This window comes from Lycorma delicatula, chromosome 12, assembly GCF_047948215.1.
Source record: "Lycorma delicatula isolate Av1 chromosome 12, ASM4794821v1, whole genome shotgun sequence".
Taxonomy (NCBI): domain Eukaryota; kingdom Metazoa; phylum Arthropoda; class Insecta; order Hemiptera; family Fulgoridae; genus Lycorma; species Lycorma delicatula.
The window spans coordinates 61,302,013-61,374,101 of NC_134466.1; positions in this window are offsets into that span (position 1 = coordinate 61,302,013).

Below are 72,089 nucleotides of genomic sequence, written 5' to 3' on the forward strand. Positions count from 1 at the left end.
TTAACATTCTCGTGTAGCCAGCACCACATTTCAAAAGCTTCTAATATTTTCTTCTCAGATACTCCGATCGTCCAAGTTTCACTTCCATATAAAGCAACACTCCAAACATATACTTTCAAATATCTTTTCCTGACGTTTAAATTAATTTTTGATGAAAACAAATTATATTTCTGACTGAAGACTCGTTTAGCTTGTGCTATTCGGCATTTTATATCGTTCCTGCTTCGTCCATCTTTAGTAATTCTACTTCCCAAATAACAAAATTCTTCTACCTCCATAATCTTTTCTCCTACTATTTTCACATTCAGTGGTCCATCTTTGTTATTTCTACTACATTTCATTACTTTTGTTTTCTTCTTGTTTATTTTCATGGGATAGTTCTTGCGTAGGACTTCATCTCTGCCGTTCATTGTTTCTTCTAAATCCTTTTTACTCTCGGCTAGAATTACTATACCATCAGCAAATCGTAGCATCTTTATCTTTTCACCTCATACTGTTACTCCGAATCTAAATTGTTCTTTAACATCAAAACTGCTAGTTCCATGTAAAGATTAAAAAGTAAAGGAGATAGGGAACATCCTTGTCGGACTCCCTTTCTTATTACGGCTTCTTTCTTATGTTCTTCAATTGTTACTGTTGCTGTTTGGTTCCTGTACATGTTAGCAATTGTTCTTCTATCTCTGTATTTGAACCCTATTTTTTTTAAAATGCTGAACATTTTATTCCAGTCTACGTTATCGATGCCTTTTCCAGGTCTATGCGAAATGGGACTAAGTATATGTAAATCTTATTCCTTAAAGAAATTTTGTACAATAAAGTTACTGAAGATGTGTACAATCTTGGATAAAATCGAGATTGATGTATGTATAGGTATAGTTTTTTGGGGAGGTATGTATTATTCTAATATTGTTAGCACAGCCTCCGTGGCGCGACTGGTATAGTTTCGCTCTTTCATCCAGAGGTCCCCGGTTCGAATCCCGGTCAGGCACGGTATTTTCAAACACGCTACAGAATCATTCATCTAATCCTCTAAAGTAATACCTAAAGGTAGTACCGAAGGTTAAAATAAAAAAAAATACAAAAATAAATAAATATTGGTAGCACAAAAACATGTAATTATAATATCAAATAAAAGTAAATTTATAAAATCTTTGTCACTTTTTAAGAAACATAATATTACCCCCCTTAATATATTTTTATGTTTCCAAAGTTATAAAACATTTTTAAAAGGGTGTAGTATGTATAGAGTAACGCACACATAAGTGATGATTAATTTAAGTAGGAATGATAAATCTTTGTTACCTTTGCCAAAATTGTTACTGTATAAATATTTTTATTAATCTGTGGCTCTGAAGGTGTACAATATGTTATCTTATAATATAAAGGAATCAAGAAACTTTAGAAAATACAATGCTCTGTTATTTGTACGGATACTAGAAATCGATGAAATTGCAACGTTATTATTATTCTAATTTACTTCGAAGAAATTGTTAAAAGAAATTACTACCCTAAGTTGCTGGCGGTATAACTCAGAAATTCTGTTTCATTTTATGAAATGTTATTATATCGGTAACCCGATATAACCCGATGTAACCCGATAAATCCGATTTATCTACAAGTTATAAATTTTATGTTATATTGCAGTAATTGTTATACTGAATTTTATTTTTATTATTATATTATTAAAAATAAAATATGTAATTGCGTTATTGTTTTGATTCTTGGCTGCGATATGGGCGGTAGCCTTCAGGGGCGGATGATGGGTGGGGGGGTGCCTACGCATTGTCGTCGTCGCCGGTGGCTCCCGCGGGACGCGTTCCTATTACTGTCTGAGACCGGCATAACTGTAGTGTAAATTCGGAGCTGTAAATATTATTAATGGTAAATATCGATTGAATGTGTCATGTAAATCCTCTATGGTATTGGAAACAGGAGCATAGAGCTTCCCAGTACTGCGATGACGTGTATATGATGAAGTGGGCCGTCTTTACGTGCCCCAGAAGGAGGCAGGAGATACCGCATGGCGATTGAACTCGCCGGGGAGAAGTCATGCGGTTGATGTTCTCTCCCGGTGAGGGATAAACTGCGTGTGCTTGGTATTTTATAAGGGTGCTACAGCAGAAACTAATAGAGGAGGACCGTGAGGAGGAAAAGGAGAGGTTTGTTGAGGACGGCGATGGGCGCCAGCCTTCAGGGGTGGGTGGCGGGTTGCCTCGTCGTCATTGTCATCACCAATGGCTCCCGCGGGACGCGTTCCTGTTGTCTGAGACAAGCGTCTGTGAGGCCATTATGTTGTACGCTGCGCCCGTCTGGGCTCATCGTTTGCAACACCAAAGTTATAGGGACATTATATTACGAGCCCAGCGTCTTCTTCTGTTAGCGGTTGTCGGCGGTTAGAGGACTGTCTCGCGAGAGGCAGTAACTGTGATTGCAGGCATCAAACCTGCGGATATTTAGGCTACGGAACGTAGCCAGCGGTATGTTGCTAAGAAGGCTGGCCTTCTTACTACTGGGCGTATGCGTGAGATCGAAGACCAAGGTTTTGACTCTTGGCAAGATAGGTGGAACACTTCTTTAACAGGTCGTTATACGCATGGTATTTTCCCCGATGTTAGAGAGTTGCGAGCGATTAGCTGGGTATCCCCCAATCGGCATACCACTCAGTTCCTTTCAGGACATGGTGCATTTAGGGACAAATTGGCTAAGTTTAGGTTGGTTGATTCCGGCTTCTGTCCGGACTGTAGGGTCGATGAAACTGTGGACCATGTCCTCTACATATGTCCCCGGTACGAAGCTGAACGTACCAGAGTTATTAAGGAACTCGAGAGAGTAAACTCTGTTTTGGATCTACGAGTCAACCGGAGGACTCGTAGTGAGTGGAAAATAGTTGCTGGCTTCCTTCGCTTCCTCGCCCTGAGCAGGACCGCCGAAGGAATTTAGTAGGTGTTAGGGACCTGGGTGGCTAGGGACCGCCTGGGCAGTTGACTGGCCGAAGGTAGGCGCTTAGGCAGCGTGCCTCGGTTAGATGTATTTGTGGTATGCATTGAATCAGGCTGTCGGCGGGGTTGCGGCCGTTGTCGGTGGGCCGGATTATTCTTGCCCGACGGGTGCGGTTGCGCTCCGACGGTGGCATTTTGAGCTAAAATCACTGTCGGCGGGACTTCTCTGGGTGCTGCTCAGGTGGTACGTAGGGGAGCCTCAGGGGCAATTGCGAAAGATGGTGAATGTCACGCGGGACTCCGCGATGCCGCTGTACGGGAGTAGGCGTTTATTCTCCTCTCCCGGGCAGACCGGAACGGAGTCAGATAGAAACTCATTAGAGTATAAGCGGGGTTCTTAAGGGAACTAGGTCAAAATGTCGATGTTAAACTTTAGTGGGAATTTATTGTTGAGGCTGTTAGTGCGATCTGAGACATTCAGATTCTAGCTTAGTTCTTGAGGGCGACGTGGTAGCTGCAGGTGTCCGTTGTCTTCATTCTGAAGGCATAAACTTGTAAATCTATCTCGGGGTGAACTTTTACCGATGTAGATGTCCCTTGGGGCATCTGCATCGGTGGCATCTCTGCGGGGCCTAAACTGTAAGCTGTGGTGTGCATCAGTTTGAGGGCGAGAAGAAGTCCTCCGTTAAAGCCACTGCTGGCTAGGAACGGAGGGGGTGGTGTAGCGACCGGACACGCTACGAGGTGGGTTCTTCTCCCCTCGGGGGGGGGGGGGGGAATCGAGATGTCTGAGACAAGCATAGGTATAGTGTATATATTCTGAGCTGTATATATTATTAATTGTAAATATTAAGTGTAAATAGTGTCTGAATGTGTTATATAAATATTGATGTAAATGAGAAGTGTGCCTGTGACGCGGGTGGTAATGATGTTATGCCTTTACGACAATTCCAGCACCACCTTGCGTAAGGGAGTGGGTACCACCGCATAGGCGATGAACCCCACACACCCAGTATGTGCGGACTGCTGGGCGTTTGGTTCAGGCAAACTTTTCCCACTTCCTACGGAAAAAAAAAAAAAAATAAATCAATAAAAAAATATATCGGGTTCAATATATGTAGTAATCCAATAACATGAAACCAGTTATATTTCCACTAAGGTTGATTTAGATAATTTTTACTTTTTTTGTTTGAAAACGAAATATATATATATATATATATATAATGAACAGTTGTAATATTGTAAAATAACTGAAAAAAGTTGAAGTATTTTTTCCATTTATTTATTATTTTTCTAACAACAAATTTAAACCAAATTATATATAACCTAATTGTTTATATAGAATAAAAAATAAATTGTATTCTCCGAACGAAAGATAGAGTTGTTAATATTTTGTTCGTGGAATTTCATGCAAAACAATACTTTTAAAATTCTGCTCCACACTGAACACAGCATACTCTACTATTTTTTATAATACAGTGAAGTGTCCATTGTTTAGTTTTCCATACACGGAAAGTGTCCTTTAACAGATTATTCATTATAAGTGAACGATTGCTAAGTTATTTATTATAAAAATTAATTAACCTTAAATAAATGTATAATGAAAGTTGTAACATTACTTACATATTACGAAGTAAAATATATTTTCAAACGAAATTATTTGTTTTTCTTACCTGGAAAATAAATAAATTTTATTACTTTTACATATTAATAATAATAATTTTTTTTTTCTTATCTTTTTTTGGGAGAGGATGAAGGTGAAAATGCAATTTACGCACAGAGTCCTGGTTTCTTGCTGACGGTCTTACCAAATTACCGCCACAAGACCACCGGCCAAAATCAACCCCCTTCCTATCAGAACTCTGCCCGGAACCGTTTTACAAAGGCCAAATCCCCCTATTCTAGAAGGCGACAACCTAGTTTCCACCGGAGTCAGAGCTATTCAGGTTGCCACTCTTGGCCGTGAGAATGTCCCAGACAAGTTGGACCGCATTCTCCCAGCTGCTTAGATCGTGGAGCATCACCACAGTGGGGGCTCAGTGCTTCAAGATTTGCCTATAGGATTCTTCAATCTGCCGTCCACCGAGCACATAAAAAAGGTGTGCTCGGCTTCACCCCGTACACCGGGACAACAAAAGCAATTGGTGGACGGCGCTTTCTCTAAGGTATAGAGATAAGCGTGAAAGTACCCGTTAAAAATTGGGTCAAGTTGGATCTCTCCATGCCGCCGTTCTGTCCACAATCTAACCAAAGGGATAAGCCTTGAAGTCCTTCGTCCTCTGATCTCGCGGTTCCAGGTCTCTTGCCAGCCAAGGAACATGCGACCACCTGCCCGCCAGCTCCGGTAAGCCACGTGGCACTCTGCCTTGCCATAAAGGTAATGGGTATGACACTGACAACCAAATAATAATAATTTTTTTTGCTATTTTTTTATTTATTTAAATATTTTTATAAAATTGTGCAATGTAGGGTCCCGCTAAGACACAATTCTTATCAACAGGTTCCTGTATTAACATAATTTGAATACAAATTATTTACACAGTACAACACAAAAAAAAAATGCAATGTAAAACATACCCCATATCCTTAGTAAATTTTAAAGATTTTATCATATAGTTAATTAAGGTGGCGTAAATAATTAAAACAAAATTAAATAAACCAAACAGGTTGGTTTAATGGTAAAGTCGTCATAAATCAGTTCATTTCAAAGTCGAAGTTCGCAGGATCAAATTCTAATAAAGATAGTTGCTTTTATACGGATTTGAATACTTGATCTTAAATACCGGTGTTTTTTGGTGGTTGGGTTTCAATTACCACATATCTCAGGAATGGTCGGCCTGAGTTTGTTCGAGACTATACACTTACCGGTAATAACTTTAATTGTTCATATGACTGTAAATAAAAGTCTTAAAAAACTAAATAAAAATTAATTAAATATGAGATTAAGTTATAAAATTATATTAAATAGATACGAGTAAAAAAATTATTATTTTAAGCTTAAATAAAATCAAAAAGTTTACTTAAAGGTAACTTAAGGTAACTTAAAGGTAACTTAAAGGTACATGTATACATTTAAATTTACGCTGTTCTTAAACATTACATATTATAATATAAAATACAAAAATAAATAATACATGGATCAAACATTTTATAATAAAAACGAAAATAATACATACTACATAAAAAAAATACATAAAAAACAAATACATAGTACATAATACAAAATTATTACATAGTACAAAAAATATTTTATAATAATATAAAGGAAAAATAATTATAAAGAAATTCCCTCTAATAAATAATTAAAAATTTCTTTTAAAATTTTTTTTTTCATCTATTTGTAAAATATATGAAGGTAATTTATCAAAAATTTGATGTGGACAACACATAACTTCCTTGTACGCCTATTAAATTACATATACACATTTTTTGCTGCACTTCACTTAAACTTATTTCATTTGAATGTGAGATAAAATCCTGCAATTCTTTAATAAAGTGGAAAGTTACACAATTGCTGAAATTTTAATTTTTGACTAACATCAAATAATACTAGAATTATTAATTCAACAATCTTACTTGAGATATTAGGATAGTGTAAAAGTCCCTTTAACGTTAAGAAAAGGTGATAAATATAAAGAGGAAGAAAATGTTAAAACCAAAGAAAGAATAAAAAGATTAAGAGAAGATGATGAATATAAAGAGAGAGAAAATTAAAAATATAGAAAACGTGTACACAAATTAAGATTAAAAGTATTATATCAAACCAAAGGGCGATTAAATGATTAGCAGCAAAAAGCAAATAAACGAAATGAAGTCCGACTAAGGGAGAATATTGTCCGAAAATATAAGAGAAGTAATGAACTAAAAGATAAAAATATTTGCAATTTATTAAAGATCGGGCATGTATGCCTCAGTGTATATGTTGTTCTTGTGAAGGTCTATTTTTCAGTCACTCTGTAGTTAACTTTAATGTAGAATTCCAGAATAATTAAATAAAATTAAAAATAAATTAAACTTGAAAAAATAAAAATAATCAGATGGTTCACCAAATCTATTACATATACACATATGTAATAATGCCTTTTAAATAATTACATATAGACATTTTTTAAAAGTACATAACTTTTCTTTCACTAATTACTGATTTTTTTTTTTTTTTAATTTTCTTGTTATTAATGAATTATTAATTATTGTAATTTTTTTACAATCGCGGGTTAATTAAATTAATAAATCAATGTATTTAAATTAAAAAAAAAAAAGTTAAAAATAAAGGAGATGAAGTACGATTCGAACCGATGTGCCTTCCCCTTCTAAAATCCAAATATTTCATTAATTAAAATTTCATTTGGCTATAACTCGAACCAATGAAAATTAGTACCACTTGTGATATATCGTTGAAAATCTCTCATTGAGGGTTTATTACTGCAGTTAAGAAAAAGTCCGAAATCCAATTTTTTGGGATTTTCGGCTTTAACCCACCGGATTGGTCTAGTGGTTAACGCGTCTTCCCAAATCAGCTGATTTGGAAGTCGAGAGTTACAGCGTTCAAGTACTAGTAAAGCCAGTTATTTTTAAACGGATTTGAATACTAGATCGTGGATACCGGTGTTCTTTGGTGGTTGGGTTTCAATTAACCACACATCTCAGGAATGGTCGAACTGAGAATGTACAAAGGCTACACTTCATTTACACTCATACATATCATCCTCATTCATCCTCTGAAGAATTATCTAAACGGTAGTTACCGGAGGCTAAACAGCAAAAAGAAAAGGGATTTTCGGCTTTATTGGACACTTTTGGTTCAGTCGATTACAATCAAAATGAGAGGTGCACAGCTACATGTGACAACAGTCCTAAATCTAAAATTTTAACAAAAACTAATAATAACTTATAATACGAGGGTTATTTTTTTTTCAAGGTCCGATTGGTCACGAAATTAAAACCACAGTGAAAATAAAAAGCTTTTTATTTGTAACAAGTACTTACATAGTTACGCTATTTATCTACATAGTCGCCACTCCAATTTAGACATCTGTCGTAGCATGGCACCAACTTTCCAATACCCTTGTCATAGAACGGAGCCGCCTGTGTTTTCAGCAATGTTTCTACGCTGGTCTGCAACTCGATGTCTGTGCCAAAATGTTGTCCTAATAGGTAGCGTTTCATGTGATCAAAGAGGTGAAAATCGGACGGAACCAAGTCCGGGCTGTATAGTTGGTGATCAAACACTCCCCAACGAAAACGCTGCAAGAGCTTCTTTGTTACAGCTGCAGTGTGCGGCCGACGATTGTCATGGAGAAAGACAATGCCTGATGACAACATTCCTCTCCGCTTATTCTTATTCACCCATTTTGTGCCCGATAATGATAAGAATCGCTTTCACCTTATGATTGGTTAAAAAATAAACGAATACGATTGGTTGGAATTTCGTTCATGATGATGATAAAAATTACTCTCATCTTTTGATTGGTTAAAAAAACAAAGAATACGATTGGTTGGAATTTCGTTCATAATGATGATAAGAATTACTCCCACCTTTTGATTGGTTAAAAAACAAAGAATACGATTGGTTGGAATTTTGTGCCTGATAATGATAAGAATCACTTTCACCTTATGATTGGTTAAAAAAACAAAGAATACGATTGGTTGGAATTTCGTGCCTGATAGTGATAGGAATCGCTTTCACCTTATGATTGGTTAAAAAAACAAAGAATACGATTGGTTGGAATTTCGTGCCTGATAATGATAAGAATCGCTTTCACCTTATGATTGGTTAAAAAACAAAGAATACGATTGGTGGATGAATAAGAATAAGCGGAGAGGAATGCTGTCATCAGGCATTGTCTTTCTCCATGACAATAGTCGGCCGCACACTGCAGCTGTAACAAAGAAGCTACTGCTGCGTTTTCGTTGGGAAGTGTGTAATCACCCACCATACAGCCTGGACTTGGCTCCATCCGATTTTCACCTCAAGTTGATCACATGAAATGCTGGCTAGGAGGACAAAATTTTGGCACAGACACCGAGATGCAGACCAGCGTAGAAACACGGCTGAAAACACAGGCGGCTCCGTTCTATGACGAGGTAATTGGAAAGTTGGTATCACGCTACAACAAATGTCTAAATCGGAGTGGCAACTATGTAGAGAAATAGCGTAACTATGTTAGTACTTGTTACAAATAAAAATTTTTATTTTGACTGTAGTTTTAATTTCGTGACCGATCGGACTTTGAAAAAAATAACCCTTGTAATATATCAATAATAACTTCACTTGTTGTTAATATAAGACTAGCGGTTAAAAGTGTTAAGATTAGGTGTCATGCTAATGTCTTTTGTCAATGGTTTGCATTACTTAACTACCTGGAAATAAATCCTGACGATTGCTTTAATTTTCTTTTTTTTCATGTAACCGCTGTTTATTAATATTATTATTATTATTATTGTTATTGTTGTTGTGATTACTATGATTATTATTTGTTTATTTTTGTCTTTTATTATTCTTAATCTCATTGTTGTTATTATTGATTTGTAATATTTTATTTATGTTCTTAAACTAATAAATTGTAATTATATAAACATTTTCATTTGTCAATCTCTCAATATCCTGATCGAGCCGCAAACTCGCGACAATATATATAAAACAGAGAATTGTACAAAAAAAAATATCGTAAATTGGATGACTTTAAACACAAAACTGATTTTTACAGACCCTTAAGTTTTAAATACCTAATCTTATTAGTGTAAAATGATTAAACACCTTACATATGGGATAACAGACGTCTTTACAACTTCTAACTAACAGTACTTCGTAATTTAAAACTGTGAAGAGTTATTTTTTTTTTAATTTTGTTTTAAAAAATAAAACTGTATTTTAAGATTTAACAAAGAAAATAAAGAGAAAACTAGAAGTCTTTGTTGTGTAGTAAAATAAAGGTTGGCTTATATAGTGTAAAACAATATATTTACATACGTGTTTTTGTTGTAAAACAATGTTTTCAACTTAGTAGAAAATAATTTTAATATAACTAAAAAAAAAAGTTAACAAAATATTAAAAAAAAAAAAAAAATTTCTTCTTGTGTTCATAAAATCATTTTTAACATAAAAATAACAAAAAAATAACCAATATAAGATTATGAATTTATCTAAAATTCCTTTATTAGAAAGAAAAATAGATTAAACAATCGCTAAAGATGGCCGCAAAAGTGATTATTTTTTTATTTTTAGTGTTTAATATTTTATGTACAATTAATTTCGTTTGGTTTTCCATTAAAAAAAATCAATCATCTACATAAATAAACATGTAAATTTTTGTTTGTTCAAAATCTTAAATCACCGAAAATTCTTCATCGATTGCTTTGAAATTCTGAAACAACGTTGTAGTCAAATATGCGCGTGTTTTTATAAACCTACTATTTATAAACCTAAGATGTCACACCTGTAACAGGTAAAAACGTTTTTATTTTAAAAACACTGCTATCTGTTGGACGTAAAAGCAACATACGATATACTAAATATTTTACGATTCAATTTCAATGTTTCCGATATGTGTGTCCGCTATAGACTAAAAAAACTACTGGACAGATTAACGTGCGGGCTGATAGGGAAAAATGGAAAAACTAAAAAGGGGAAAATGGACAAAAAGGGAAAACGGGGGAAAATAAATGGAAAGGAGAAAGGAGAAAAAAGAAACGAGGAAAGGAAAATAAAGAAAGACAAATGGGGAAGGGGAAGGAAAAGGGAAGCAAAAAATTGGGGAAAGGAAATACGGTAAAAATGAAAATGGGAAAATGGAAAATAGGAAAAAGGGAAAGGTTAAATTTTGTGAAGTTCCGTAATGTTCATTTTGTTAATGTTTTATCAAACTTTCAATTGTGTTCATTTAATCTATATATATATATATATATATACAGGTGTCCCATATAAAACGCAACCCTATCACTCATCTATGAAATTTCAAAAGTCAAGCTTACTCCCCTACTCGTTACAGAAATGGACTCGTACAACATCTGAACATCGCGGCGACGCAGTAGAATATTACCGATAGTAGCAACAATGCAATCATAACGTTCAGTGTATTGCTAGAGACAAGATGGTGTTTTCTCTAGATGAACGTGTTTTCATTGTCGAGTCGTACTTCAGTACGAAATCAGCGGTTGCAGTGCAAGATTTGTTTCGCCATAAGTATCCAGATAAACCGGCTCCTAACAAAACATCAGTATTAAGGTTAGTCGCAAAATTTAGAGAGACCGGTTCTGTTAATAACAAGGAGCACAAAAGATCTGCGTCAGTGTTGAATACATATACAGTCGCTGACTCGCCTCGCCAAATAAATCGATCAGACGTTTGTCTACTGAAATTAATTTGTCTAAATCGACTGTTCATCGGGCGACCAAACGATTACAATTACGACCTTATCGAATTCAAACGGTTCATCGACTTCTTGAGCCCGACAAAGAAAAACGGCTACAATATTGTCAACGGTTCCGTCGATTTCTGCGTGAGGGAATTAACGTTATGGATTCGTTATTTTTCACAGATGAAGCACGGTTTCATTTGGACGGCTACGTAAACAGCCAAAACAGTAGAATTTGGAGCGCTGAAAATCCCCACGTTTATCACGAAAAACAATTACACCCGTAGAAGTCGGGCGTGAGGTGCGCAATATCGCGGAAGAAAATAATCGGTCCTATTTTTTTCGAGTGCACCATTAATGCAGAACGATATCAGAATATTTTATTTCAGTTCATCGCACTCTTGGAAGAGGAAGACAGACGCTGCCGGCTACAACATGACGGTGCGACATCGCACTACGCAGGTTCAACTTCTGATTTCGTCGAGGAATTCTTTGGTAATCGTGTTATCGGTCGAGGCTTGTGACCACCAAGATCTCCAGATTTGACTGCGGCGGATTTTTTTCTACGGGGTTACCTCAAAGAAAAAGCTTACAGCGACAAACCACGAACACTTGAACGATTGAAAGTCAGTATTGAACAAGCTGTATTAAATATCCAGCCACAAACTTTGAAAAAAGTTGCAAGAAACGCTGTAAAAAGAATTGAAACTTGTATTCAAAAAGATGGCGGCCACTTCCAACATTTACTGTAAATGTAAGGTAATGGATGGTAATAATAAAAATTACATTTACATTTACACATGCCTTTTTATTATTTCAAAACCTACCAATATAAGGTTGGGTTGCGTTTTATATGGGACACTCTGTATATACTCAAATCTAGCAGTAGCGAAGCATTGCCGGGTCTAAATTTTTTTTTTTGTTTACCTTTGGAAGTGAAATCACTGCTACTTGCCGCTGTTACAAGTTGTTGTTGTGAGTCTTTCTTTTGCAATCCTGCGATATGAAGACTTGTCTTACCATGCTGGTCTATTTGAAACTTTTTTGTCCACGAAATATTTTTCTCGTAAACTCGACAATATAAAACATTACTGTCGTTTGTAAATATTCCAGGATTATCAGCTCTCCATGAAGAGACACCTTTTTATCGGGAAGCATGGTACATATTAAACTTTACACAAAGAAATAAAAAAACTAAACTGATACAATGAACGCGTCAACAATAAAATGCGTAAGTTAATTGCCTAATGGGAGGAGTGCTTCACTAGGTATGCGCGACGCAGAACGGTATCGTCCGTCCTTGTCTCGCGTGAGTTTGTGTTTTATTTGGCTTCATAATAATTTTATCCTACCAAAACAATAGACGCGCCGGTTCTAAGTGCGCTGTAAGAACGGTGCGGCTAATAGGTTTCGCCGGCTACAACGTAGAGAGTTAATTTTTTCCCCGAAAAATATTGTAAATACAGTGAAAATATACATCATCACTTGATTTTAAGGAAAATATACAGTAACCGGTGAGAATGGGCTTAATATGTAAATGCATATAATCCGTTATCTAATAATAATAACAATATCTTTCTCTCTAATACTTGATTAGAGAAGAAGATATTGTCGTATAAACAAAAATTATACGCCTATCTGTGAATTTAATTTTTTTTTTTTTTAAAAACTGTCTCGCGTGTTTTTCCCCACCCCACTCAAAAATCGATGATTTACTTTATGCATGTTTTTGTTAATTCACGGTTTAAATAAAAAATACTTTCAATTAATTTTTTTCTTTAAAATTTTAACCTTACTCTTCAATACTAATAATAAGAAATAAATAAGAAAATAATGATCGATTATTGAACTGTTATAAATTTTATAAAAAGAAAAATCACTTTTTAATAGCGTGAAATTGTTTATTTTTCTTTTTTACTTTATGTTTGAGTTCACACAGTTCAATTATTACAACATTAAAATGAAAAAAACCCAACTATTAGTCCGTTTATATTAAGCCTAGTCTATTTTAATGCTTCCTTAATTTTGTGGTATAAAGTCAACATATTTAAGTCTATAGAAGTGATAGAGAGACGTGATACTACGTTTTTTTATTGTTAAAATTTTTTTTCCAAGAATTCATTTCTTTCCTTTCTTCTGTTGACCGTAAAATCGTTTTAAAATTCTATTCTTTTTATAAATGCTATATATATATATATATATATATACACGAGTATATAACATTGCCGCCGTCAGGTTTGGTTCAACCAGTCAATTGCATTCGTTTAACTGTCAAGGAGTTCATTGTAAGGATATATTATATATAAATAAAATATCCTGTAACTAACTGTTTCAGTGAAAAAAATATATATTTAAAAAAAAATGCTTTTAAAGTGAAACTTTTGTAATAGAAAATTCCGTTTAAAATATCATCGTTTATCTACTACTAGTAGACCCTTCTTTCTTTTTTCCTGTTTAGCCTCCGGTAACTACCGTTTAGATAATTCTTCAGAGGATGAATGAGGATGATATGTATGAGTGTAAATGAAGTGTTAGTCTTGTACATTCTCAGTTCGACCATTCCTGAGATGTGTGGTTAATTGAAACCCAACCGCCAAAGAACACCGGTATCCACGATCTAGTATTCAAATCCATGTAAAAATATCTGGCTTTACTAGGACTTGAACGCTGTAACTTTCGACTTCCAAATCAGCTGATTTGGGAAGACGCGTTAACCACTAGACCAACCCGGTGGGTTACTACTAGTAGACCCGGCAATGCGTTTCTTTACTGGTAAAATTTAAAAGTAGGAATTAAATAAATTTTAAATTATATTTAACATATTTCGTTTTGCTATTCTTTCTGTGTTTCATTTCTTCTGTATTCTTTCATTCTCTTGGCTCGAATTGAGTGTCGACCAATATTGTGTTGTTATTTTTAAATTATAAAACTTTTTTATCGTTTATATAAATATTAATATTATTATTTACGTGTTTTTTTTTTTACATTTTTACTTTCCCGACTAGTAATTGCTATAACAGAACTACAGCTCTAGAAGGGAAAATATTGTAATGGTTCGAATTTTTGACATATGCGGTTTTTGTCGGATTTTGAAGTTTTAACACACCTACGGGACAAAAACAACCGGATGGAAATTTTCGTACGTACGTGTGTATATTCGGTATTAACCTTTAAATTACCTTATATTTCCAGTACTACTGGACCGATTTTGACCAATATTGGTCAGATTACTTCTATATATGGAACATTGATTCCATTAAATTTTCAATTTAAAAGGTCAAAGAGGTAAGAATAGGAAGGTCAACCTTATTATCTCGAGATTTCGCCTAATTAGTCATATTTATCTTAGCGATATTAGTTAACGATTAAGATAAAACAATATCTAAAAAAAATATTTTTTGCAAAATCGCATCCTCACTCTAAACTAGTGGCTAAGTGGGCATCCTTCATCAATTTTACCTCTTGCTTCCACAAGGAGCGTTAGTCCGCCTTCTTGGAATTTCCCCTTTTCCCACCGAAAAATTCCGTTTTCCCTCGTCTTCTTCGACCGGGAAATTTGAATTCTCATAAGGTGGCCAAACAAGTTATTTTTTACACGTAAAATATTAATTATTTATTTTATTTTATTAATATTTTAAAGGTTGGTAGCACTGACGTACAGCGGTCGTATTCGTCTGCTATATTGTGACGTCACAGGTGAATGGCAGAATTAAATAAAAGAATATTATTTAAAGTGTAAATAGTTACTCGGTCTGGCAGTGTATCGAACTCGATTGCCCAGTCGTCTCGGTACCTAGTACGTTAAGCCTCACGGCTACACCAGTTTGCTGACCGTACAAGCGAAATTTGTTCTATGTAAGTTGTGATTAGATTAGTACCGACTATGGCCGCTATAACCGTCACATTCGTGCGAATTAAATACGGTATGACCGCGCGCTTTAGTTAGAATCAAACGATATCGTTTTAGTAGTTTTTCTGTTATTAGGGCACCCACAAAACGAAGATTGTTTTTCATTTAAAATACCGTTTTAATGAAAAATCGATGTTTTTAACCTTGGACCGACCAGTCTGAGGACAGTTTCCTGTCTGGTGTGGTCATACAATTAGCTCAATGCGTTAAAATACCTTTCTTTTTCCTGTTTAGCCTCCGGTAATTACCTTTCAGATAATACTTAAGATGATGATATGTATGAGTGGAAATGAAGTGTAATCTTGTACAATCTCAAGTTTGACCGTTTCTGAGATATGTGGTTAATTGACCACCAAAGAACACCGATATCCACGATCTAGTATTCAAATCCGTGTAAAAATAATTGACTTTACTAGGACTTGAACGCTGGATCTCTCGACTTCCAAATCAGCTGATCTGGGAAGACGCGTTCACCACTAGATCAACTCGGTGGATTGCGTTGAAGTACTTTTCTTTTCTTTCTTTTTCCTGTTTAGCCTCCTGTAACTACCGTTCAGATAATACTTCAGAGGATGAATGAGGATGATATGTATGAGTGTAAATAAAGTGTAGTCTTGTACATTCTCAGTTTGACCGTTCCTGGGATTTGTGGTTAATTGAAACCCAACCACCAAAGAACACCGGTATCCACGATCTAGTATTCAAATCCGTGTAAAAATGACTGGCTTTACTAGAACTTGAATGCTGGAACTCTCGACTTCCAAATCAGCTGATTTGGGAAGACGCGTTCACCACTAGACCAACCCGGTGGGTGCGTTGAAGTACTAACCAGGTTTAACTGAACTCCTAATTAACCTCTCTTAAAATTCAAATATAACAGTTGATATGTATACATGTTTTGGTATATGGATGTATACGTATGTATATATGTATATATGCTAATAATCTTGAAAAATATATTTACACACAGGAGTATATATATATATATATATATATATAGCAGCAAAAAATACCGAAATCAACTATAATATAAAACCGATGCGTTCGAAATGTAAGCCTACAAAAGAATGTTCTGCATCGTATGAAGAGAAAAGAGACGAACAAATCTATCATAAACGAGCTGTGTATTCGGAGGAGGTCGTCGCCAATATGTTTCCAGCACATAGTCTGCTTTCTCGACCATATAGTTTATAGGCCTGGCAAAAATTCTCATAAACTAGTCGTACAGGGAAAAATGAGGACAGCAGGTAACACGGAAGACCGCCGAAAAGATAGCTAGATAAAATTGAATATGCGATTGGAGAAACGTTACACACATTGATTAGAATGGCCGAGGACCATGAGCTATGGCGAGATATGAATCGGGTCACCAGCTGTCAGGCATGAGAAGAGGGATCACTTATGATGATGTAGTAAAATCGAAACATGACTCATTTCAACAATATAAAATATCTAGGAAAAAAATACATTATTAAAAATACATTTTTCCTATCGTACTACCATTCGTTTTGACTTTAATAAAAGTCCAATTTATTAAATTGTTATTATTGTTCACTTGATAATTTTTTCAAAATTAATATTTTTGCATATTTTGTAGTAAAATTCTATTTGTTTACAAGCAATTATTTAACGAAGTTATTGTGCAAAAAAAGTAAAAATAATATTTTAAGACAAATTATTATATGTCTGAGTTAAATGTTTGAATTTTACAATAATTTCCTAAAAACTTCAACTTTTTCGACCTGCCTCCCGGAACCAGACCACCAATTAAGCATGAACACGGTTCCGGGAGGTGCCTTTGCCTCTGTTCGCCAGATGAGGAAAACGCCAGGCCCGGCTATGCCGTTCCCGGCCTCATCACCCAGCAACCGGGACTCGGTCCTTTGTGCTTCGCTTCTAACGGGGACACCCCCGGAGGGACGGCCCCGCCGGGACTCAGTCTTTTACCTCAGGGTCTCGAGAGTCCCCGTACTTCATCCCTACCGCCCACTCGTGTAAGCGTAATTAAACGACAATACAAGAAACCGCAATGAAGAACAAACATCATAACGATCACAATAATGTTTCAAAGTGTAGAGCATTTTTTTGCAATTTGCGTAACTTTTTTTTTTTTTGCAAATATTGTAATTTTATAATCGTTAAAAAATGTACCTAAGAAAAATATGACCTGAATTAGGCGAAATCTCGAGATACTGAAGGTGACCTTCCTCTACAGCCTCACCCCTTTGACCTTTTCAGTTGAAAATTTAGTGGCATCAATGACCTATGTATAGTAGAAATAATCTGACTAAGTAGGTCAAAATCTGTCCAGTAGTTCTTAAGACATAAGGTGATTTAAAGGCCAGAACCGAACGCGCGCACACACACACACACATCACATACATACCAACATTAATATCCGGAAAATTTCCATCCGGATTTTTGGGTTCGTTTGGTATCAAAAAGTCAAGATCCCCTGAAAATCGCAAATGTTCAAATTGGAACTATACAAAGTACTTCTACAGCTATAGCTCTGCTAAAGCGCTATCTAGAAAAATAAAAGTACATAAAAAAATCCGATGTGGGCACCACATGACTTTCTTGTACGCCTATTAAATTATATACATATTTTTTCTGCACTTCATTTAAAATTATTTTATTTGAAAGTGAGATACGATCCTCCAATTCTTTAATAAAAAGGAAAGTTACACATTTGTATTGTGGTGAGCACCACATTGCATCACATTTTTTTGTGGTGTCCGTATCAGTATTTTATATTAATTTATATATTAATTTAGTTTCACGTCGCTCAAGTAGTCATGTGGTGTAAGTGAAAACATGTCGGATCCGTAACCATGGACACATTGGTTCGAATCCGACTTCATATACATATATGTTTTTTCCAACTTTTTTATTTTTTTAGTTTAAATATATTGATTTATTAATGATTATTAACCTTTGTTAAAATTTTTGAATTAAAATGAAAAGTACATAAAATTATATTTCACTAATAAATTCTGATTGTTTTTAATTTTTTTATTTTTTATTATTGAATTATTATTTATTATAAACCTTTTTTTACAATCAGCAGGTAACAATTATTAACAACTAAATACATTTAAATTAAAAAACAAAAAAGTTAAAAAAGATATATGTATATAAAGTCTGATTCGAACCGATGTGCCTTCTCCCTTTGTAAAATCCAAATATATTAATAACTAAAATTTTATTTCACTATAACTCTGGAACCAATGAAAATAAGTATCACTTATGATATATTGTTGAAAAGATCTCCATGAGGACTTATTACTACAATTAAGAAAATTTTCCAAAATCCAAAACAATTTGGATTTTGGACTTTTTTGCACACCTTTTGATTTAGTCCATTTCAATCAAAAGGAAGGTGTACAACTAGATGTTACAACAACAGTCCTAAATCCAAAATTTCAACATTCTATAGCTAATCGTTTTTGAGTGATACATACGTAAGGCAAAATTAGTTAAAATGAATTCACAGATGGCCAAAATGGATACTTCTGTTAAAATCAGAAAACCGAAATTTTTCCCGATTACAATACTTTCTTTACTTCGTACAAGGAAGTAAAAAAAGACATAAAAATGAATTTAAAACGTCAACCGTTGAAATCAGAAAACCAAAATTTTTCGGGATTACAATACTTTTTTTACTTTGTACAATTAAGTAAAAAAAAAAAAGACAAAAATTAATTTAAAACGTCAAATATAAGGTAAATTTCGTATACCTTTTTCATGATTTAAATAATTGTGATTATAATACTAATCCACTGTTAAGCATTTTCTTCAGAGGATGAAGCTAAATGATTTGTAACGCGTGTGAAAATGCCTTGCCTGACCAGGATTCAAACTCCGGATGAAAGGCCGAGACGGTACCACTCGCGCCACGGAGGCCGGTGTGATTATAATACTACGGCAATTTATCCCGTTTTAAAAATAGTATTTAGAGGATTTATTAGTTTTAAAATAAACCACCATTTTATAAAAAAAATAATATTGTTAAATTTTTTATTTTTTTTTATTTTTAAGGGCATCGACTGCTATGTTCATTAGCCTCCTTCACAAAAAAAGAAAAAGATTCTATATCCTCCTAGTACAAAAAACTCTAGCGACATAGTCAATATACAAAATATCTTTTTCTCCCCCAAAAATAGAACGAAGGTCACATAATAAACGACTAGTCTTGTCAAGAAAGAGCATCTAAAAAAAGGATTGTCAGTGATTATTGAAAACCCCAAAAACAAAAAAAAAAGAGTGTAAAGGCCCTTGTAATTTTAAAATAATTCTAGCCATTTTTTTACGAAATTTAGTCAAAACTCTCAAAACAAAATACATATCAATAAAATCCAAAATGGTGTTATAGAGGAAGAAGAGGAAGTTGAGGAGGATGAAATAGGAGAAACAATACTGAGACCTGAATTTAAGAGGGGATTAAAAGATTTAAATGGCAGAAAGGCTCCTGGAATAGACGGAATACCTGTAGAATTACTGCGCAGTGCAGGTGAGAAAGCGATTGATAGATTGTACAAACCGGTGTGTAATATTTATGAAAAAGGAGAATTTCCGTCAGACTTCAAAAAAAGTGTTATAGTAATGATACCAAAAAAAGCAGGGGCAGATAAATGTGAAGAATATAGAACAATTAGTTTAACTAGTCGTGCATCAAAAATCTTAACTAGAATTCTATACAGAAGAATTGAGAGGAGAGTTGAAGAAGTGTTAGGAGAAGACCAATTTGGTTTCAGGAAAAGTATAGGGACAAGGGAAGCAATTGTAGGCCTCAGATTAATAGTAAAAGGAAGATTAAAGAAAAACAAACCAACATACTTGGCGGTTATAGACCTAGAAAAGGCATTCGATAACGTAGACTGGAATAAAATCTTCAGCATTTTTAAAAAATTAGGGTTCAAATACAGAGATAGAAGAACAATTGCTAACATGTACAGGAACCAAACAGCAACAGTAATAATTGAAGAACATAAGAAAGAAGCCGTAATAAGAAAGGGAGTCCGACAAGGATGTTCCCTATCTCTGTTACTTTTTAATCTTTACATGGAACTAGCGGTTAATGATGTTAAAGAACAATTTAGATTTGGAGTAACAGCACAAGGTGAAAAGATAAAGATGTTACGATTTGCTGATGATATAGTAATTCTAGCCGAGAGTAAAAAGGATTTAGAAGAAACAATGAACGGCATAGATGAAGTCCTACGCAAGAACTATCGCATGGAAATAAACAAGAAGAAAACAAAAGTAATGAAATGTAGTAGAAATAACAAAGATGGACCACTAAATGTGAAAATAGGAGGAGAAAAGATTATGGAGGTAGAAGAATTTTGTTATTTGGGAAGTAGAATTACTAAAGATGGACGAAGCAGGAGCGATATAAAATGCCGAATAGCACAAGCTAAACGAGCCTTCAGTAAGAAATATAATTTGTTTACATCAAAAATTAATTAAAATGTCAGGAAAAGACTTATAGACAGACTTATAGGCCACATACTAAGGCATCCTGGAATAGTCGCTTTAATATTGGAAGGACAGGTAGAAGGAAAAAATTGTGTAGGCAGGCCACGTTTGGCATATGTAAAACAAATTGTTAGGGATGTAGGATGTAGAGGGTATACTGAAATGAAACGACTAGCACTAGATAGGGAATCTTGGAGAGCTGCATCAAACCAGTCAAATGACTGAAGACAAAAAAAAAAATCAATAAAATCCATTAAACGAAATATGACAAGCGTATTATTTTTATTGATTGGAAAACTTCACACTGCTATGTAATAATTTCGATTATTACTACCGTTAAAGTCTCCAGAAAATTTGTGTTATACTTACCGAGTATAACTTCTCTTGAAAAAAATATACGTAACTAGTTTTTCATTTTAATTAAAAATGTTTCTATCAATAAGAAAAAAATTATGTATTAAGAAAGAAATGATTAATATGACATATTACGTCATAATATATTAATTATCCTGTTACCAGTCACGCAAAATAGAACACTTCCCGTTGACCTAGAGATATGATATTTAATATATAGATTGACCTTGATTGTAATAATAAGTACAGATATGAAAAGAGAATATTGGTAATATAAAAACAGGTGATGAAAAATAAAATATAATTAAAAATGTAATTCAGATCCTTTCAGCAATTTTTATTACGAAAAATACAAAGAATGTTTATTAGCTGGAAATTTTAGAATTATGTGTCATACATATTTCAACAATGTAATCGTTACTTCTTCGAATTATCTAATTTTATTTATTTTTTATTGATATTTATATATGTTACTTTTTTACGCTAATTTTAATTATAATATTGTTTTTAAATAAAGTTTTAGATTTATTTTAACCATTTTAGACAATTTTAATCGGGTAATATTTACAATCAATCGATATTATTTTATAAATATTGTTTATTTTTGTACTGAATAATTTCAATATCCAGTTTGAAATACATAGCACTTCTGAGTGAAATAGGCTGTAGTTATAATTTATTAAATTTTAGGAAGGGAGAAAGGGATAAGAAATGGAGTCCGTTTAGGATGTTCCCTATCTCCGTTACTTTTTAATCTTTACATGGAACTAGCAGTTAATGATGTTAAAGAACAATTTAGATTCGGAGTAACAGTACAAGGTGAAAAGATAAAGATGCTACGATTTGCTGATGATATAGTAATTCTAGCTGAGAGTAAAAGGGATTTAGAAGAAACAATGAACGGCATAGATGAAGTCCTACGCAAGAACTATCGCATGAAAATAGACAAATACAAAACAAAAGTAATGAAATGTAGTAGAAATAACAAAGATGGACCACTGAATGTGAAAATAGGAGGAAAAAATTATGGAGGTCGAAGAATTTTGTTATTTGGGAAGTAGAATTACTAAAGATGGACGAAGCAGGAGCGATATAAAATGCCGAATAGCACAAGCGAAACGAGCCTTCAGTAAGAAATATAATTTGTTTACATCAAAAATTAATTTAAATGTCAGGAAAAGATTTTTGAAAGTATATGCTTGGAGTGTCGCTTTATATGGAAGTGAAACTTGGACGATCGGAGTATCTGAGAAGAAAAGATTAGAAGCTTTTGAAATGTTGTGCTATAGGAGAATGTTAAAAATCAGATGGGTGGATAAAGTGACAAATGAATAGGTGTTCCGGCAAATAGATAAAGAAGGAAGCATTTGGAAAAATATAGTTAAAAGAAGAGACAGACTTATAGGCCACATATTAAGGCATCCTGGAATAATCGCTTTAATATTGGAAGGACAGGTAGAAGGGAAAAATTGTGCAGGCAGGCCACGTTTGGAATATGTAAAACAAATTGTTAGGGATGTAGGATGTAGAAGGTATACTGAAATGAAACGACTAGCACTAGATAGCGAATCTTGGAGAGCTGCATCAAACCAGTCAAATGACTGGTTTGATGCAGACAAAAAAAAATTTTTGGAAATTAATTATATACCATCAAAAGTGAAATGTCGTTACAGTTCGAGAGCTGTTAAACATTTCAGGGTAGGTATTTGAGGCACCGTAAAAATTTGTGTAACACTTCTTTTGTAATGTTTGAATACAAAATCGAAGGCCTGGTTAAAGAATAGTTGGACCTAGCCAATCCTTGACTTTTTAACTTTGCGAAATATTATTTGCAAAAAAAAATGCTTGAGGCATTTTGAAATTTGAATACCTTCAAATTTAGTAATATAGAAATCTATATATATATATATGTATTAAAAATGAATGTTTGTCTGTCTGTATGTCTCTTATGCCTTCCTAAACCGTTCATCCGATTGCGATGAAACTTTGGGGAATGGTTGGACGCATGCCAGGGAAGGTTTCTGAATTGGTTTGGACCCTCTAGGTGGAGTTGGGGTCGAGATATTTAGAAAAATTATATTTATGGACCGATTTGGTTCATATTCTGAATATGAATATTAGCTACATGAAAAGAAATATTTTTGCAAAACTATATCCGTTAGGTGGGGCAGGTGTCGAGATATTTACCAAACAAACAAACAGACTTTTTTATTCTATATATATATATAAAAGGCATGTTCGTATGTGTGTCCGTTAAAGACAAAAAAACTAATGGAACGATTTACGCGCGGGCAAAATTGAAAAAGGGGGAAATGGAAAACGGGGAAAAGGTGGAAAGAGAAATGGGAAAACGGGAAAGGGTAAAAAGGAAACTGGTGGAGGGGAGAGGGAGAAGGGAGAAAGGGAAGTTGGAAAGGGAAAAGGGGAAGGAGAATAAGTCATCAGTTTTTAATTTTTTTATCAGATCTTCAATTGTGTTCATTTAAATTCCCTCTCTCTCTCTATATATATATAACATATATATATATATATATATATATATATATATATATATATACACATATTTCTCTCTCTCTCTCTCTCTCTCTCTCTCTCTCTCTATATATATATATATATATATATATATATATATATATATATATATATATATATATATATATAACAATAGCGAAGCATTGCGGGATCTGTTAGTAAAGAATAAAAAAGCCAGATTATTTAGTCGGGGATTAAAAATTTCAACATGTTGCTATAAATAATTCATCCCATCCTCTGAAGCAATACATAATGGTTTTCCCGGAGGTTAAAAAAGAAAAAAAATTCAGGAAATAAGAATTGAGAAAATTTTAATTCTAGATTTACACAAAATTCAACCAACAGGTACCGTTGAAGAAAATCAGTGCGGGAAGTGGAAAATCCTGTTAAATATTCTATTAATCTGACAAAACATACTACAATTGGAAGAAATATATAATCGATAAAAACGATTTAACTATCAAAAAAGAAAGAGAGCATATATCTAAACCTGGCAGTCATATAAGAAACAGCTTATATAAAGAAGACACAAAACAATTATTAAAAAATAACAATAAATAGATGTCAAACAAAAAAAAAAAAAAAAAAAAATTATTTGCAAAAAGGATCTTAATACATATTTTAACCACAAATTAGATATTCGATATAGAATTTACAAAAGAATTGCTTTTGAAATTTACCAAAATCTTCCATATTACCAGATTTAATTAATACTTTAGCATCTAAACGATAATCCCCAAAATATAATTTAATTACCAATTACATTATCATACAACTTCCTTGAAAATGGTGAGCGATTTATATTTAAATAATATGAAAAATTAATATTTCAATTCAATAGAAATATTAGATATATATATATATATATATATTTTGTAATAAACCTCACCCTGTAAACGAATTTTGAAAAATAAGATAAATGTCCCATGTAAGCCAAATATTAAGAAAAACCTTTCGGTCAATGCTGAGATATAAGGGTCCATTTCATAAGCAGTGCGACACACATATATATTTAGATGAACTAGTTCGATCTAAACGTAAACATTTGCAAAAAAACTCGATTGTTGACACGTTCACCATACTTTCCCCTTTAATATACCAGGTGATTCAAAAAGGACTTCACAACTTTAAAAGCATATAAAAGTTTAGTTAGATAACTTACAGATTCGGTTGAGGTGTCATTTCATACCAAAACACAACAAGTTTAGACTCCCGTAGTTCATTAGTACGGAATTCGGTCACCAATTCTGTCACCAATGTTGTTAAAAATAAATACATCTACTAGTGCGAAACGTGCTCGATGTCTGTGATATAGTTGTGGCTTTCATTCGTAATGCTTCATACATCCCACCTGAAGTCGATTTCATTTCAGACTGTACTCAGCAAGTCGGCCGTTACATTCACTACGAACCATTGAGGCCAGGTTTTACAATAAAATCCGACATGTAGCAGTCAATAATACCGGGTGATTAAAAAACGACTTCACAACTTTAAAAGAATATAAAGATTTATCGAGATACCTTACAGATTAGGTAAAGGTTTCAACTCATAGAAAATCAATCTATCACCCAACATTCATTTCGGTTCGATATGGCTTCCAGTTTTAATACGACATACATCCCACCTGAAATCATTTCATTCCAGACTCTAGCCAGCAAGTCAGGTGTTACCTCTGCAGCTGCGGCGTTAATTCGAAGACTTAGCTTAACAAGATCAGCAGCCAAAGATGGTAGATAAACCCGATCTTTAATTAAATACCAGAAGAAAAAATCTAGCCTGATCAAATCTGGGGTACGAGATGACCATGCAATCGATCTGGAAATCGAGTATCAAGAAAATATCAGACTTTTAGACGATAGTGAGATGGTTCCCCGTCTTGCTGATAGTAATGGAGTCAATCTTGGTCAAATTCCTCTAACTGAGGAATTAAAAAAGTTTTGAAGAATGTACAGATAAAGATACCATTTACGGTTGACTTCTGGAAGAAGAACAAGCCGTTCTGTACGGAAGAAGAACAATGTGTCTCAATGAAGGTTTGGCGTCAAGAGTAAATTGTATGCCTACTAAGAGACTTCCTATCGTATTATGTATTAATATTACGTTGAACTGCAGTAACTGCAGTTACAAATCGTGAAACAAAACACACAGCGAACACCAGAAAATTTACCCATTTTTAACAATACAAGAACAGCGCTGGTGGCCGAATTCGATACTAATGAAATACGTGTGTCAAAGCTTGATGTGTTGTTCTATGAAATGAGATCTCAATCGAATCTGTAAATTATCTAAATACATTTGTATATCCTTTTAAAGTTGTGAAATCCTTTTTGAATCGTCCAGTAATATGTATAATATAACTTTAAATTTACGAAAATATGACGTAACATTTTTTCACTGTGATTTTCTTCTTTTTCCTTTTTAATAAAAAATAATTAAATTTTTTTCGAAAGATATAAATAAAAATTTTGCGCAGACAAAATGTACTTTTTTTGTTAATCATTAAAATAATTTTTTTTTTAAACATAGAGTAGTTTGTTCAATATGTTTATATTATATAGCTATTAATATATACGATAATTTATAAATTAAATAATATTACAGAAAGATTACTTATACGGTTCAAGAAAGACTTAAAAAGAAAATATCAAAGAATGTAATTTAAAGAATTGTTACCGATGGAATAAATTTAACTAGAAGTGTTGCATAAGAACTAAATTTTTTACTGTTATTATTAGGTTAGGTTAGACAGATTATAGAAATACTAGTCGTATATTAGTAAACTGCTTGCTAGCACGGTATATTGCAACGCATTGCAAAGTAGTACAGTTCCACTCCAGCCCAACCTATTGTAATATATATATATATATATATATATACACAACTGTTCATTTCATTCGTACGTTTACCACAAACATCAGAGCCCGTCAGACACAAGCAAAGCATATATTAATACATAAAGAAACTGAACTAATCAGGGCGACTGGCTTACCAGGTAGTAGACAGGCGGCTAGTGGCAAGTTGGCTACGTTACAAACAACGAAAGAGAATACGTCATCTTAAAACGTTACCTACATTTATTTCATTTTAAATAAAAACTTTTAAGTTAATAAAAACGGTATATTTTTTTATTAATCAGAACAATAATTTTTATTGTATTGATTTTAATAAATTTAAAAAACATAATTCATTTAGAACACAAAACATAACAGAAGAATTAAAATAATTTATTAAATAAAAGTTCCGCATAAAATAGAGAAAGATCTAAAAAAATTTACCTATTATAATTTGAAAAATTGAAGTTATTCTTTATTTTTAAAAAATATGATTGTTATTTTTGTAATAAATTATTAAAACACTTTTTAAAAAATCTCCTTACCAATTTATTTAAAATATAATTAAAAGATTTCCTTTTACAGAAAAAAACACTATCGATGAATTGTTAATTATGAAAATTAAAAAATCCCTTTCAGCACGCCGGAAAGCGGAGTTAGATTTCACCGGTGCTAAGTAGGGAATAAAAACGATTTCCACCTTAAAATTAAGAAATACTTCAAATTTATTCAATATGACAACGATTGTATATGAAAAAAAAGTATCACACGTTTGGCATACGACAAACCCATCATCTTACAATTCCAGCAAAAGTTTGGTCATCCCTTGCCGTAAAGGTTGGTGATATCAAAAATTATTTAAGACAAATGTTTTAGGTAATTCTTAGAGAACTAACGACCACTTTAAAACGATTCGATACTGTTCGTATTAAGGGAGGTATGATTTTTGTCTTCAAAACCCAATTTTTTCCAACCCCAGTGGCAATGGTTGATGATATCAAAAAACTTTACTAAAATAAGTTTTAGGTCCTTATTCAAAGAATAGTAGGAACTTTAAACGAATTCGATATTTTACTTAATAAAACATTTATAGCAATATTTTTTTTTTTATAAAAAACCACCCCATTTCCACTCCAATGGTCCGATTTTAGCCGTTAACAAACTCGACAAAGAATTTGAATCGAGTGTTTTCTAAGGAATAATTTAAAAGTGACTGGCGCAAAATTACGGTAGTTATCGTGTCGAAAGTATACGGAAAGAAAGTGAAAAAAAATATATATATATTTGAACTGACGGTGGTTTTGGGGTCTGGGAGATGTGAAACGCGAAGATATATCGAAACGGTACCCATTACAATAGATAGGTTAGGTTACTTATGAAATTATCTAAAAAAAAAAAAACTTGTAACGAAGCTGCAGTACTTTTCGCAACGTAAAACTGAAATTATATTTAAAAAACTGGTTTCTCCTACGATATCGAGATTTCCTTAACAGCTGTTTTCAATTAATCAACTACTTAAAAGAATATACATTAAAAGATATACAACCAAAGCACTAAATATTTCACTAAGAAAAAATTTTCTAAATCATCTAAGTAAAAAGTTGAAAATAAAAAATTTTACCCGTTCCCCTAAAAAAATTAAGACAAAATTGTAACACGATAATCGCACCATGTACATAGTTACTAACCGTTTGAAAAAAGTTGGTTTATCGCAGTCTAAACAAGCGATAGATATCAAATATTAAAAAAAAAAGACGACTGCAAAAAAAAACATTTCTGACAAACATTGCTTTTTAATATAGGATAATTAATCACCGAGTGACCATAATTCTGCATAGTATTTGTATACAGTATATTTTTTTTTCAAATTTTTTCAACTCGTAAACATATTTATACAGAGTGATTCAGGAGGATACGGCAATACTTTGACAACTCATTCTAGAGGGTAAAAATAAGAAAAAAGTTCATATAAACATAGAAACGTTTCGAAAACGCTTCGTTAGCGAGTTATACAGAGTGAAAGATTTCGCCCGAGTTTCAGTTCCTCCGGGTAAATTAAGGCTTTCTGATATTCTGGGAAGGTCAATTAAGCAGCAAGTTCAATTGTTTCTTATGGTTTTTGAGCTGGGAAATCGAAAAAAATAGGTCCCAGAATTGTATCTCTCTTAGTTTCTAAGATATACCGTGTAAAACGCCAAAAATAGGGTCAAAAAACACATTTTTTTACGTTTGACGTACAATAACGTTTGTTAAATTGGCGATAAATCATACATTTTTTAAACATAAATTGTAGAGAATTTAATTATAAGAAGATTGATGTAAAAAAGAGAAAAGGAGTTTTCCTCTTTACCGGCAGGACCAGATTCCAGTTGAGCGTGAGAACGATGGACCGACTCCTTTCATTCCCATGCATTCCTAACCTGGTCTGATAACAACTCTTCTCACGGAACAACATCTGTTTAGTGTGTCAGTGGTCAGTATTACAAAAGACCAGTGCTAAACGGATCTCTTACCTTTACTAAAAGGGTTTCTTTTAGCCCCTTTCTGGATTCCTCCCATTATTATATTTTCAAATTTTTTACAATAGATTGAAAAAACACTTTAAAAAAGACATTTTTTTTTAATTGATGAATTAATTCACCATAGAAGTTTTTACAAAAAGAAGCTTGTACGTGGGAATATAAAAATAAAAATTTGTTGCGTATAAAGGAATGCTGTACCTGACTGGGATTCGAACACTGGGCTTCTAGATGAGAAGTAGAGACGCTACCACTCTTGCCAAGGAAATCGGCAATTTAACTGGTAAAATTAAATTTTTTGGTAAAATAAGAATACTAGTGTAAGGGGAAGAAAGAAAAATGAAGATTTATTAATGTTAAAGGAAGTTTCAAACAATTTCAACAATTAAGAAAATGTAACCATTCTATTCCAAACTTATAATCTTTTCAATATTTCTCCCAAAATTAATTCCTTATCTATATTTGACAGGTAGTAGAAAAATAATTTACGGTATATATTTTATTCATGCTGATTTTTAATTTAATAAAAATTCCAAAAATTCTACAAAACTTTCTTTTATTTACTTATTTTTTAACCAATTACGTTACCGTATAAATTTTTTTTACATTTCTCTTGTAAAAAATTATGAAAGAAAAAACTACGTATTATGAATTAATTTGAGTTATAGATTTTTCCAATTTCAATATTGCTACACGAATAGACTGTGTTTACTTAATTATTAGTGAAAGTTCTTTTCACTATTTAAATTAACGTTTGTAGAATAATGAATGAATACTGAAAGGTAAATTTCCATTGTTTTTAAATATAAATATTAGAATATGTTTCTAATAACTAAGCTTATGAATAATTAATAAATTTGTTCACTACCGGAAACAAAAGAAGTGATTTGTTTTTTTAGAAATCATTTTTTTAAATCTACTATATTTATGGGGAAAAAAATTGAGATTAATTCTAATCAAGTTTTCTAAAGTAACCAAGTCAGGTACCTTTTTTCCCCCTTCACCAACAGGCCGGACCCAAAACAGTTAAGTATAACAGCAGCCCGAGGGAGAATCCAATACTCTAACGAGCCTCCCCGTCTACCGGCTATAGGTTTACCAAGACAGGTTGACTCGCCGATAGGATCTTGTCTTTTTTATTTTTAAACTCTCTTTAAAGCCCATCAGGGCTAAGAATGGGGAGGGTGGTGACTGGAAGCGTCACAAGGCGGGTGTATTCCCCTACGAGGTTGGGATGTTCCCCCATTCCGGATGCGGGGTTTGTCCCCGGCTCCTGCGCGGACCGGAATGAGGTTACGTTCCCCTTGTTACGTGACCTAAATCGGTCGACTTATTTGGGTTTAGTTCTGAATTTCTTTGTTGTGTAAGACATAAATTTGATCGGTATGAGTGTAGCATTGATTTAACTTTAAACTAGTTCGTTCTCTGAAGCATTCACAGTCACGAACGGTGCTGTCAAATTTGGACTAAGGGCGGGGTTCGCGGTTTCGGTTAGTTAGTTTCAGGGAATAATATTAGGCTAGACGTGAAGATGTCCGTTTGAGGCCTACGTGAAGGCGAAATTTGATTTGTATTTTAGTGATGCAAATGTCTACCGAGGTATTTACATCAGTAGCATCCCGACCGAGGCCTGGCTGATGACTGTGAGATGTAATCAGTTGGAGGGTATAAAGACGATCTCCGATAAAGCCCCTCAGGGCTTGGTACGGAGGGGATGGTGTGACGACCGGTAACGTCACAAGTTGGCAGTCTTCCCCCTACAGGGTTGGGATGTTGCCCCACTCCAGAAGCCGGGACTCGGTCTTCATGCCTTCACCTCTAGAGGGGACACCCCAGGAAAGGGTGTTCCCGCCGGGACTGTGGGAACCATTTCAAAAATCTTGACTTACCCCGTTTTCTTTTCAAAAAAAAAAAAATATAAACGATGTTTTTTATTATAGAACTAAAACTGGGAGTTTCGCAAAGTTTTAAATTTGATTTAAATTTTTTTTTCAATTTATTTGTATAAATTGTATTTCCACTTACCAACAATTTAAAAAGTGTAAATTCTAGTACAAAAGTAAAGTGTAATAATCGCTAACATCTTACAAACATGACGTTACTGTCTTACTGACGTACGAATTAATGTTATAATGGACGAGCGATTGTTATAAACATAACAGTTTAATTTAAAAACGATTATTGGTTTGAATTTAAATTAACATCTTTTAGAAGATGGAGTAACAGCTACGAAAGTACGCTGGATTTACATTTGTTGGTAAGTGGAAATTTAATTTATACAGTTGTATTAATACCAATGGTGCAAAATGCTTAGTAAATTAAATCTAAACAATTTATTTATATATTTGAAATATTCTTGCTAGAACATATCCCATTAAAAAATCCCCACATATGACGTCTAAAAAGAGAAATAATAATTTCTAATTCCTCGTACGAGGAAGTATTTATTGTAATCGCGAAAAATCTCGGTTTCCAGATTTCAACGGGAATATATGTTTTTACCATCCCTGAATCCATTTTGACTAGTTTCGTCGTGACATCTGAACGTACAGTACCTACGTATATACAAGGTCATTCACGGGAACCGGATGTTTTTGAAGTGGGTTGTACTCGGGCATTCGTAGTGGGAGGGGCACGTGGCTGTTGTCTGACGTTTCCTTTGTTCATAGCATTTACACTTTAGTCGTCGAGATGGAGCCGTGGACGCTAGACCAACGCCTGTACGCGTATGACAGTTTTGTGCGAAATGACGAATCCGTAACTGCTGTTCAGCGAGATTTCCGCCGTCAGTTTAATATCCATCGTTATGCAAGGGTTCCTTCTCGTAACACAATATTGCGACGGGTAAACAACCTTCGAACAACCGGTTCAATAGTAAAGAAAAAACCACCGGGTCCCCGACGAACTGCTAGCACTCCGGAGAACATCGAACGAGTAAGGGAAGCCATTGTCAGAAGCCCACGCCACTCTATTCAGAGGCATTCAGCAGCCCTTCAAATGAGCACAAGTACGGCAAGACGAATTCTGAATACAGACCTGCATTTCCATCCTTACAAGATAGCCGTCGTGCAGCAGTTAAACGAGCAAGATTTCACGCAGCGATTACAATTTTGTCAACAAATGCTTACCGTTTTTGAAGAAAATGAAAATTTGTTATTGTTAATGAGTGACGAAGCCCGTTTTCAACTGAATGGCTTCGTCAACAAACAGAATTGCCGGTATCGGGCAGAAAGAAACCCGCATCGGCTTCACGAAAGACCACTTCATAGCCCAAAGGTGACTGTCTGGTGTGCAACAGGAAACGTCGGTGTTATTGGACCATATTTTTTTGAAGAAACTGACCCTGCCGTAACTGTAACAGCTGATCGTTACATTGCGATGTTGAATACGTTTTTCATCCCTGAGTTACGAAACCGGGGAATCGATTTTCAAAATGTGTTATTCCAGCAGGATGGAGTTACAGCGCACAAAGCGAGGGCAACGATGGCTGTTCTCCGTAACTTGTTTCCGGGACGGATCGTTTGCAGATTCGACGACATTCCTTGGCCTCCTCGGTCCCCCGACTTTAGTAGTTGTGATTTTTTTCTGCGGGGGTTTCTGAAATCGCGTGTGTACGGCAATAAACCGCGTACATTGGAGGACCTAAAGATCGCAATTCGTCATCACGTCACCCAGATTGATGTAGACATGCTGCAAAGAATCGAGCCCAGTTACCGTGAAAGGCTACAACAATGTATTGCCCAAAATAGACATCACTTGCCGGACATAATTTTTCGTTCACGAGTAAGTAACAAATGCTTTGATTTAACAAGTGTTTCAGTACCAATAAAACTTTTTTAAAGTAAATATTCAATTTTTTATGATTATTTTTAAAACATCCGGTTCCCGTGAATGATCCTGTATATATTGCATAACTCAAAAACGATTAGCCACAGAATGTTGAAATTTTGGATTTAGGACTGTTGTAACATCTAGTTGCGCACCTCCCCTTTTTGATTGCAATTGACTAGACGACTGAGATAAATGACTGCCATTTTGACGTACGTGCACGCAAAAAATTCAGGTATTTGGTGTACGTAAAATCCACATTAGCTGAAAGGTTCAAAAATAGGTGTTTGGTGAGCAATGTTACGTAATTTTCATGATATTCTTTCATGGCTCAGTGAACAGTGAGCGCTACATACAGACGGTGCAACAATTTGTAAACAGTATATCCGCAGACTGGCTTCAGTACACGTGGTTTCAACAATACAATACTACGGCTTATACAGCCATCACTATGATTTTCTTGGATCAGGATTTCATGGATAAGTGATTTAGACAGGATTGTGGATTCCTCGATCTCCTGATTTATCCTCTCCTGACCTTTTATTGTTGGGATACCGGTTACAAAATTCATCCTCAGACCATTCCCGAATTGAAGAGCGAAATTTAACGATGTATCCTGCAATTCCTCAACAAACGTTACAAAATGTATTTAAGAGCACGCAACGCCAAATTGAATTATGTGAATCGCATAACGGCGGTCACTTTCAACTACTATTTTAATTTACTCATTTTCCCATAAGATTACGTTACTTTTTGAACACTCTTAGCAGAGAAGACTGGTTTACAGATCGCTTATTACAAAAACAGAAATGATGATCAACACAAAAAGGATTTGGCACGCTTGCTAAAAAATGTCAAATACGGCAATCTCAACAGGGTCAAGAGATTTCGATGTTCAATAATTCAAATTTATTAGAAAAATTGGAAAATACGGAGAAAAAGGAAGACCCTAGTCCCAAAAAAAGATAGGAAAGAATATAAAATCTAGTTAAGAAGTATACCAGACAATAGAGAACAATCACGTTTAAAAAAGCTTTGAAAAAAAAACTATGTTTCTACGGTCACATCAATAGAATATCAGCTGGAGGGTTGTAAAAGAATACAAGAGTTCATAGAAAATAAACAGACACAAAGGAAATTTTTCAAAGAAATAATCGATGTCATGAAAAAATATAAAATAAAATTGTATTTAATAAACAAACAAACGGAAAAGGGAGTAGTATAAAATTTCAAATGATTCATAGACTGCGCAGAAAAAAATAAAACTGTACCGAACACCTGTACAGATCAACGAAAAAATCCTAATCCGAAAGAGTGAGGAAGTACTAGGAAAAAAGACATCAAAGAAGAACAAATACTTTGCGAGGTCCATAACAGGATGTATTGGAAAAAATGAGTGCAATCGTTTTTTAACGAATAAATTTAATTTTGAATATATATATTTATTTCAGATAAATAAATATTTATTTTCAGAAAAATATATATTTATTTCAAATTGAATATATATTTAGCTATTATTATTCCGATATAGGTGGGTAGATACTAGTAAATTAGATGAAAAGGACGAGAATAGAACTTTGAGAAACTTCTGCTATAAACTAAAATTTTTTTTATAATAAAAATATGATATATATTCTTAACGTTTTAAATATCTATATTAATCGAAATAAGTATTAATGTATTTAAAATTCAAGGTAGTCAGCAATTTAAGACGGATATGATACCAGACGTTTTAAATTTTAAATTTATTATAGTAATTAATAAACAGAGTATAATTAATGATTATTAATTTAAATATTTAGTGAATATCTGTGAATAAAAATGTAATGTATTATTTAAAATACGAAACAAAATTATTAAAAAAAAAAAAAAAAATATTATTATGTATAAAAATAATTTTTAAACCTTTTTTTAACAACGAAAAAATCAACTAAAAAAAGAGAAAAATGATAGGAAAAATAATTAATTAAAAGATATATTTAAAAAATTTTTGTCATCTGCGTATAAAATGTGTATAAACACATTTTAACAAAGTATATGGAATCTTAATAATTAATTTTTCTGTAGTTAAAAACAGAAATATAAAATTTTAAATAGGTCTGTACCTTTAAAAAGACCTTTATGAGACCATTACACACTTCAGAACCCGTGAAACTATACTGGAGAGCCACATAATATTTTTAATGAAAATTGTGGAGTTATAGATATCATTATAAAGACCTTTAAAAAAAAAATCTGACGTAAACTTTCGGGCCATCACTAATCCAAAATTGCAGCTATTTAATATTCTTCACAGTTAATTTCAAAAGTATAAAACATCTAATCTACCGGGTTGGTCTAGAGGTGAACTCGTCATCACAAATCAGCTGATTTCGAAATCGAGAGTTCTCTTTACCAAAAAAAATTTTTCAAACTTACTTAGACATACGCGCGCGCGTGTGTGTGTAATGAACTTTCTCCTAAGCTTAAATATTGCGTAGTTTCAAGTAAACTGTTTTGTTGTCTAGTCCCCCGGGCTGTTGGAGTGGTTAACTCGTCATCGCAAATCAGCTGATTGGATTTGAATACTAGTTCGTGGATACCGGTGTTCTTTGACGGTTACATTTTAATTAACCAGACATCTCACCAATAGTTGACCTAAGACTGTACAAGACTACACTTCATTTACAATCGTACATATCATCCTCTGAAGTTTTACCTTACGGTGGTTCCGGAGGCTAAATAGAAAAAGAGTAACATATATCTACACAACAGGTTAAAACTGAACAAAAATAAAATTTATGTAGTGTAACAGGTAGTCTAAAAAGTATTGAGCTTTTTCGAACGAGACAGCCTTAGGGTATTCTGGTAAAAATCGAGGAAGACCGGCATATATACAGTTATAACATCGCCAATAACCTAAACATCCAAACAGTGTTAAACCATTTGGCGAAAGCTGCTACAAAAAAATTAAAAATAAATTAGGTTACCTTGATCAAATTTTTATACGCGTACGTCTTAAACGTAACGAAATCTGAAGCGGTTGATCACGAGTGATGGAAAACGGATAACCTACGGAAAGTATGTGCGGAAAAGATCAGGCTCAAAGCAAGGAGAAGCTTCATTGACGTCACAGACGTCCAGGAAGGTTACGCTGTGCGTTTGGTGGGACTGGAAGAGCATCGTGCATCAAGAGCTGCTGCCGCCAGACAGAACGATAGACTTAGATCAATACTGTCAACGATTGGCACGCGATTGCACCCTCTCTCTTTTTCTGTTTAGCTTTCAGAACCACCGTATGGTATTACTTCAGAGGATGAATGTAAATGAAGTGCAATCTTGTTCAATCTCAGGTCGACCGTTCCTGAGATGTGTGGTTAATTGAAATTCAACCACCAAAGAACATCGGTATCCACAATCTAGCACTCAAATCCGTATTAGAGTAACTGCCTTTACCAGGATTTGAACGTTAGAACTCTTGACTTCAAAATCAGCTGATTTTCGATTACGAGTTAACCACTAGACCAAACCCGGTGAGCTGCGCGATTGCACCCAGCAATTCAAAAGAAACGGCTTGAATTGGTCAACAGAAAGGGTGTGGTATACCAAGCTGATAACGACAAACGCATAAATCTTTAACGACCCGTCAGGAATTGAAAGAACTTAACCGGAAGGTTTTAATCCATTCTGCTTATAGCCTAGACCTGGTACTGTCAGACCCATTTTATTTCGGTCTCTGTAAAACTCCCCGAGTGGTTTTAAGTTAGTTTTAAAAGAGGCCTGTAAAAAATACATGTCACAATGTTTTTACCAGAAACCACAGATGTTCTATAGCGACGGGTTTTTGGTGTTGCCAGAAACACGGTAGGGTCATCGAAAAACATGGTCCACATGTGGTTAGATGCAAGCAAATTAAATAGAATTTAATTTTATTTATTTTTTCATTCCATTCATAAAATAGTATACGTCGCAATTGTATTTAATAATACACGTTGTGTATTACGAGCAATATAAACTACCGATTTGCTCGACAAAGTTTAGAAAGCTCAATTGACACGAAGGATGGGGATAGACTGATTCAAAACCTATTCAGTTTTTGCATTGTTGCAATACAATTACTTCCTTAAGTAACGCCTAACTTTCTTAAGAATAAACATCTTATTATATTCTGTTTATTGAAAGAAGATATACCTTCATGTACTCCCAGTTCAAATGTATCAAGCATCACACATTTTTTTTGGGTTACCGTGACCATATAACATTATTGAAATACTCGCTCATATTTTGAAAACCACCGTGTAAACATTTTCAAGAAAAAGTGGGTTACCTAAATCCTGAAAAACGGATTTTATTTCTGTCATTACAACGGAAGAAAGATGAAAGGGCTGTTTACGGTCATAGATTTCTTTGCCCGCTACAGCTTTCTAATATTTACACCGTAATCATTCCCTGTTGTGCATAAAACGAGTGCTGGGTATTCGTTAGTGCTTCCAAAATGGGAATATGTAGCCCACATTGCCTTTTTTTCATATCTTTCAGGATTGAAATATTTCATCTAATGACAAGGCCATAATATATTTGTATTTTATCGATATCCTTAGCTGTTAGACGACCGCATCCTCCAGTGCCTTTACCATCGATACATTTCAGTTCATTTATTATTCTATGGAAGCCTTGTTCCCATCCGTTTTTAAATATGTCCCACACATTCTAATTTTTCAGTTTGAAAGTGTTGATCGTAAGGTTTCAATTAAGAAATAAAAACAAAACAAAATACAAAACATTAATAAAAAATAACATTTCCAAAAATACGAACATAATTCCGTAAAAAGAATTCATAAAACGTCATAGAGTTTATGAAAAAAATTCATAAACGTCATAAAACCTCTGATTGTCATAGATATGTGATTCAAATACCACTGGAAAGAGGGAATTTTAAGTTGTATTTTAAGCGAAATCCGAAAATCGATTATTTTGATCTTTTAGCACAACTCTCTCTTTTTTCCTATTTAACCTCCGGAACCACCATAAGGTATGACTTCTTGAGGATAATATGTATGAATGTAAATGAAGTAGTCTTGTACAGTCTCAGGTTTACCATTCCGGAGATATGTGGTTAATTGAAACCCAACCACCAAATAACATCGGTATCCACGATCTAGTATTCAAATCCGTATAAAAGTAACTGCCTTTATTAAGATTTATACCTTAGAACATTCGACTTCAAAATTTTTAAACAATTGACGTAATAAATCTTTTAAAAGAAGAAAGTTAAGGAAGAATTTTGGATCCAAAAGAACAGAGGAAGGTTATAGGCTAATTTATTTTTTTTTAATAGAATTACGGATCAATTGCTACGTTCATAGACCAAACGAAATTTGAAGCGTATGAAGAATTCCATGCTAAACGGGATTTGAATCCGGAACGTACAGATGAAAGGACGAGACGCTACCTCTCTGCCAATGAGATAGGCGTTTTATAGGCTAAAATTTAACAAAGAAATTAGTACTTTTTCGGTATTCAACAGCCACTTTTTTCAATTTTTTCTTCCAAATCAGTGGGTATTTCGAGGTATTTGTAGAGAAATTATAAATATAATTTAACCAAACTTAACGTACGCTCGCTTCGGTCGTTAATCAAGGTCAACGAGCGTACGTTAAGTTTTGTTAGATTATATTTATAAACCCACCCGGATGGTCTAGTGCTGAACGTCTTCCCAAATCAGCTGATTTGGAAGTTGGAGTTCCAGTGTTCAAATCCTAGTAAAGTCGGTTATTTTTACACAATTTAAATACTAGTTCGTGGATACCGGTGTTATTTGGTGGTTGGGTTTCAATTAACCACACATCACAGGAATGGTCGAACTGAGACTGTACAAGACTACACTTCATTTACACTCATTACATATCATCCTCGGAAGTATTATCTCAACTGTAATTCCCGGAGGCTAAACAGGAAAAACAAAGATTACAATTATAACCACAATGCTTATATTGAACCTCTCATAAGTACATTTGAAAGACCCATGTTTGTGAACGTAGATAAAATTTGGTTATATTATATTTATAAGTTCCCTGGAAGTACCTCCAAATACTCACTGATTTGGAAGAAAAAAATGAAAAAAATAGTGGCTGTCGGATTCCGAAAAAGAATCAACATTTAGAAAAGAAATTGCAGGAGAGAAGAATGAGATATTTTGGTTATAATTATAGAATAAGTGAAAATAGACTTACAAAGCAATTAATTAACTTTTATAAAGAGAAAGAAAAATCAAAGAACAGCTCCAAAAACAAGCAGTCTATGAAAGAATGAAAAAGTACTGAAAACAACGGAGTAAAGAAAAGGAAAAGAAGAAGGGAAATCCAATGAGATCTAAAAAATATCTAATCGAAAGAAGAAAAACAATAGTAAAAGAAATTTTGGAATTTTAGACGTAAAAAATTTGTATAGATTTTATCTATGAAAGATTTAAAATTAAATTATAAATATTTAAAACAAAGTGATTTCACTTTTTAAAATTCTTTATGGCGATTAGTAATAATAGCATTCTTTTATAGTATATTTCCATATGTCATTAATCGTTTTTTTTTTTATATAAAAATTACATACATGAATACAAAATCATAAATTAAAAAAAAAAAAGAAAAAAATAGGTTTTACATGGCAAACATTAAGCGCATTTAATTCATACAGACAATATTGTAATAAAAAACACAACTGTTATTATGTATAATTATATAATGTAAAATCTGTCTACAATAAATGGAATGAGTACTTATTTTGTTGTACCTAGAGTGTAACAGTTAGTAACAGGGTATCGTATTATGAAACATACAACGGTTCCACTAGAATACATTTGCACGTAAAGTATAAAATATGCAGACTATTTTTCTACTTCACGAATATTAAAACAGGTGTGTAATTGCATATGTTAGAAAATTATTCGTTATATAATTCCTTGATTATAATTATTATATAAACATCATCAAAAAAAAAAAAAATTACAAATAATTATAATTTTTTTTTTTTTTGTCTTCAGTCACTTGACTGGTTTGACGCAGCTCTCCATGATTCCCTATTTAGTGCTAGTAGTTTCATTTCAGTATACCTCCTACATCCTGCATCCCTAACAATTTATTTTACATATTACAAACGTTGCACGTCTGGACAATTTTTTCCTTCACCTGTTCCTACATTATTAAAGCGACTATTCCATAATGCCTCTTAATATGTGGCCTATAAGTCTGTCTCTTCTTTTAACTATATTTTTCCAATTGCTTCTTTCTTCATCTATTTGCCGAAATACCTCTTCATTTATCACTTTATCCACCCGTCTGATTTTTAACATTCTCCTATAGCACCGCATTTCAAAAGCTTCTAATCTTTTCTTCTCAGATACTCCGATCGTCCAAGTTTCACTTTTATATAAAGCTACGCTCCAAACATATACTTTCAAAAATCTTTTCCTGGCGTTTAAATTAATTTTTGATGTAAAGAAATTATATTTATGACTGAAAGCTCGTTTCGCCTGTGCTATTCGGCATTTTATATCGCTCTTGCTTCGTCCATCTTTAATAATTCTACTTCCCAAATAACAAAATTTTCTACCTCCGTAATCTTTTGTGTTCCTATTTGTACATTCAGTGGTCTATCTTCATTATTTCTACTACATTTCATTACTTTCGATTTGTTCTTGTTTATTTTCATGCGGTAGTTCTTGTGTAGGAGAAGCCCTACACATGCCGTTCATTGTTTCTTCTAAGTCTTTTTTACTCTCTGCTAGAATTACTATATCATCAGCATCTTTATCTTTTCACCTTGTAGTGTTACTCCGGATTTAAATTGTTCTTTAACATCATTAACTGCTAGTTCTATGTAAAGATTATTATTAAAATAAAAACACGAATCAAAATAAACTGAGAACGCGAATATGTTGCTTGAAAAAAAAATCTTACTTTTTTTTTTAACCTCCGGAACCACCGTTAGGTATTATTTCAGAGGATGAAACGAATGACAATTTTTTTAGCGTGTGAAAATGCTATGTCTGACCGGGATTCAAACCCGAGACCTCCCCATGAAAGGCCGAGACAATACTACTCGGGCTACAGAGGCCGGCTTTTTTATATTAGTGTGCGATATTATTGTAAATAAATGAACCGGTTACAATGTTTTTAAATTCTAAACTTTCCCGTTAATTGAATGTAGATTAGAATTTATTCATATACCATTAATGATGAAAAAAATTATATGGAATGGAATGCAAAGTTGGCAGGAGTCTATTACTCCCTACTTTATCGCAGAACCTGGACAGAGTCCCTTGCTGCTGGATCTTTCTAATCGGGCTTGTTTTTAAAAGGGTTATTTTTTTTTTTTAATCTCGGATCTAATTTTTCAAGTTTTGTCTATTATTATTTTAGTGAATTTAAGACGGATTTAATTGCATTCCAATCCGTTGTTAAACCAGCGTTATCGAACCCATTTCATGGGCCGACCGCGGAAGGCTAGGCTTATAAAGCCTGTCCTCCCGACGTAATTCCCCTTCAGACCGTCCACTGAAGTCCTTTCGGTGCTAACTCTTTAATAGGCTAGCAGGAATACGCCACAACGGGGCACTAGCTATAAGGAGGGAGCAATGTGTCCCCTTTTCCGGAGGAGTCGCAATTGCTGGGTTATTTTATCTTACTGTAAGTTTAACTTACAGATGGTGATACCTATTCGCGATCGCGGTTTTGGGGCGGCGATTTTCTGGAAAGAAGTAAACAGTAATTATTCTTTCCACGTAATTTATTAACCTTCAGACACGCGTGTGTCTGAAAAGGGGTTGGGGGGACCGCGTGGCTGCAGTGAAGAAACCATTTGTTTTTGTGGTGGCTGTTGGCATCTGCAACAAAAGAAGCAGAACACCTACACGAGAAAAAAAAAAAAAAAAAAAAAAAAAAAAAAAAACAAATTTAATTTTTACTTTCCTTTCGACTGGCAGGATGAGACGGCACGACGCGTCGTTCCACATCCACGTTTCTCCCGTTTCTGAAACTAGAGAAACAGAACAAAACACACGCGAGAAAAAGAAAAAAAAAAAAAAAAAAAAAAAAACCGCGTTTTTTCCCCTTTTTTTTCCTTTTTAGACCGCGTTTTTGTTTTGTGCGCGACTTACCGTATTTGAAGTCTTCAAACTATATAACTCGCGAAAAAAAAACTATTCACTCGCGACCCCGGAAACGCGTCTGACGCACTATTCCGTTTATGGCTCATGCGATATGGAGGCCCCTAAGCCTGGTTTGTCGATTTTCGGCTACCGCACCGCACCATCACGGTGGTTCGTCCAGTACGGCGTGAGGCCGCTTCCTTACAACTGTCGGAGTTGGGTCCTCTCTGCAGATGTCCCGAAGATGACTGTGTTCGGACACAGCCGCTCTCCCGAACAGTCTGCGCGCCTGCGCCACCCCCACCTCGGACACGGATTGAAATCTCGCATCAGATCGGAGAGTGGCGTTCCTGACGAACCACGGAGCTCCAAAGATCGTCCGCAACGCGATGTTTTGGACGGCCTCGATCTTCTTTTGAAGCGAGGAGCTCAACACTGCCCCCCATGCCGGGTAAGCATATGTTAGAATCGGCAGTACGTACAGCCGAAAAATGAGAAGCTTAGTTGCCAGTGGGTATGGGCTGGCACTGTTCAGCACTGGGTATAGTGAGGCTCTGGCGGCCTTAGCCCTCCGGGTCGCATAATTTACATGTTCGCCGAAGGTAAGCCGCCTGTCCAACACCACCCCCAGGTACTTAACTGTTTTCTCAAAAGGGATTTTCTCCCCTGAGATTTCCAGCTCTCTGGTCGGTTTTCGTGTCTTGCATGTGAACATCACGGCCACCGATTTTTCACCGTTGACCCTGATTCTCCACATGTCGAGCCACGGTTCCACTAAGTCCAGCTGCCTTTGGAGCCTCCGGACCGCGTAATCCACATTTGCGGATTCGTAGAAATATGCCGTGTCGTCTGCGTAAAGGGCCGTTTTGACCCCTTCCGACAGCGGCATATCGTTCACGTACAAAGTGTACAAGAACGGGGAAAGTACTGCTCCTTGGGGAACCCCAGCGGCTATTTCTCTGGTGGAGGAAATCGTTTCCCCTACGCGCACGACAAAATGTCGGTCTAGCAGATATGACCGCATCAGTCTGACATAGCGGTAGGGGATCGCCGATCGCGCTAGCTTATAAAGCAGCCCGTTATGCCAAACTTTGTCAAAGGCCTTGGCCACATCCAGAAAAACGGCTGCAGTCACCCGTTTCCTGTTCAGGCCTCCGACAAGGTCGTCTATTATTTTTACCAGTTGGAGGGTGGTTGAGTGACCCTCCCTGAACCCAAATTGCTCGGGCCGCACTTCTCCCTCCATGTATCGCCTAAAAAATTATAATTAATATGCTATTACTTACGTGTAAATTTACTTATTATAAATTCCCGTATAGGTTTTTTCTTACCAGACATCCTATGCAGCAAGAAGGAAAGTCAAGAAATCATTCAAAAAATGGGGTACAGTTTTTTGTGCATTTTCTCGGCATTTTATGACTCAAGGACCCCAAAAAACAAAAAAATGTGGGGGTGGGGTTAAGTTCATATTAATTTTTTAAAGTAGAAACACATTAAATAATGTAAATACATAAAGGTACTAAATACTGGGCGATTCAAAAAGGACTTCACAACTTTAAATCATATAAAAATTTATTTAGATAACTTAAAGAATCGGTTGAGGTCAAATTTCATAGCAAAAAATATCAAGTTTTGGCTCATGTAGTTCATTAGTACCGGATTCAGCCAGCAGTATTGTTAAAAATTGATATATTTACTGGTGCGGACGTGCTCGATGTGTGTTTTGATTTCACGATTTGGAATCAGCAAATACAGTTCAACATAAATTTCGTAGGGCACGGTAGCGACCCTACTAGTAGGTATACAATTTACTTGGCACCAAACCTTCGTTGAGACAGGTTGTTCTGTTAAATATACAAAATCACCATGATGCCGATGCATCCCTGAAGCTGCTGTGGAACAACTCAGAAAAAGCTTTGCAAATAGCCTGAAACAACTTACAAATTCGATTGAGGTCTGATTTCAGAGAAAAAAACACCAAGTTTGTCACCTAACATTCAGTTTGTTTCGATAGAGCTTCCATTTATGATGTGACTATAACCTACCTGACCATTCCACACTGTAGCCAGCAAGTCGGAAGTTATCTCTGCAGCTGTGTTTTAAAAACTTAGCTCAATAAAATCGGCAGACAAAGGCAGTTCATAAAGTCGATCTTTAGTGAAACTCCCACAAGAAAACATCTAGTGGAGTCAAAATCTGGGAAGCAAGGTGGTCGTGCCATCGGACCTTCATGACCGATCTACCGACCTGGGAATCGAGTATCAAGAAAATCTCCGACTTCTTGGCGGTAGTGAAATGGTGCTCCATCTTGCTGATAATAACATCGTCCATATCGGTCATCATCGTTTAATTGAGGAATTAGAAAATTTTGAAAAATGTCCAGATAAACGATACCATTTACGGTTGTATCCTGGAAGATAAACGAGCCTTAAAGTCTTTGATTCCTTAGGGCATAAAATCATTGACCTTAGGACTATCACAAATATGCTGCAAAGTTTCAGGAGGGTTTTCGCCGCCCCACATTCGGCAGTTATGGTTGTTCATCTTACCACTGATATTAAACGTTGATTCTTCAGTAAAAAGAATTAGGTTGTCAAAAAAATGTATCATTGCCTACAATTTTATTCAGTATTTCCATACACAACTGCAGCCGGGCAATCCTTTCGTCATCTGTAATGTCTTGAACCACAGTTAGTCTAGTGCAATTGTTTACGTAATAAGCACCAAACAGATGTTTGTGGAATGCCAGTTTCACGTGACGTAATCGAGTGAATTTCTTTCGACTACATGGAAAACTTTCTCCGAGTTATTCCACAACAGCTTCATGGACATGTGGACGTCCTGGTGATTATTGTACATTTAATAAAACAACCTCTCTCAAAGAAGGTTTGCCGCCAAGAGTAAATTAATGCTTGCTCCCCTACCGTGCTTTCTACGAAAATTACGTTGAACTGCAGTCGCTGACTGCAAATCTTAAAACCAAAACACACATCGAGAACGTTCCACAGTATTTAATGTATCCATTTTTAACAACACTGATGACATCACTAGCGGCGACATTCGGTACTAATGGACTACGCAAGTCAAAACATGATGTGTTTTGCTATGAAATGAAACCTCAACAAAACGGGACAACACCTCACTACCGGCTAGAAGTCCGAGATTTTCTGTTAATCGATTCCCGAGTCTGTGGATCGGTCGTGAAGATCCGATTGCATGGCCATCTTGATCACTAGATTTGAACCCGCAAGTATTTTGATGTGGAATTTCATTAAAGATCGGGTTTATGTACCACCACCTTTCCCTTACGATCTTGTTAAACTAAGACTAAATTAACGCCACAGCTGCAGAGATAACACCAGATTGGTTGGCTACAGTCTGGAATGAAATCGACTTCAGATATACGTCACATTTTAAACGGAAGTCATATCCAACCGAAGTGAATGTAGGATGACAAACTCGATGTGGTTTTGTATGAAATGACACCTGAACCGTATCTGTAAGTTATCTAGATAAATTTTTATACGCTTTTATAATTATGAAGTCCTATTTGAATCGCCCGGTATATAACGTAACTAAAAAATAACTGGAATTTCAGGAAGTGTAAATGAAAATTATTTAAACACATACACGTTGAAACGAGATTAAAATTAGTTCAGGTATTTTTTTAATTAAATTATTATTACTGATTTTTTTAAAAATAATCATAAGTAGACTATTTAGTCAAGTAAAAATCATTTTCCACAAACCATCGCATTTAAACTATTTTACTATGTAAATTCGTTTCCTCGCGTTAATCGTGCACCTACTTTTAGATGAAAAATGTGGTCAAAAAACTGCTTGAATTACGCGAGAAAATTTAAAATTCATCGGCAGAGTAATATTGTTTCTGTAAAAAAAATTTTTTTACTTATAATTTAAACAAATTTGTAGAAAAATCTGTTTAAATGGTTCAGTAATTTATTGAAAATGACAACGGAAGCATCATGCGCGCTCATGCGTGTGTGTATGTAGGAGTAATGAACTTTTTCTCGTAAGCTGAAGTATTGTTTAGATTCAAGTAAACAATTTTGCTGTCTAGCCTACCGGGCTGGTGTATTGGTTTCGTCATCGCAACAAGCTGATTTCGACTTCGAAAATTCTAAGGTTCAAATCCTAATAAAGCCAGTTTTTAAAGCCACTTTTATACGGATTTGAATACTAGATTGTGGATACCGGTGTTTGGGTTTCAGTTAATCACACATCTTAGGAATGGTCGATCTGAGACTATACAAGACTACATTTTATTTACATTCATACATATCATCCTCTGAAATAGTAACCTTACGTTGGTTTACAAGGCTAAACAGAAAAGAGAGAGAGAGAGAGAGAGTTTTTTGTATGTTTTGATAGAAATAGATTGTTATTTTTTTTAAATAAATTTTTTACTTATAATTTAAACAAATTTGTGGAAAAATCTGTTTAAATGGTTCAGTAATTTATTAAAAATGACAACGGAAGCATCATATGCGCGCGTGCGCGTGTGTGTAGGATTTACCGATCTATAATTATTTATATGATCCGTGAATGTAGTTTGAAAAAGTAATTCCTTGTTTTCATCAAAGATTATACTTTCTTAAATATAAATAAATTATTAAAACATTTGATTTTGATTTTATAAATATCGAGCTACATGAAATTTAAGCAACATTAAAGTTACAAAAAAAATTCAATAATTGTTTAAGGTAATTTTATTTTGATGACTGCATTTTATACACAAAAGGTAAAATCTCTGCACATTTTTATTAGGGAACTTTTTAAAAATATTTCTATTTTCCCTGGAACGTAAGATTTTGTTTAAATCTTGTTCCATTATTTTTGCGTACATAATTAATGGACGGTACCTATTTATGTTATAAAAAAAAAATCTTAAAAATTAACTCATAATAAATAATAAGATATTATTTTACAAATATTACGTCATCACTTGTTTTAGACTATAAAGATAAAAGAGTAATAAAATTTTGGCGGTAGATTGTTGAACATTCTGTCTACTTTTATTGGAAAAATAAATTACCGACACAAACATAAAACATATGGCCAAAAACGACTTCACTCAGTTGAAAAAAAAAAGTAACCTGTACTCCCTCCTTCTGTCTACGTTTATATATATAGATATATGTATAAAATATAGGGTCAGAGACAGACCAAGGTTACGTAACAGAAAAGAAAGACAAATGAATGGCGCTTGATTCAAAGAAAACCTTGATCAGAAATTGACTCACAGTTTGAAAGTTCACAAATCAAATTACGTAGTCTGTTAACCCGTTGCTATGCATATTTTCTAACCTCGACAATGTAAAAATTTTGTGTGTGTGTGCGGGCGCTCCGTACATTTGAGTTGTAAAGATCTAAATTAAATGACTAATCTAAAAGACCAGGCGTCTGAATATTTTATTTAAATAATCAAAATGTTACTGTTAATTAGTCAAGGTTAGCCAACGAAGCGAGCGTAGGTTAAGTTTGGTTATATTATAATTATAACTTTTCTAGAAATATTTCCAAATATCCACTGATTTGGAAGAATTCTGCCACTATTGTACTTTCTTTTTGAAAATGAGGACTCGTCTATTTCTCCCGTCATTTCTACCTGGACCACCACCAAACTTTCTGGGGTATTTTTAATAAATAATAAACACCTCTCTCAGGTACCGTTTCCAATCCGTTATCGCTTCACTTGACATTAACCTATGCTCTCTTCGCTTGCTAATATTGACTAACATGTTTAAAATAACCGGTATAAAACAGCATGTTAGTGTGTTTTCTCTAATGTTTTATTCATCAATTATTATAAAACATGCTGTATTAAGTAATGTTTATGTGAAAAAAATGGAAAAAGTGTTGGGGGGCGTAAAATGAAAAATTCCCGATTTATTATAAAAAGCAAGAAATGTTTTATGTTTTTATTAGTTTTTACCTTAAACAATTTTGTAGTTGTCGTAGATGTTTAACATGATATGAAAACTTGCATATGATAATCGCTCTAGTTTCTTATAAATTATTATAAGTATTTATATGTAGTCAAAACAAATTATATAGTAATTCTTATTGAAATTAAATAATTTTTTTTACTAACGCCTAATGAGATGACGAAAAATAAAAACGTGTAAGATAATTACCGTAAGCGTAACAAGCAAATCAAAAATAAATAAATAAATGGTTTAAATAAAACCAAACTTCAAATAAGTTTGGTGAAAAGATGTAAAAAAGTAAACTTTTTGTAAGGAAGGAAATTAAAAAAAAAATTTAATAGAGACAACATATAAATATTAAAAATAATAAAAAACCACGGCTCTCAAAAAAAAAATTTCTGTTTAATACATTAAATTAAAGAGCGTGCAGGTTTAACATTGCGGGGTTAATTTTGTTTATAATACAATTTTTTTTCTAATTTTTAATTTTTTTAAAAAGTATACATCATATTTATATAACCTATGACACTTCCGTTAAAACACTTTGAGTGCCACGTGAGTCCAATGTGGATTCACAGAGTTACAAATCTAATGGCCGCGTGAGTCGAATGTGTCACCACATGTTAGGTTTAGTTAAATGGCTGTGTAACTCCGCTTTGGTTTCATAGTCCCTATTAAAACACACGGTAAGTGAAAGAGCACGGCCAGTATGTCATGAAACTGTTATTGGCCTGTTGATAGCGAGTCCACATTGGTGTCACATAGCTATTACCGTATAATAAATGTAATGAAATAATGTAGAATATCAGTATTACAATATGATGTTATTTTTATTGACAAAAACTATACAAAAGCAACTGCAGAAAATCCGCTTGAAAATAAAATATAGATAATAACATTTCAACTTGAAAATTAAAAAAAAAATTAACTTTTCAAATAATATATTTATGTACACCAAAAAACAGTCCAAACAAAAGGGTTTTTCACACACCACACATTTATATATGGTTTGAGTAGTTTTACGTATGGCAATCTTCCTGCCTTCGGCCTTTAACTTTTTTTCATAACATTTATGACATCGCCTTCTTCTTTGTCTGCCAACATCGACAAGGCGGTGAGGTTGGTCTGCTGGTATCGGAGGAGGAGGAACGGCACTAACGTTGATTCTTGTCAGTTCTTCGACTAATTCTTCTTTGAATGCGATGATTTGCATGTTTCCATTTGTAAGCCGATTGTTTAAGTGTAGTGTATTTACTACATTGGTTCCAAGAAGCAATTCTACAGCAAGTTTTCTGTACCACTTCACTCCACGTCTCAGAGGTGAGCAATAACTCTTGATTTAATTTTTTTTGTCAGAATCTGTTAAATCTCTTTATATACTGTAATTTTTTGAAATTTTTTTCACAAGAGGGTAGCATAAGACTATGAAGGGAAGCTTTCAGATACCAACATATTTTCGCGGAGCGCTAATCAACCGCGGATCATTGTGATGGGAAAAGGTTTTAACTGTTACTGGCCGCGTGAAGCCAATGTGTCACCACACAAAAAAACAATCGCTAAAAACGTATTTTTTACTCAAATGAGTGACAGTTATTACTAATACATTTTTCTTTTTGTGATACTGAATGAAATTATATGAGAAAAAAAAATGGCCATTAAAATCGTTTTACTTCCTGTATAGGTGGCACTCAAAGTGTTATAAGGGTTCCAACCCGGGGTCATACATATAAATCGGTTCAGATTTGAGTTGCTATGGTGGAACAAACGTAAATTAATACACCCTAAATACATTACACTCCTTTTTTTGGTATTCGCGTAAAAAGGAACTCCAGCAATATATATATATTTACTATCAGATGGGTGGATAAAGTGACAAATAAAGAGGTGTTGCGGCGAATCGATGAAGAAAGAAGCATTTGGAAAAATATAGTTAAAAGAAGAGACAGACTTATAGGCCACATATTAAGGCATCCTGGAATAGTCGCTTTAATACTGGAGGGACAGGTAGAAGGAAAAAATTGTGCAGGCAGGCAATGTTTGGAAAATTGTTAGGGATGTAGGATGTACGGAGTATACCGAAATAAAACGACTAGTACTAGATAGGAAATCTTGGAGAGCTGCATCAAATCACTTAAATGACTGAAGACAAAAAAAAAAAATATATATATATATTTATATAAACTAGAAAATCAGATGAAAGAGTTGTTTTTCATTTATTGGTATCTGACTTCTACATTTGGAACGATTTAGACACCTCGTCATACGTGTAAATTTGTTTTCTTACTAGCGTTTTTATTACACGACTGCACAAAGTAGTTTGAGTTACCGGGAGTGTTATAAGCTATATATATATGTTTAAATAAATTGAAAAACTTTGAAACAGGTTGTACTATTCAAAAAATCTGATGCGGACACCACATGACTTCCTTTTACTCCAATTAAATTACATATACACATTTTTTTTTTTTAATAATAAAAAGTACATCAAATTTTATTTCACTAATAACTTTGATTTTTTCATTTTTTTATTGTTATTATTGAATTATTTATCGTAAAATTTTTTTTACAAACAGAGGTTAATAATTATTAATAAATTGCTATATTTAAATTAAAAAAGAAGTCTGATTCGAACCGATGTGCCTTCCACTTGTAAGATCCAAATATTTTATTAATTAAAATTTTATTTGGCTATAACTTTTGAACCAACGAAAATAAGTACCATTTATGACACATCGTTGAAAAGCTCTCAATGAAGGCTTATTATTGCAGTTAAGAAAAGGTCCAAAATCCCAAATATTTGGATTTTGAGCTTTTTTTGGTCAAGTCGATTGCAATCAAAAGAAAAGGTGCACAACTAACTGTTACAATAGTCTTAAATACAAAATTTTAACATTCTACGGCTAATCGTTTTTTATTTATGCGGGATACATACGTACAGACGTCACGCCCAAAATATTCGAAATTGATTCAGGGATGGTCAAAACGGATATTTCCTTTGAAATTTGAAAACCGAAATTTTTCGCAATTACAATATCCTTTACTTCGTAAAAGGAAGTAGAATTGTCTGTCACCTTCACGCTTTTTAATTGTCATCCTGTATTAAAAAGCAATGATTTTTTGGGAGTCGTTTTTTAATTTTTAATATTTATCTGTTATAATTTTGGGTTTCACGGAAAATTTTTTTATAATTTCAATATGTTGATTACAAGATTTCCTTCTAGACAGAGCAATGTCCTTGTTTTAAATTTTATTAACTTTTTTTATAAAATTAGTTGAATTGTTACCGTACTTTATCACTTACAAATTTTAACTGATAAAAAAAACAATAATTTTTTATTCCAGTTAATTTATTTTTCTACACATTCAAAATTAAAAAAATATTTTTTAATTTTGAATGTGTAGAAAAACTTGTAGGTAAACTTAATTATTGAACAAAAAAACAAAATAAAAAGAGAAAAAATCGGCACATAATTTTAGATCAAATTTTAGTTCGATTTTCATCCGGAAGTTCCGGGTTCGAATCCCGGTCAGGCATGGAATTTTTCATACGCTAAAAAAATTACACTTCATATTTCTAAGCACAAGCTTTGAGTTTCATTAGTAAATTCCATCAATAAAAAAAAAAAAACAAAATAAAATTATTCAGAAAAAAACGGTTGACAGAAACACTAAATTAAAGAGCGACGACAGTTATGATGTTGCGGCCACCAAAGAAGAATGCCTGAAGAAAAAAATATTTAAAGCTCTTGAAACATGAATTCCAATTCGATATCCAAGGCAGAAAGAAGTGGATAAATGAGTAATATTATTATTACTCATAATAATATTAGCGGAAAAGAGGGTTCTTTATCGTAGATATAAATCTATATTTAGGACGCGGTAAATGGTATAAACTGTATTGAAAAATAGAAAAAAAACATATTCTGTCATTTTACAGAATTAGTTCATCCTTGAACATATAATTCTAATTTTGTCGTTTTTCTATAAAAAAAAATGTAGGTTGCACCAAAATTTTCGTTTATTCCAAATGGATTTTTTCTTATATGAACAGGCTGTTTTTTTTTTCAACCCAATCTGTACTTAAAATAAAACAATTAAAAACTAATAATAATAATAATGATGATGCAGATTCTAAAGAAAAATTGTATTAAAAATTGAAAAAAAAACAGAAAACACAGATGTAGGACGTACCCCTCGCGTTCCGGGAAAGTCCTACAACTGTGAATTGTTCCTGATGCACGGCTTACACACACAACTTAATTTAAAATATTTATCATTTTGTATAAATATAATATTTTTTCGTTTATTTAATTTAATGATTCTAACTAAAGCGCGCGCGCAATACGTATTTAATTCGCGCGGGTGTGGCGGTACTAGCGGCGAAAGTCAGCACTAACTAAACTAATGTAATTCCACAACTTACTTGGAAGAAATTTTGCTTGTACGGCCGACAGACTGGTGTAGCCGCGAGGCTTAACGCACCAGGTACCAAATCAACTGAGCGATCGAGTTGGAGACCCGGTCAGACAAAATTACTTTGTTTTACATGTAAAACATTATTCATTTATTTAACTCTACCGCTCACCTATGACGTCACAATATAGCAGAAGACTAAAACCGAATTTTTTGGGGTGGGGAATACGATTATTGTTATTTTTTAATCGTTATCAAATGTGCCTAAGAAAAATATGACCTTAATTATGCGAAATCTCGAGATACTGAGGGTGTGCTTGTTCTACACCCTCATCCCCTTGATCATTTAAGTTGAAAATTTAATGGCCTCAGTGCTCCATATATAGAGGTAATTTGACTAAGTCTGGTCGAAATCGGTCCAGTAGTTCTGAAGATATAGAGGCCACACCGAACAAAAACACGTACATCCGGAAACTTTTCATCCGGTTTTTGGGTTCCTTAGATGTCAAAATATCATAATCCGGTAAAAACCGCATACTCCCAAACTGGACCGATCACAGTACTTTCCCATGTAGAGCTGTATCGTTTTCTAGGCGGGAAAGTAAAATATTAGTTCTTTCACACATCATTAAATTTTGTATTTTTTGAAACCGCGAGATTAAAAATTAAACTGAACACAAAGTTTTGTATTGTCAGCTGGTTATTTATTCTTATAAAGTGGAAAAATAAAAAATGAAAATAAAAAAAAACATTTTTTTAGTTCAAAAAATTCATATTTTTAAATTTTTATCGGCTCCTCCACCCCCAACCACCAAAGTATTTTTTTTTTGGGTCATTTGCACTTTTACTGTACCTAGCAAGACAAAACAAAATCGTTTAAATAAAATTAAAAAAAAATAAAACGACAGATGTTTTTGATTTTTGAGTAAGAGGGAATTCTAAAAAAAAATCTTAAAAGTGAAAAGACAAGCATGTACGCATGTACTAAGCTTAATAAAAAAGTGGGGTTAACCCACCGGGTTGGTCTAGTTGTGAACTCATCATCGGAAATCAGCTGATTTCAAAATCGAGAGTTCTAAGGTTGAAATACTAGTAAGGGATAAAATCCCAACCCACCGGGTGGTCTAGTGGTGAATGCGTCTTCCGAAATCAGCTGATTTTGAAGTCAAGAGATCCAGTGTTCAAATCCTAGTAAAGTCAGTTATTTTTACACGGATTTGAATACTACATCGTGGATACCGGTGTTCGTTGGTGGTTAGGTTTTAATTAACCACACATCTCAAATTTTGGTCGACCTGACACTGTACAAGACTACACTTCATTTGCACTCATACATATCATCCTCATTCATCCTCTGAAGTATTATCTGAACGGTAATTACTGGAGGCTAAACAGGAAAAGAAAGGGACAAATTTCCATCATCGGTATAATGATCATAACTGTAGATGACCACTCTTTCATAACAATAAAAAAGAGAAAAAGTATCCTAATGCAATATATTTTAATATTATATTAATTGCATTCCAAGAAAATACGAATTCATTTTTAGGGGAAAAATATGCTCAGAAAGCATTATTAAAACAATCGAGTCCATTGTTTTATACGGATTTAAATACTAGATGGTGGATACCGGTGTTGTTTGGCGGTTGGGTTTCAACTAACCACACATCTTAGGAATGGTTGACCTGAAACTCTACAAGATTACACCTCATTTACATTCATACATATCATCCTCATTCATCTTCTTTTTCTTTTTCCTGTTTAGCCTCCGGTAAATACCGTTTAGATAATTCTTCAGAGGATGAATGAGGATGATATGTATGAGTGTAAATGAAGTGTAGTCTTGTACACTCTCAGTTCGACCATTCCTGAGATGTGTGGTTAATTGAAACCCAATCACCAAAGAACACCGGTACCCACGATCTAGTATTCAAATCCGTGTAAAAATAACTGGCTTTACTAGGACTTGAACGCTGGAACATCGTCATTTATCGGAAGTAATACTTTACGGTGGTTTTGGAAGCTAAAATAGAAAAAGAATAATATAAATTGGGGTTATGTTAAAAAAATTCTGAAAATGTTGACCCAAAAAACTATCTATCCGAATCACCTTGAAGATACTGATCTCAAAATTTTACCAATTAATTACTTCACATATACGAGTGTGTACAAAATTTCAACAAAATCGGTTTACCCAGTCAAACCGAGACTGGATTTAAATTTCACACACCAACTTACGTACATAAGAACATTAATCTCCATTTTTTTTGGTGGTGGGGGGGGTCCCTGGCTCATAAAACGTTGAGAAATGCAAAAATTCATACCCCATTTTTACTGATTACTATACTTCCGTCTTGCAGCGTAGCGCTAGAACTGTGACGCCAGGAAAGTAAATCGTATTTATAACTGACATTTTATATTAAAAATTTATACAAGGCTGTTTTTTTTTTTTTTATTTTTATAATTAATTTTTGTAAAACAAATATAAAATAGTAATACAATACATTTTTCTATTCAATTAAAATATAATTTAAACTGATTAAACGAACATGTCGAAAATATTACTATGATATGTACATCATTCCGTATATGTATATATAGATATGCACGTACACACAAAAATGATACTAAACGTTCTCGGGACCTATATTTATACGAATTGTTTTTTATCTTATACATATGTAAAAAATATATTTTTTTATACCAAATCTATAGAAACCTATTAAAAAATATATCCACAAAAATGCTAAGAAAACAGAGATAAATATAAAAAATAAAAAAAACGACTGCCAAATAAAAATTTGTCTTTAATATAGGATAATTAAAGACTGTGCTTGTGATAATGTTATATAAAGCATAATTGTTTCTTTTATGTATATATATATTATACGTATATATAATATTCTATATGTATATATATACATATATATATATATAGCCTATGACACTCCTAGTAATATCTAAATCGGTTCAGCCGTTGTGCTGCTACGGTGGAACAAGCATACATCCTACATACATTACACTCCTTTGTTCTGGTTTGATTTCATCGTGATTTTGTATTATACAATCAAATACATTTGAATTTTAAAAATCGGAAGACTGGTTGCGAAGATATAACAACATTTCCTAATAACTGTGAATTTTTAGAACGAAAGGGTACCTGATGCATGCAAAAGTTAGCCTTCAGCTTACTAAAAAATACCCCGTTTGAATTTTTTAAAATGGGTCGATTGTTTACGATGTAAGATCACCCCATAACACATCCAAAAACAGCGCCCCAGAAGCAACCCGTTTGTTACCAGTTGATGGTCTAGCATCGCACGAGATGCTCGCATCACTTTACCACTTTAGCCTCACACGCAGTCCCCAAGGGAAGCCCATTATTATTAAAAATAATTTGTTTTTATAAACTTATTTAATATTATTTTGTTAAACGTAAATTTAATTCTATTATTTTTGTAATATTATTCATTCGATTCATTCAGTTCAAACTCAGCTCATACAGTGATAGAGGCTCACAGTTCATTAAAGTTTGTGCTTCAACCGGCAAACTTTCTCTACTACATATTATATATATATATATATATATATATTACATCGCCTATGGAAACCCCCCCCCCCCACGGTAAGGATTCCAACGCAAAGTCATACATCTAAATCGGTTCAGCCGTTGAACTGCTACGGTTGAACAAACAAACATACATACATATATATAAATATATACCCTAAATACATTACACTCCTTTTTGGATAGCCGAATAAGAAAAATGCATAAATAACTGAATAGTTTGAAATACTTAAGAATTATCATTAAATAAAAATAAAAGTAATAATGGAATCAAAAAATAAAAAAATTCGGAGATGTCAAATTTAATACAAAATTAAAAAATTAAATTTATAATGATTGCAAATACAGAAATAAATATATTACTAAGTAATTAACAAAAAATTAAAGGCCAAGTTCATTTGTTTTTAGATAAATTAATCTTATATAATATTTTTAAAACCTAACAATAAAATCCAATATCGACGTAAAAACATATTAATTAAAATTTTGAGGTCAAAGTATATAAAAAGAAAAAAACAACGAATTATGCAAGTTTAAAAAATTTGCATAAGAATTTAGTTAGCAGGTTAAAAGCAGATGTTGAATTAAGAAATGGAAACTGTAGTTTTAGAAAGGAGTTATACAAGGTTTTGCAGTTAACCCACGTTGCTTTTCAATTAGAATATAGAAGAAGGAACTCATGAACAGAAAGAAAACGTAAAAGCTAAGTAACTACACTAAAGAAAAAACATAAAAATGGATAAATTAATTAAACAATTTTTTTTAACGACAGAAACCAAGATTAGTTGTAAGAAATTATAAATCTTCTGATACATTTATTATTAAAAGAAATATTCTTGTAAAACATAATTATGAGTTAGCGTTAAACGTATTGTAACAGAAAGGAGTAATAATAATGAGATTCTATAATGATATTCATAATATTGTATCAGAAGTTATAGAATTTTGTAATCTAGATAGAATAATAATATAACAAAGGACAGTACTTAAAAAAGAATAAACAGCTGGCTGGTACAAACAAGGAGAGATATTTAACCCTGAAAAGAAGTCCATTGTTATAAAATATACATTTTTTTTTTGTCTTCAGTCATTTGACTGGTTTGATGCAGCTCTCCAAGATTCCCTATCTAGTGCTAGTCGTTTCATTTCAGTATACCCTCTACATCCTACATCCCTAACAATTTGTTTTACATATTCCAAACGTGGCCTGCCTACACAATTTTTCCCTTCTACCTGTCCTTCCAATATTAAAGCGAATATTCCAGGATGCCTTAGTGTGTGGCCTATAAGTCAGTCTCTTCTTTTAACTATATTTTTCCAAATGCTTCTTTCTTCATCTATTTGTCGCAATACCTCTTCATTTGTCTCTTTATCCAACCATCTGATTTTTAACATTCACCTATAGCACCGCATTTCAAAAGCTTCTAATCTTTTCTTCTCAGATACTCCGATCGTCCAAGTTTCACTTCCATATAAAGCGACACTCCAAACATATACTTTCAAAAATTTTTTCCTGACATTTAAATTAATTTTTGATATAAACAAATTATATTTCTTACTGAAGGCTCGTTTAGCTTGTGCTATTCGGCATTTTATATCGCTCCTGCTTCGTCCATCTTTAGTAATTCTACTTCCCAAATAACAAAATTCTTCTAACTCCGTAATCTTTTCTCCTCCTATTCTCACATTCAGCGGTCCATCTAAATATAAATTGAAGGATTATATTTTTTTTAAATATCTATATGATTTGTTTTAATTTATCGAAATGAAACATAAAAAATTAATAAAAGGTAAATAATATGAGTGATAAAAGTAGTTATGAGAATGGAGGTACTCCAAAACGCGTCAGCTATGAATGTTAAGAGTGGCAATCCTATGAAGGGCAGAAAATAACAATCAAATAGGAAATTAAATGCCTTTCAAATATGGAAATTAAATGAAGAATTTAATTTAAGAAGAATATTTTAGAATAAGTATTTTTAAAAATAATTTAATAAATTAGTTGCCCGTACGATAAAGATATTCAAAGTTAGTTATTTGGTAATGAAAACTTTAATAGAAAAAAAATATTACAATAAATAAAATTAAAGAACTAAAAAAGGAAAATAATGTTTATACTAGCACAAAACAGAATGTAATACAGAATGACATCAAACCATTCCACCAAATGACTGATGACTGAAAATAATATTTAAAAAGCTAAATATATGTTAAACCATACATTTTCACTCGACTACCGAAAACGGAGCGTTATGTATTTAAGGTATATTTATGTTTGTTCCACCGTAGCAGCACAACGGTTGAACCGATTTAGATGTATGACCCCCGCGTTAAATACCGGAAGTGTTAAAGGCTATATAAACATAAGCAGGTGATTTAAAAGGAATGGAAAACACCTGGAAACTAATTCTAGAGTTTGAAAAAAGGAAAAAAACGTATAAACAAACGTACGAAAACGCTTTGTTATCGAATTACGGCTAGCGAAACATTTCGCGCGGATTTCAGTTTCCCCAGTGAAATTTTATTGCACTAATGGTAAACATGATGATTTCTTATATTTATTGACCTGAAAAGTCGAATAAAATAAATCCCCGAACAGTATTTTTTGTAGTTTTCATGATATCCAACGTAAAACAGAAAGATTCGGTGACAAAAGTATTTTTTTAGATTTTAAATACAATAAATTTATTAAATGGCTAATAAATGTGTAAATTTTATTATCAAAACGCGTATGGAATTTAATTTTTATAAAAAAATGTAATAAAGTGTTAGAAAAACAGAAAAAAAGAATAACTTTTATTATTAAAAACAAAACTTAACAGAAAAATGTTACAATTTGTAAAAAATAAAAACAGCTGTTTTTAATAAAATAAATATTTAAAAAAAAAACCATAGAATAGAAAAAATAAATAAAAATGTATGAAATGAGTCAAGTAATCTATCATTAAAAAGATAATTTATATGTGTTTTCTTTCATTTCGTAATATTTGAATGAAAGGTTTAAATCTAACTAAAAACAGTTCTTTTTATTTCATAATAAAAATCAAATATTTAAAAATTTTTTTTTCACTAAAGTGTGTACGTTGTAGTGAACAATAAGTAACTCTCCCACCCCTATGCATGACCCAATGAGTTGAGATCATATGTATGATATGTTAATGAGGTGTATGTAGACTTGTACAGAATCAGGCTGACTATTCCTGAATGATGTGGTTAATTGAACTCCAACCACCAAAGTACACCGATATTTACCGTCTAATATTTACATCCGTATAAAAGCAACTAACATATACTAGGAACTGAACCTCAGAACTTTCCACTTTGAAAATCAGCTGTTAAACAACTGATCTGTGACGTTTAGTTAACCGCTAGACTTAGATTGGCTAAAATTGAAATTGAAATTCAACAGGATTTTATAATATTCACTGAAACGGGTCCCGAAATAAAAAATAAAATACAAAACTAAATCTAAAAGTAAATTAAAAATAATTGAATTTTCAGAAATAAAAACAATTCAAAAAAATTACTTACGAATCTAAAATAAAATTTTGGAATACACATGAACATTTTTAATTCAAATTTTGTAAAATTTTGAACACGGATTATTTTTCGATTAAAATTTAAAATTTAGTAAACAGGGTACGCCTTACAAGATTATTTATTCAATGGAAATTAACATTAAACGCCTTAAAATTGTCTTGAACGTCATTAGTCTGTTATTTAGTGAAAAAACGTAGCATTTCATCTTTTTTACTTAAAAGATTAACATTCTCTCTCTCACTCTCTCTCTGTGTGTGTGCATATATATATATATCTGTGTGTGAGCACGTGCGCGCGCGCCTGTGCACGTATATATATAAAATTGTGTGTGTGTTATAAAAACGAATAAAAATATACGAATTCATTACAAAGTATTTAATTCTAAGTGAGGGTATTTAATTCCTAGTAAGGTCGGTTAAAGAAAATTGGTTAAATTGAGTAATATAATTGCTGATAACTTTTTTCTTTTTTTTTGTAGTTGATAAGGGGGGATGATACAGCATGAAATTAATTATCAGTTTGATAAAATAAAATTTAAAGAAAACGTAAGATTTCAAAATAACTGAAATAAAAAGTAAAAAAGTAATACTTTCAAACTATTTTCTATATTTCGACATTTATTAATAATTCATAAAAAAAGTTAAAAATAAAATTTACCAGCAGTTTATTCATTTCTAATTTGATGTAACATTCCAAAGTAAAGAATTATTATTTTAAATAATTTAAAAATTTTAATAATTCTGATTTTCAATTTTAGATTTATTTAAAAATTTAATAGACGTACAAAAATGCTATTACACAAAACAAACTGATAACAATGTTGTAATACTTTCCTCGAATTGATTATTAATTATGATAGTTTGAAAAATAATAATATATGAAAATAAACCAAATACAGTTTAAAAAAAATTCCAAAAAATCGATATTTTTATACATTTTTATCGACTCCCCCACCCGCAAAGTATTATTTTAGGTCATTTGCACTACCATTATGCCAAGGAAAAGAAAAAAAATCTTTTAAAACATATGCAATAAATAAAAAAACAAATAGCTTTTTTAATTTGTGGAAAGGAAGGGAATTTTGGGATAATTTAAAAAAAAAATGGTAAGATAAACTTGCAAGCATATACTGAAGTTAATATAAAGTGGGGTTATATTTGCAAAATTTTGAGAAAATTAACCCAAAAAAATTATCTAACCCCATCCCTTGAAGATATTGACCCAACAAAATTTTACCAACAAATTGCCCTTTATATATAAGTTTCCGCAATAATATTTCATCAAAATCGGTTTATCCACTTAAAAATTATCATTTGGAAACAAATCAACATACATATGTATATATACAAACATTATCCCATACTTTTTTTTTTGAATCACTGGGTCATGAAACGTCGAAAATGTTTAAAAAATCTGTAACTTGTTTCATACTAGAGCTAAGATAAAAGGAAAGTAAAAATTTACTCAAAAGAAACGTGAAATATTACTGCCCAATTAAACCTGAATTTTTTGTATTGGAGAATATTTAATTTATTTTTACTCGAATTTTTTCAATTAAATTTTTTTTTTGTATAATATTTTACACGAATATATATATGTTCTTCAAAATAAGAAAGAAATTAGAAAAAATTGTATTATGCCAATTCTATCTACGATTTAAAAAAAATATTAAATTGTGTATAGAGGTAGAGCTAAGTAGGGAATAAAAAGCGTTCAAGTCCTAAAAAAAGTCAGTTATTTTTACACGGATTTGAATACTAGATCGTGGATACCGCTGTTCTTTGGTGGTTGGGTTTCAATTAACCACACATCTCAGGTATGGTCGAACTGAGAATGTACAAGACTACACTTGATTCACACTCATACATATCATCCTCTAAAGTATTATCTGAAAGGTAATGACCGAAGGCTAAAAACACGAAAAAGAAAGAAAGTAAGGAATAAAAAAGATTTCCTCCTTAAAGTTAAGAAAAACATCAAATTTACTCAATACGACAATAGTTGCATTTGAAAAAAAGTTCACATATTTAGCATACAAGGAGGAGCATATACGAAGGAAATGAATTAGAAAATGGTGTTATAGAGGAAGAAGAGGAAGTTGAGGAGGATGTAATGGCAGAAACAATACTGAGATCTGAATTTAAGAGAGCATTAAAAGATTTAAATGGCAGAAAGCCTTCTGGAATAGACGGAATACCTGTAGAATTACTGCGCAGTGCAGGTGAGGAAGCGATTGATAGCTTATACAAACTGGTGTGTAATATTTATGAAAAAGGGGAAGTTCCGTCAGACTTCAAAAAAAGTGTTATAGTCATGATACAAAAGAAAGCAAGGGCAGATAAATGTAAAGAATACAGAACAATTAGTTTAACTAGTCATGCATCAAAAATCTTAACTAGAATTCTATACAGAATAATTGAGAGGAGAGTGGAAGAAGTGTTAGGAGAAGACCAATTTGGTTTCAGGAAAAGTATAGGGACAAGGGAAGCAATTTTAGGCCTCAGATTAATAGTAGAAGGAAGATTAAAGAAAAACAAACCGACATACTTGGCGTTTATAAACCTAGAAAAGGCATTCCATAACGTAGACTGGAATAAAATGTACAGCATTTTTAAAAAAATTAGGGTTCAAATACAGAGATAGAAGAACAATTGCTAACATGTACAGGAACCAAACAGCAACAGTAATAATTGAAGAACATAAGAAAGAAGCCGTAATAAGAAAGGGAGTCCGACAAGGATGTTCCCTTTCTCCGTTACTTTTTAATCTTTACATGGAACTAGCAGTTAATGATGTTAAAGAACAATTTAGATTCGGAGTAACAGTACAAGGTGAAAAGATAAAGATGCTACGATTTGCTGATGATATAGTAATTCTAGCCGAGAGTAAAAAGGATTTAGAAGAAACAATGAACGGCATAGATGGAGTCCTACGCAAGAACTATCGCATGAAAATAAACAACAACAAAACAACAGTAATGAAATGTAGTAGAAATAACAAAGATGGACCGCTGAATGTGAAAATAGGAGGAGAAAAGATTATGGAGGTAGAAGAATTTTGTTATTTGGGAAGTAGAATTACCAAAGATGGACGAAGAAGGAGCGATATAAAATGCCGAATAGCACAAGCTAAACGAGCCTTCAGTAAGAAATATAATTTGTTTACATGAAAAATTAATTTAAATGTCAGGAAAAGATTTTTGAAAGTATATGTTTGGAGTGTCGCTTTATATGGAAGTGAAACTTGGACGATCGGAGTATCTGAGAAGAAAAGATTAGAAGCTTTTGAAATGCGGTGCTATAGGTGAATGTTAAAAATCAGACGGGGGGATAAAGTGACAAATGAAGAGGTATTGCGGCAAATAGATGAAGAAAGAAGCATTTGGAAAAATATAGTTAAAAGAAGAAACAGACTTATAGGCCACATACTAAGGCATCCTGGAATAGTTGCTTTAATATTGGAAGGACAAGTAGAAGGAAAAACTTGTGTAGGCAGGCCACGTTTGGAATATGTAAAACAATTTGTTAGGGATGTAGGATGTAGAGGGTATACTGAAATGAAACGACTAGCAATAGATAGGGAATCTTGGAGAGCTGCATCAAACCAGTCAAATGACTGAAGACAAAAAAAAAAATAGCATACAAGCCCCATCTTACAATTCCAGCAATATTTTGGTCATCCCTTGCCGTAATGTTTGGTCATATGAAAAATTGTTTCGGACAAAAGTTTTAAGTATGCTTAGAAGACCAGTTTAAACACATTCGATACTGTGACTAAGGGAGATATGATTTATTTTTTGTCTATAAAACCCCATTATTTTCACCCCGTAGACCAATGGTTGATGATATCTAAATATTATTTAGATATTTTAGACCCTTAACTAAAAAATCGTACGAACTTTAAATGAATTCGATATTTTACTTAATAAAAAGGTTATAGCGACATTTTGATTTTTCGTAAAAGCCTCATTTCCACCCCAATGGTTCGATTTTGGCCGTTAACAAACTCTACCGATATTTTGGGACGAGTTATTTTTAAGCAACAATTTGAAAGTGATAGGCGTAAAATTAGGGCAGATCGTGTCTACAAGAAAGTGAAATATATATTATATATATAATCAATTTAATCTTTTGAGCTGACGGTGGTTTTGGGGTCTGGGCGATGTGAAACGTGAAATTTCCGGAAGTCGAACATGGTACCCATTACAACAGGTAGCTTTCTTATGAAATCTACCTAAATTTGGTTCATTTGATGAGGAATGAACATACATATAAATAACAGTGTAAATATCATTTACATTTTATATTTACATATACGTTAACACACACACACATATATATATATATATATATATATATATATATATATATATATACGGACCTTTAAAATGATTTTAAATTCTTCCCAAATTGATATATTATAATTTTTCAACGACTGTTTTAATAACCATCAATTTTACACTCGGCATAAACAACTGAAATACATTTTCATTAAATTTAAAACTTATTTTGAAATTGTAAAATCTCAGTATAATAATATTTTAATAATTTTTTTTTTCAATAACTAAGAATTAAATTTAAACCTTATTACAAATTAATCATTTATTTACGGTTTGTTTCTTTTTTGACTATTTTTATTTTCAGAAATGTTACTTTTATAAAATAATGTTGGATATTGATAAATTACATAAATGTATGCAGGTACATATGTAAAGTAAATGGACAAGTAAAATACAAAAGTAATTTTAAGGTAATTTAATTAATTTCCTGTTAGTATCTCTTTGATATACGTATGCTATTAACAGTTACAATCAAATATAATGTAATTATTTATTTATACATGCGCATGCACACAATATCCAATATATATATGTATATATATGAGTATCTTTGCATAATTCTCTGGTTAAAATTTGGGAATCCAAAAAACTTCCAGAACATTGGACGAACGCCAATTATACATGTTTACACATAAAAGGCGACAAGACAAATCCGGACAATTATCGTGGAACTTCGTTTATTGGATTGTACATATAAAATTTTATCTAGAATTATTTACAATAGAATTAAGGACCAACTAGAAAGCGAGCTAGGCGATTACCGAGGTGATTTTCGGCCTTGGCGCAGTTGTCGAGATCAAATTATTACTTTGAAATTACTTATAGATATTTATAATAGAAAGCAAAAACAGATGATTATTTCTTTTATTGATTTCAAAAAAGCGTACGAATGCATAGATAGGCCTTCGATGTTAAAAATTCTGAGATATCTCGGATCGGATCCTAAACTGGTAAATATGATCGGTTTAACATTGACAAATACAAAATCTAAAGTGAAGTTTCGTGGCGAATTTTAAGAACCTTTTTACATAAAATCCGGACTGAGACAAGGCGACCGACTTTCGCCTTTATTATTTAATTGTGCGCTAGAATTTCTGATGCGGGAATGGTTTAAAATTATCAAAAAAATATTCACGTAAGATACAAAAGAGATAACTTAAATTTAAATTGACTAGGATTTGGCGAAGACTTAGCTTTATCAACTAATAGTATCGCAGAAGCCAGAATACAAATAACAAGTATAGAAGAACTTGCGAATAAAATTGTAATTTCTTACGAAAAGACTAAAATGATGGCTATAGATCCTTTAGTTATTAATTCTGTGAATATTAATGGAAACAAAGTAGAACTTGTAGAAAAATTTAAATATCTTGGAGAGATCATTACTTGTAATTTGTAACGAAAAACAAAATTAGACTGAACGACTTAATAAATTATTTAAAGTGCTACAAGTAACCAAAAATACTTACAACAAAAATTCCGCTCTCGATTAACACTAAAATTACACATTACAAAACTGTGGTTAAACCGGTAATTACTTATGCGAGCGAGACTTTATTTAAATTATATCAGAAAAATAGGACCGAACCTTTGCTAAAATTGAACGCAGATTATTGCCTAGTAAATTTCTGTACGAAAACTTGGAATCCTTAATTGATATTATGAAAAAGAAGCGAATTTCTTTCTGCGCACACTTGTTAAGATTACCGCAGGATAGGATTACTAAGAGAATTATCGATCGATTTTGGTCTTTAAAAAATCCGCCATCATGGATCAAAGAAATTAAAGAAGACATGCAAGAATTAAATTTGACTTACGAAGATTTACTTAAATAATCCGAAAAATTAAATTTTTTTTTTAAAGATCCGAATACCGACTTTAAAGTAAGAACTTTTAATTATACAAAAAGGGTTTATTCAGAAGAGGATCGTAAAGCAAGATCATTAAGAATGACTAAATATTGGGAGAAAGTAAAAGTTAAGAACTTAAAGGCCAAAAGATCGGCAAAAGAAACTTGAATTATTCTAACTAAAGTGGTCCTTTGCAGACTTAAAAGTAAAAAAAAGCGTTTGTTTTACTTATTAAAAACTAAAACCAAGTTCGTTTTTTTGAATAATTAATTTCGTTTTTCTTTGTTACTTTTAAACAATTAAAAACTAATTAATAAATTAAAAAAAAAATTAATTAATTATAAATAACACAATAATATTTTAAATAAAGTAATGAATGAAAATTTACCTGTTGAAAAGAAATATAGAATGAAATAGTATTTCCAAAAAATCACGAATTAATAATAATATATTTCGTTAAATATAAGAACATATGCAACAATGGTTAAGTCTAACGAACAATTGAAAACACGTTCTGTTTTGTTCAGTTAATATAACAAAAAACAACTTAATAAAAATATATAAACAAAACACTTTTTTCACATTAATTCCTTTAAAAAAAAAGAACTGTTATTTAAATAACACAAAGAATAATAAATAAAATATTAAATATCCGAACAACCGAACAGTTTCACGTTTGCGTCAACACTGCCGGTCGAGGTCTGCAAGAGTTCCGTCGGTCAAACTATATGAAACTTTATACACAGCGCGGGTTGCATAGCATAGAAAAGGAGAGAGGGGTAGGTGTACAAGAAGCTACCTATAACTATATCTACCTACCTGCTTGTTGCATCGGTAACATAATACAGTACCAACGTAATAAAAAAATTTACCTTTTTGTTTATTTAAAAAAAAGAAAATTCTCTTTATCTTTATAAATTTCCCTCCTATTCATTTTATATTTTAATGTAAATATTATCAAAACTGACCGTCTAAAGGGATATACAAATCCTTTCTCTTTTCTATCATAAAAAAAAAAAAAATTAAATGAATTTATTAAAAATCCATTGTCTAAATAATTAATTTTTCAATAAATTTATTTTTTGCTATCCTGATATGATTTTTAAAAAATATTAATTTACTATTAAATTTCATAGTTTAAGTTATCGTAAACCTATAACTTAAAACAAATATTTTTTTTAATTCTTGCGCAACTTCAAATTGAGGTTATATTGTCTATTATTGATCTTAAATTGAACTTAACTGAAGAACGACTCAACTAATTTTAATCAAATTTTTACTTGCATAACTTCAGATACATAATTACAACATATCTAAATTTCAATGAAATTGTTCCACTAGTTAGTAACTTTGGAGCCACAAATATTATATATAGGCATGTATATATATATATATATATATATATATATATATATATATATATATATATACTGTATCCATCTGTTGCAAAGAACTACAGCATTAATTCAATGGGAAACGATCATGTAAAAATTCACAGAAAACCTTTGCTAACGGTAGCATAATTCACAGTACACGATATATTTAATGTAACTGTCTTTTTTTTTGTCTTAAGTCATTTGACTGGTTTGATGCAGCTCCCCAAGATTCCCTATCTAATTATCAGTGGTTTCATTTCGGTACACTCCCTACATCCTACATCCCTAACAATTTATTTTAGTTATTCCAAACGTAACCTGCCTGCACAATTTTCCCTTCTACGGAACAGGTAGAATATATTTTTATTTATGTGATTGTTTTTCTTAATTTTTTTTTTGTCTTGAGCAATTTGACTGGTTTGATGCAGCTCTCCAAGATTCCCTACCTAGTGCCAGTGGTTTTTTTCGATATACCTCGTACATCCTACATCCCTAACAATTTGTTTTACATATTCCAAACGCTGCCTGCCTGTATAATATTTCCCTTCTACCTGTCTGTCCAATATTAAAGCGACTATTCCAGGATGTCTTAATATGTGGCCTTATAAGTCTGTCTCTTCTTTTAAGTATATTTTTCCAAATGCTTCTTTCTTCGCAGAAGAGGTACTGCGGCAAACGATTTGCCGCAAAACCTCTTCATTTGTCATTTTATCCACCCATCTGATTTTTAACATTCTGCTACAGCACATTTCAAGAGCATGTAATCTTTTCTTCTCAGGTACTTCAATCGTCTAAGTTTCACTTCCATATAAAGCGACACTCCAAACATATACTTTCAAAAATCTTTTCCTGACGTTTAAATTAAGTTTTGATGTAAACAAATTATATTTCTGACTGAAGGCTTGTTTCACCTGTGCTATTCGACATTTTATATCCCTCCTGCTTTGTCCATCTTTAGTAATTCTACTTCCCAAATAACAAAATTCTTCTACCTGCATAATCTTTTCTCCTCCTACTTTTACATTCAGTGGTCCACCTTCGTTATTTCAACTACGTTTCATTACTTTTGTTTTGTTCTTGTTTATTTCCATGCGGTAGTTCTTGCGTAGAACTTCATCCATGCCATTCACTGTTTCTTCTAATAAGTTTTTACTCTCGACTAGTATTACTATATCATCAGCAAAAAGTAGCATCTTTATCTTTTCACCTTGTACTATTACTCCGCATCTAAACAGTTCTTTTACATCATTAACTGCTATTTCCATGTAAAGATTATAAAGTAACGGGGATAGGGAACATCCTTATCGGACTCCCTTTCTTATTACGGCTTCTTTCTTATGTTCTTCAATTATTACTGTTGCTGTTTGGTTCCTGCACATGTTAGCAATTGTTCTTCTATCTCTGTATTTGAACCCTAATTTTTTTAAAATGATGAACATTTTATTCCAGTCTACGTTATCAAATGCCTTTTCTAGGTCTATAAATGCCAAGTATGTTGATTTGTTTTTCTTTAATCTTCCTTCTACTATTAATCTGAGCGCTAAAATTGCTACCCTTGTTCCTATACTTTCCTTGGAACCAAATCCTTTCAATTCTTCTGTACAGAATTCTAATAAAGATTTTTTATGCGTAACTAGTTAAAATAGTTGTTCTGTATTCTTCATATTTATCTGCTCCACCTTTCTTTGATATCATACAGAATGATTAACACTTATAAAATATATTTATTACCCATTTTTGACAAGCTGTTGTTATTTTATTGACAAATTTGAAATATAATTAAGTAATTTATTGTATTTCTATCATTAATAAAAATAATTTATGTAATTTTTTTTTTTACAACTGTGTATTCCAGTTTTTTCTTTTTTTAATTTTTTAACAGTAAGTTTTTTTTACAAATTCTTCACATTACCAAAAACCCTGATGTGGACACCACATGACGTCCTTGAACGCCTATTAAATTAGATTTACATATTTTTTTAAAATGAAAAGTACATAAAATTTTATTTCATTAATAACTTTTTCATGTTCTTTTTTGCTATTATTGAATTATTATTTTTCGTAAATTTTTTTTACAATCAGAGGTTAATAATTGTTAATAAATTAGTATATTAAAATAAAAATAAAAAAGGAGATGAAGTCTGATTCAAACCGATGTGCCTTCCCCCGTGTAAGATGAAATATTTCATTAATTAAAATTTTATTAGGCTTTAACTCTGAAACCGATGAAAATAAGTACCACTTATGATACATCGTTGAAAATCTCTAAATGAGGGCTTATTACTCCAGTTAAGAAAAAGTCCAAAATCCAATTTTTTTTGGATTCTGGGATTTTTTGGACAGTCGATTGCAATCAAAAGAGAATTGCACAACTAGATATTAACAACAGTCCTAAATCCAAAACTTTAACATCTACGGCTAATGGTTTTTGAGTTATGCGAGTACATTCGTACGTTTATATGTCACGCCGAAACTAGTCAAAATATATTCAGGGATGGTCAAAATGGATATTTCCTGTTCAAATGTGAAAACCGAATTTTTTTCGCGATAAATAATAATTCAATAATCATAATAATAATAAAATATAAAAAATATCAGAATTTATTAATGAAATAAAATTTTATGTTCTTTTCATTTAAAAGAAAATTGTATTTTTAATTTAATAGGCGTAAAAAAAATCATGTGGTTTCACATCAGATTTTTTTTTAAATTTAAATAACGTTATTATTATTTCTTATATATATATATATATATATATATATTTTTATATATATATATATATATATATATATTTTTATATATATATATATATATATATATATATTATTATAATTTTTTTTATAAACTTTAATGATAAATAACCACCACCAATTTCTATATAATAATAATAGGAAGGCTGTACCTCTTACTGGAAAACAGAAATAAGTAATCAATGAAAAAAGGAGTAATTTTCAAACTTATAACAGGTTTATTAAATAAGTTTTTGTTTTATTGTTTTCTCACATTTAAAAATTATATATAGAGTGTCCCACGAAAAATAGAGAAATTTTCTGGACATGTTCTACCGAAAAAAATAATGAAACATAGGTCTGGAAACGCTTCGTTTTCGAGTTACAGCCAGCGAAACATTTCGCTCAAATTTCAGCTCTTCTAATAAAAAGAAGACCTACTGTAATTTTTGGGACCCAAATTAATGTGTAAATTTGATGGTTTCTTATGTAATTTGAGCTGGGAAAAAGGATTAAACAGGCTTCAGAACTGTAATTCCAGTAGTATTTTAGATATCCGACGTAAAACACAAAATTTGGTGTCGAAAAAACTTTTGATTTCTTTAGGTTTGTAGTACAATAAGCTTTGTTAAATAACTAATAAATGCGGAAGATTTGGTAAAAAAACTTATAGAGAATTTAATTTTGAATAAAAGTAAAGTAAATACTTACAATAAAAAGTAAATAAAACTGTTAAAAATGTGCAAAGCAAAACAGACGATAAATATACAGAAAATCGTATTGTTCTTTCTGTATCTAATAAAAACTATTCTTAATATAGCAAAATAATAAATAAAATACATGAAATGATAAATGATAACAGAATAAGAAACCTCAGTTGCTTCCTTCATAATTTATACATCATTCTACCCGACGAAAAATATTTCCTGTAGCATTCCGTATCATCTCAGAATCGTTTCGTATATATTCAATAACATTTCGTATTTTAATAATGAGTAACTCTGCTTTAGTATTAACATTTTATCAGTATACTGTCGTTTTTATATGGCCCCAAATCAAATAATGTAGTGCCGTTAAGTCAAGTGATCGCGGTGGCCAATCGATTGGTCCACCACATCCAACTCAGTTTAAGAAATTAACATTCGAATGATTTTTAACTGTTAAAGAAAAATGTACTGAATAAATTGGTACAAAAGGAAAACTTACTAAAAAAATGTTTTCCAGCACTATTGTACGGGCTGGAAAATCATTTGTAAAGGTTCCGGAAAATTATTTTTTCAAGAAATGAACGTATGCATCTCTTCTATAATTTTCATCGTAGAAAAATGACCCTAGAAATTTGTTATAAATAATGCCACACCAAACATTAATGTGAAATCTATGTTGGAAACCAGTTTCTACACTACAACATGAATTTTTTTTCCATAAATGCCTATTTTTAGAATTGAAGACTTCGGTTTTCGTAAAAGTGACTTCATCAGTAAATAAAATTTTATTTACTTTATCAGCGTTGTTTAGAAGCCAGTAAAAAAAGTTTACTAGCTAAGAAGTTTAGAAGCTGGGGTTAATCTGTCAGTCGCAAATTTTGAACATTCTTCAGGTTAAAAGGATAAAGGTGTTTTTCCGTAGGATGCGCAACCCTTTGTTTTTTAACCAAACCAGTGCGATATGAAATTTACATTGTATTTACATTAACTTTTTCAGAATTAAATTCTCTACAAGATTGTTACTAAATCTTCCGCATTTATTAGTTATTTAACAAAGCTAATTGTACTACAAACCTAAAGAAATCAAAAATTTTTTTCGACACCAAATTTTGTGTTTTACGTCGGATATCTAAAATACTACTGGAATTACAGTTCTGAAACCTGTTTTAACCTATTTCTCAGCGCAAATTTCATAAGAAACCACCAACTTTATTCCTTAATTTGGATCCTAAACCTCAGTAGCGCTTCTTATTATTAGAAGAGCTGAAATCCGGGCGAAATTTCTCGCTAGCCGTAACTCTGTACATAACAAACTTAATCTTTATTATTTTTTCGTTTTAGAGCAGCTGAAATTAAGCATTCGTCATGTTTCTATTTTAACAAATACATTTGACAGTTCGAATAAAACAGAAATTTGATATTACGGAATATCTTCGTTGTAATCTAACATCAGGGTTAAATCTAATATGTGTATCAAACATGATAGTTGACGTATGTAAGCAATCATGTCACGGACTGACACAAAAATGGCTCAATTATGACCAAATGATTTTGATTTTTGACCTTGTGAATTGCGTGCTGCTATGTTTCAGACGTGCGTCTAATTGCTTATTTGTGGCGATTGAATAAAGCAAATAATTTTTGACATTCTCTGAAAAATGAATTAAATTGAACTTCAAGATGTTATACAGTACTTTTGTTTTAAAAGGTTTTATCTCAATTCACATAAAAAGATGGTAATAAA